This window comes from Chiloscyllium punctatum, chromosome 35 (genome assembly GCF_047496795.1).
Source record: "Chiloscyllium punctatum isolate Juve2018m chromosome 35, sChiPun1.3, whole genome shotgun sequence".
NCBI classification, from domain to species: Eukaryota; Metazoa; Chordata; class Chondrichthyes; order Orectolobiformes; family Hemiscylliidae; genus Chiloscyllium; species Chiloscyllium punctatum.
In genome coordinates, this window is record NC_092773.1 from 26,593,693 (window position 1) to 26,657,067 (window position 63,375).

The 63,375-nt window shown below is 48.3% G+C and overlaps 1 protein-coding gene across 1 annotated transcript; it reads left to right on the plus strand.

The window, feature by feature from the left end:
• Positions 1–48,940: 48,940 nt before the first annotated feature.
• LOC140459573 (protein unc-93 homolog B1-like) lies at positions 48,941–59,175 on the plus strand. Its single transcript, XM_072553819.1, has 6 exons — positions 48,941–49,107; positions 50,430–50,531; positions 52,136–52,277; positions 52,748–52,901; positions 53,140–53,301; positions 58,830–59,175. Exons 2-6 carry the CDS (start codon positions 50,448–50,450, stop codon positions 59,173–59,175), a joined length of 888 nt encoding a protein of 295 aa, XP_072409920.1. The 5' UTR covers positions 48,941–49,107; positions 50,430–50,447.
• Positions 59,176–63,375: the final 4,200 nt, after the last annotated feature.

Consider the following 63,375-nt stretch of genomic DNA (forward strand, 5'->3'; position numbering starts at 1 on the left):
AGATGTTGTTGTCTTGAAAGAAAGATTATGTTAGAGAGGAGGAAGCACTGGATGGATTGAAACGGATAAAAGTTAATAAATCCCCATGACATGATCAGATCACACCTCAGAGCTCAGTCGGAAGTGAGGCAAGTGATTTCTGGGTCACATGCTGAATATTGTGTCATCGATAATCAAAGGTGAGGGGCCACAACACTGTAGGCTGACTAACATGATACTACATTTAAGAAAGGTGGTAAGGAAAACCAGGCGACTATAGACCTGCGAGTCTGACGTCGGTGGTGGGAACGTTGTTGGATGGAATTCTGAGAGACAGGAATTAACGTATTTGGAAAGGCAAGACTGATTAGGAATAGTCAGCAATGGCGTTACGCGTGGGAAATGATGTCTTGTTAAATCGGAAGAGTTTTTTTAAAAAGAAATAACAAAGAGGGCAGAGCGGTGTGCGTGATCTGTGCGGACTTCAGTGGTCGACAATGTTCCCCATGGGAGTCTGGTTAGCAAGGTTAGGAGATCCAAACATTTGAATTCAGAACTGGCTCGAAGGTAGAAGACAGATGTTGGTGGTGGAGTGTTATCTTTCAGACTGGAGGTCTGTGACCACTGGAGTGCCACAAGAATCGATGCTGGGTTAGCTTTCGTCATTTCCATAAATGTTTTGGATGTGATCGTAGGAGGTAAAGCCAGTAAGTTTGAAGATGACACCAAAACTGGAGATGATCACCTCAGATTACAACGGGATGTTAATTGATGATCGAATGAGCCGAGGAGTGGCAGAAAGTGAAAATTGAGAAAGATGAGGTCTGCATTTCGGAAAGACAAATCAGAGCAGGACTTGTACATTTTGTAGTAAGCTCCTGTACAGTGTTTAAGAACAGAGAGACCGTGGACTGCACATTAATTGTCCCTTTAATGTGGAGTTGTAGGTACATAGATGGTGAAGAAGGCGATTGTTATGCTTGCCTGTTATTTTGCAGGACATTGGGCACATGAGTTAGGAGTCGAGAGTGCGCTGCTAGAAAAAGCACAGCAGGTCAGGCAGCATCCGAGGTGCAGGAGAAACGACCCTTCGGGCAAAAGCCCTTCACTCTGAATTCCGGACAATTAAACAAGACGGAATTCCAAAAACTGAAACCAGATGGGACCAACACCCCACAAAAATCCATAAACCAGGAGCCCCCCCTCAGACCCATAGTCTCACTACCCGGAACACCAACTTACAGACTGGCCAAAGAACTACACACAAGACTGAAATATCTAGTAGAAGAGTCACAGCACTCCATCCACTCTACCCAGGAATTCCTAAAAAAAACATCAAAAACACCAAAATAGAGGAAGACGAAGCAATGATCTCATTCGACATGACAGCCCTGTTCACCTCCATCAACATCGACCTGGCAAAGGAAACACTTTTACAAGAGACCATCACATACCCCCCAACCACCATCAACCACATTACCAACGAAAATATTATGAGGCTAGTTGACCTGTGCCTCACCAGCCAGTTCACCTTCAACAACATAATCTACAAACAAGCCAACCCCACACCCATGGGATCTCCGCGAACAGGATTCACAGCAGAAGCGGTAATGCAAAGACGAGAACAAACAGCCCTACCAACCATCAAACCAAAAATCTAGGTCCGCTACAGAGATTGCACCTTTGTCATCACAAAACTAAACAAGATAGAAGAGACATTTAACATCATCAACAACACTCTCACAGGCATAAAGTTCACCAAGGAGGAAGAAACCAACAACAAACTCGCATTCTTGAACATCACAGTCAAAAGAAAGGACAACGGACAACAAACCTGTGTATACAGAAAACCGACAAACACTTACCAAATACTTAACTACCCCAGCAACCATCCCAACACAAACAAACGAAGCTATATCAGAACACCATTCCAACGAACCACCACACACTGCAGCACAGACGAACTTCAGAAAACCGAGGAGAACCACCTATACAAAGTATTCAAGAAGAACGGATACTCAAAAAAATAGTCTGCAGATTCCTCAAGAACGAACCACGACAAGCAGACCAAACACAGCCAGAAACCCTAACCACCTTACCATACATCAAAGAAATTTCAGAAATGACAGCCAGACTACTAAGACCCCTCGGAATCCTCGTAGCACACAAACCCACCAACACTCTCAAACAAAAACTAACAAACTTAAAAGACCCAGTACAACCCATGGACAAGACCAGCGTCATCTACAAAATTCCATGCAAGGACTGCCACAAACACTACGTAGGACAAACAGGAAAAAAGTTAGCCACCAGGATACACGAACACCAGCTAGCCACAAAAAGACACGACACTCTCACCTCCTACACACGGAGGAAAAAAAAACATTTCGACTGGGACAACGCACCTATCCTGGGACAGGCTAAGCAAAGACATGCCAGAGAATTCCTAGAGGCCTAGCACTCCAACCACAACACCATAAACAATCACATAGATCTAGGTACCATCTATCATCCCCTCAGAAAACGAACAGGAAATGACATCACCATAAATCCCAGGAACCCCATCCTGGACAAACTTATAAATAGAAAGCAGGAGATAACAGCTTCGCTTCACTTGGAGGTCGCCACTGATGATGTTACCGAGGACATTGGTTTGGCTTCTTTTGGAATACTGCGTGCAGTTCTGGTCACCATGCAAGCAAAAGAGTATTGTGAATATTGAAATATCTCAGATAAGATTTGCCAGGTTATGATCTATAGGGAGTGGCTGGAATAGGTTCGGGCTATTTTCGCTAAACGTCATGCTGGGATATGACCCTTTAGAGGTTCATAAAATCATGAAGTGCATGGATAGGGTACATGGACAATGTCTTTTTTGTCAGCGAGGGCGAGTTATGACTTCAGTGCACAAGTGGACGTTGAGGGGGAAATATTTAAAAAGAACACGAGGAATAACGTTTCCACAAAGATGGAAGTGCTGCGTGGAATAAGCTCCCAAATAAAGTGGAGGAGTTTGGTTCAATCAAAACATTAAAAAGACATCTGGATGGGCATATAAAAGGAAAGGTTGAGAACGATATGAGTCAAAGGCTTGCAAACGGGACGAAATAAATTCAGGATGTCTGGTCGACATGGATTAGTTGGAATGAAACAATTGGTTCCATGCTGTACATCTGGATGACTCTATGACTGCATTCTGCCATAATATTCAGCTTACAGTCAGTTCCTTCCCTAACCCGTGCTCTGTAACATTTGGGATATCTCAGACCCAAGTTCCCATCTATTCCATCCGTTCACCTTCCTTACGTGTCATTCTTCTAAAATATACTCTGCAGTACCTGGGCGATTGTATTTTATCGTGATTCTTTCTATTCGTTTTCCAACCACTCTAAATCTCTGCCTGATCGATCTCATTACTTCCAAGTGTGTGAGTATTTTCTTCACCTTGCTACCATCTGTCCCGCCTCCATGCATTTAAAAACTTCTGTTACATATCCTTCGCGTTATAGTTTTCTCTTAGAAGCGTCCCAACCTTCCAATCTACCTCGTCACTGACATTCCTCATACACGTTACCTTCTACGTTAACTTGTTCAGCGCTGTTTCCAAATACTTCACTTCCCGTTTCCTGACATTTGTACTCAGAATTGAGCAATAATGCAGCTGGAGGATTCATTCAGAGTCTGACTGCACGGGTGCACATTCAGAAACACATACTTTCACTTTGAACAAGCGTTTCCCTTTGCTGTGGTCACTGCAATGGTAGCTCCGACCCATCCCTTCTTCAGATAGATTGATCTTGGTTAATGAAGCCGATTTTTGATAAAAATTAATCTGGCATTTTGGATAAAGTGATAACTGGAAACGAAGGCTTGAACGGGGAACTAAACCCGGGATCTCTCGCACGTTTCTATTGCAGGAGGCGCAAAGCGAGAATCGTTACACTTGACCAATGACCCACAGACTCACGGTGTCCCGACAGGAAACAGCCGAGGTTTTCACAGCATGAAATACATTGCTCTACGAATTTCACGCAGCAAAGAATTTCCAGGATATCTACTTCTCATTCTGTCTCCCTGCTCCCTGTCTCTGCTGTGTGCCCATTCCCCAGGGACCAGGGATTCTCCACTGGCGGTGAATTAATCCATGTTGTTTCTATTTACAAGCTGTGCTGTGGGACGGCTGACGCAATTCGTTCTTCTGCTATGTGGCGTTCATTTGATGTGGGAGGAGTCAGTTACTGCAATGAGCAGGATTTTCTCCAGACGTATGTTCGTAATGAGATGGAAAGATGCTCAGCTGACCGGAAAGAAGGAAATGGAAACGCTAGTATCTTCCCTCAGGTACATTATTATGATAGAGTTCTGTTTGTGCTACCTGTTTAGTGTCGAGAAGCCATCTTCTCATCGCAATCCTGCAGAAACTGCTTTTGCAATCTCTGAGTCGCTTTGTTTGCTGTGAGGGGGCAGCAGTTAACAGCAGAGTTCAGGTTGTTCCAGATGAAGAGAATCCGAGTCAACCCGTCACTCATTGAGGCTGCGGAAGTGTGGGTTAAAAATGAGCTATTGTTTCTCTGTAAGATGTTCTGTCCCAAAAGGCAGGGAGACGGACTGCATCAATGCCTGGAGTCACCCACGTGCAGACAGAAGCCCTTCAGCCCTTCGAGTTCACGCCGAGTCTCTTTCACTTGTTTCTCTCTGAGGTTATACCCAAGCCGTGGTCTCTGTTCTAACGTTGGGGAAATGTGTCTGTGTAGTGATACTGTCTCCCCACTTGTTGTTCCTCTCGTCACTAAAGTCGGCACTCGGGTGGGGGATTACTACAGGTAATGCACAAACCTGCAAGTATTGCATTTTAACTTCCCCAATTCATTTCCACCTCAGAGAAGACGATTTATGTTTCACTTCAAAGGAGACAGACAGAAAATAGGAGGCGACCACTGAGACCTCCACAAGCGTGTCACCTCACATGCGTACCTTTGGCTAGTGCATAAACATGAGATATTTATTTCAGATGCAGGAAGTTGCGTGAAACAGTACATTGACCCAAGGCAGTGTTCAGAACTGAGCCCTTCCACAGGAGACATGCGCATGGAGCGGCGAGCAGAGGACAGCTTCGATTTCTTGACCTGATAATTATGGGCCTGGCAGACTACGCCTGCATCACTCTTCTACTTGGGAACATTGTGTTTCAGAGTAAGTCTAGGAATATCACCGTAATCACGGACCATAATGTGAAAGGACATAAATTGAGTCATAGTAAGGTATCTTGCCCAGGCCGTGCACGTAGCTGGATTATTGGAACTTCGAGAGTTCATTCATTACGTGAGATTCCCAACCGTGTGGAACAGGCCCTTTCGGGCCAACAAGTCCACACCGACACTAGGAAGAGTAAGCCACCCCGACCCGTTTCTCTCTAGCTCACGCACCCAACATTATGGAACTTGAACATAGCCAAACCACCTTCCCTGCACATTTTTGGACTGTGGAAGGAAAAATCCATAGCTGGACTCGAACCGGGATTACATGAGGCTGTAAGGCAGCAGTGCTGACGAGAGTGCCACCATGCTGCTAGCTCAATAACTCCATCAACGAAACAGTTCTGGCAACTGATTCTGCATGTTTTCAGCTTTTGTGTCTTGATCACAATTGAAATCACGCTTCCTTCATGAATAACTGAACCAAATGGAATTTGAACCCAGCCCTGTCCACATTTGCGTTCTCTCCCCGAGGCGCAAACTCTTCCCTTAAACCAATGAACCAGCTTCATGCCAGTTGTGTTAACAATAAACTAGTTATGTGTTTTATTTTAATAAAGGACTTTTTGTTGCTTTGGGGAGGGAAAACAGTACTGAGGTTTATTAACAACTTATTCCCATTCTGACTCCATGCTCCCAGAAGGCAGCGATATTCCACCCCCCATCCCCCCCCCCCCCCCCCCCCCCCCCCATCCCCCCCATGCTGGGTTATGTCGATTGGCGCCTCGACTCACGCATCTTCAACTGACAAACAGTGCTGGGGGAGGGCAGCACAAATATGCTCTTCGGTTCCTTGTCAAACACGGCATTGCGGGGCAGGGGATTAGGGATGTCGTACTTTGTAATTATAGAAGGTGTGGTAGGGTGTGAAAAAGTGAAATCACGCATACAGAGGAACTAACGTTCTGTTGGTAACCTTGATCAAATTATTTCATCTGAGACAGAGTGAAAGTTGCAAAGGTGCTGGGAAAGAGAGAATCTTGCCCAATAATAGGGAACTTTGCCTCTGTCCTTTTCGATGATACACTGCAGTCTGAATCAGAATGGGTGTAAATGCAGGTATTCAAGTCGCTCAAGCACAATTAAATTGATGTATATGAACTTCAACACATTGTACCTAGCTCAGAGAATAGATATTACTGCTCAATCGATTCCACAGTGGCAGAGAACAGCAGAGAGGAATTCAGACCAAATTCTTGACATCACTCGGTGAAACAAACGGATGTATCAGAGCGAATAGTGTCGACTAGCGCTTGTTTCCGCATTTACAACTTTGGTTCAATTTGAGAGATTAATTCTATTAATTGAGAGATAGAGAGAAAGTAGAAAGTGAGACACAACGAGAGAGAGAGTTTGAATATGAGAATTTGTCACTTCGTCAGCAAAGTCACTTTAACAGGGAGGAGGCTAAAACAGAACGTAGTGATGTTATACAAGGATGTCGAATCGCTGCCACATTTTTAATGAGAAAGATGTTGAATTCCTTATTTATTTCATTGCACAAATGGCGAGGGAGATTGAGTGACTTGAGGATATGTGTGTAATGCTGGTACAGACTACACTGGTAGGCAGAGCTTGTGAGACACATGCGAGCTATCAGATGAGAGGTCAAACGATTATAAAGAGGTGAAACAAGCTACTTGAAATGCTTCTGAATTGGTACCAGAAGTGCACAGACAATGGTTCAGAAACATAAAGAAGGAACCAAGTTAGACTTATGTTGAGTTCGAAACAATTAAACATCCGCATTTTGATGCATCAATGCGTGCCTTAAAAATAGATTGGACATATTAGGCTGCAGGAAATACTATTCTGATGGTGGAGTTTAATAACTCACTTCCAGAGATGGTAAGAATTCACAGGGTGGAACAGAAATTGCAGGAAGTGATGAATACATGTTGGTGCATAAGACGAGATTTCAGGCAGAATCTTGCCGTGTGAGAGATAGAAGGTGGGGAAGGAGGAGATCCTCCACTACAAAACCAGGAGTAGAGAACACTGGTAAGAGTTTACCACAGGGTTAAAAAAGTCCGCTATGGGGCGAAAGTCGTGAAAGGCCTTACATTTGGACAAATAAAGTCACAGACCAGGTCGTTACACAGAGGCAACGTGGGAAAAGATGCAGCAAAAGAAGATAAGCCGGTGGCATTAATGAAGATAGTAAAGCCCAATAAAAGCCGAGGGGCTGAAGGATAATGCACAGCCCAGGCAGGGACTGGGAATTGAGTTAGTACTTGACCTCTATAAAGAATTCGCCTGTGTGTGTAAAGTTTATGCTGAACGAAAGGGGGGAGAAGGAAGGGAAGTTATAATTTTGAGAGATACAGGATCTAAACAGTCACTGATCGTAAGGCTGGATTAGTGGTGCTGGAAGAGCACAGAAGTTCAGGCAGCATCCAACGAGCAGCGAAATAGACGTTTCGGGCAAAAGCCCTTCATCAAGGGATGAGTGAACTTTCTGATTGTTCATTTCACTCATTTTGTAGAGGTACCTTGTTCATTTGTGTGGTAGCTTGAGAAAAGCTGATTTATCGTGGTTGTGCGTCTGTTTATACATACTTTGAGGAGTGTGTCAGCGTTGAGCGGCGTTCCTGGAATGGGGGGGTGTGTGAAACATATCATTCTTTCTGATGTGTTACCTGAGAGTGTGGTAAATTATGAGCTACATGGACAGAAATCTAGCGTTCCCTACTAGCGATAGGTTGGACTGGTAACCGAAGACTGAGGAATTTACGATGCGACTGATTGACAGAGACTCAATTCCAGGAATTCAGTTCTCTGTTGGTAATGAATTAGCAAACTTCAAGGTAGGAGTGATTTCCCTTTTTGTGGAGAAGCCCAAGGAATTCCAAGATTCTGACGAGTGAAAACAGAAATATGCTGGCATTTTCTCAGATTGTGTATGAACCAGATCTCACTATCAGAAGTCACAGCTCGAGCAAAAACTAAGGATAGAGATGAAAAACTTGAAGTTCAAATCGCGGTCACCCTGTCTGACGCAAAGGTGTTGGACACACCGGAACGGGTAGTTTGATCAGAAAGAGGTGTTCAGATTCTTAAAGAGTAAAAGATTTGCAACAGGAAGACAAAACGATAAAAGGTATATAGGAGGCATATTACGAAAAGGAGACCGAATATACTCCTGAGGGTAATTACCGAAAATATATATTTTTTACCCAGGAACAGAGACCACGACAGATTAATGCAGAGGAGAAATGGGCCGATATGCACCAGATTGTGTTGACAGTAACTTAGATAGTAGGTGTTACGTGTAGCACAAGACCGAACTGTAGGAGGTCGCCTTGGGGTATGAAAGACTTAGACTCAGGCACAAGAACGTTTTCATGGGGGTAGAATGCACAAGGATGTGGTTACCTTTTGCCTTATCTGCCATACATGACAACATATTTAGCAAGCCACAGGCGGTACTGAAACCAGCACCTTTGTTCAAATTCCCGCATTTGAAGCATGTTTCACTCGGGTTATATTGATTGTGTAGGTCCTCACCCGCGAACTAAATATGTGAATCAATACTTGCGAACCACAATGAATGTGTCTACCACACTTCCAGTTGCAACTCCATTACGGAGTTTCAATGCAAAAAGATTGGTCGAGAAGTTAGTAGCTTTCTTCATACCGTATGGGCTATGCAGATAGAGTCAGTCAGACGAAAGGACACATTTTACTGCTAGCCTGTTTAAGGAGGTATAGCTCAGATATGCAGAACTTTGAATCAAGCGCGTATCATCCTGAGTGATCTTTCTAAATGTGGTATCAGACATTGAAGACCGTGTTGAGAGCATACCGTCAGGATTACCTGAATAATTGGGATAATGATGTCTCAACAGTTTTGTTTGTGATTGGAGAGGCGCCAAAAGAATCGATTCACTTTGCAACCTTGGAGTTAACTTCAGACATGAAGTGAGCGGTCCTTTGAAATTATTGAAAGAGAAATTGGCAGCAGCGAATTCAGAGATCTCATAACTAGCTTATGTATCGGATGTGAGGGAATGATTAAATCGAATAGGTGAGTAGGCATCGAGGGAGGGCACAACCAACAATGAAACAGGTCGCAGATGAAAAATCCAAGTGTTACTGCTATAACCAATGTTAGGAGATGCCTTCAAAGACATTTTTTTTTTGGTCCCTATCAAACTGAGAAAAAAAGAATGTGTCAGGTGAACTATCTAGTTAAGATGCCAAATGGAACAAAATCACTGTGGTGTGTCACGAGAACGTGTTGAAACCGTATTATATGTGAGAGAAAGAACTGGAGGAACAGTGTATACTTACTGCGCTGCAGAGTGAGGAATCAAATTCAGAAAGTGTGGATTTTGATGTTCCTCAAAATACATATATATTTAAACTAGCCCTTGACGAGTGGAGTAGGTTAGTAAACTATCTGTCGCAGAAGTAAGGAATACACGAGAAAGTTTTGCCACTTCAGTGTGAGGGCAGATGTCGGAATCAAATTGGGAACACTTATGCTGTAGATGAAGGGTTTGCTGTTCAGGTAAAAGAACACACGAATTGGATTCCCCCTTCAAAGGCAGACACGTCCTAATTGAGGTGGAGACCATTCTCAACAGGGATTGCAACAAACCAGAGCAAATGCAGTACACCGATCGTCTTAGTTCCAAAACGAATCGGGACTCAACAATTATGCGTGGATTACTAGAAGGTCAACGCTGTAACCGAATTAGATATATATCCAAGACCAATATTGGAGAACTGCATGGAAAAAGCTGCACAAGCTATTAACATTACCAGGTTTTCTTCACCTGGTTATTGGCAGGCACCTTCATCAGAGATGGTGAAATAAATGTCTGCTTTTTTTTAATGCCAAGTGATGCATTTTGGAATGAAGAATGGACCCGCCAATTTCAAAAGCGGTGGCTGGGTTGAACGAAGTGCAATTTACCTGGATGATGTACGATCTTTGATGAGCCCTGGAAAAATTGCATGGTACAATAGCAGAGCTCGTTGAACGACTAAGAGTAGCAAAACCAGTAATAAACTTTCATAAAACTGAATTCGTGAAAGAAGTGTTGACATTCTTGAGACATAACATCGGTCATGGCAGTTTTGTCCCATGGAATGTAAAGACGTTGAGGAATTTTATCACTCAGTCTCAAATAAAGACATGCTTCGAGTTTAGAGACTAAGCACATTCTATCTGAGGATAGTCTAAAGATCAGCAATGGAGAGGTACCATTAACAGATTTGATGAAGAAGAACAGAACATTTCCTCGGACAGAATAATGCCAGGAGGCATTTGCTCATTTAAACGCCATATTAACCATCACACCAGTTTCAATGACACCAAACGTTTCGAACCCTTCAAAGCTGTTATTGACATAGGAGTTTTAGCTGTATTGCAGAGGAAGATGGTGATGGCATTGTACTGCTTGTTGGATTCTTCTCAAAGAAACTCAACATGCACCAGAAAAAAGTACTCCACGATCGAAAAAGAATCATTGAGTCTGTAAAGTCCTTAAAACATTTTAATGTGCATGTCACGAGCAATGCATCAGAGACATCTGTGTTCATGGTTTACAAGAGCCCTGACATACTTGGAATGCTTTCAAAACAAGATTATGGGCATATTTCATTGGAGTCTTACGTTACACATTTTTAATTTACAAACATAAATGTTGTGAGTTATAAGAACGTAATTGCCGATGAGCTTTCGCAGCTTTAACTGATAAAGTTTAGATGAGATGAGTTTCGCTCAAATGTTTGTGCACGTACACAAACTGACGCGCGCGCACACACACATGCGCACACAGACACAAGGTAAGATGAACTTAGATTAAAGTTCGATGTATGTCACGGCAATGTGTTTAAGGAATATATATAAAAAAGCCAACTTTTCTTCATGGTGACTTATATGAAATGAAAGAGGGAGTTGTTATAAAGTTGTAAAGATCTACTGTACCTTTAAGGGAGCTGAAACTTTTTGCTGGTACTGAGCGCACTGAAAGACTTAAAAATGTAAGATTTGATTGTAAACCAAATACCTGGAGCCACATTATTATGGTTAAAAAACAAATTACAATTCGGACAATCAGCTTAAATCATGCCAAATATACCAAAATCCAATGGTATTTGAATTTTACTCATTTCTATGACATCAAACCAATGAGCCGGTCCACTGTCTTCAGGGCTCATAGCCAGTTTTTGAGCAGTTTAGTCCTTGGATTCCCCATTTGGTTAGGTTTAGACAGATTTTGTGTGTAATTTGGACAGTATTGAGTCTATGTGCCGTGCGAGAAAACCCAGTAGATTTAAAATCTTGCAGGTTAGTGCCCGAGAACTGAAATGCAACTTCAGTGAGAAAATGTGTTTACTTTTGGTGACTTGTGGAAAAATAACAGTGAGAAAAATGGATCTTAATTTTGGAAAGAGGTTTTGGGATTTGAAGGTGATTCTCAACTTCGCCACGAAGGTTTAGAAGGAAAGAGAAAGGCCGTAATTGACAGCAAAAAATCTGCCAAGCACCAACAGACAACCAGCAGAATAGCTCTCTGGTATTTACCTGGCTACACGAACGTTGTGCAACAGAGGACCGAAGACGACCAACAGGAACTACCAAAGAACCCAAAGACGACAAATGGTTTTGAAAATAGATTTGCCATGAATTTAAGGGGGATTTTATCATACCAGTATTGCAGTATGTGAGGTAAAAACAGTGCTACGAGAAAGAACCTGTACCAAGTTGTTGTTTCATGTTCTCTTTTGGGCTTAAAGAATAAAATTGTCATCTTTATCTTTAAATAATGGTATTTGTGATAACTCTTCGGCACTCGAAACTGAAGAGATCACGGCACGAGGTGAGCTTTCCTGCATGTCGGTTTTTAAATTGGCAGAAGGGTTTACCCTGTGTCCTAACATGCTAAATGCGAAGTATTAGCTAAAACACAATACTGGAGAAACTTCACAGGTCTGGCAACAGCTACACAGAGAGAAACGAAGTAAATTGTAGAGACATACATGATTGGTCTTAATTACTCAAAGGAAATGAAACAGTACTTATAAAACAAAACACGCATATGGATGTGTATGTCTGGGGAAGAAGGTCTCGGGGGACAAATACAACAGGAGAGAATATCAGGGGTGTGGCCAAAACATAAGACAAAGGGAGTGAAAATAGTCAGAATGGACAAGTAGTAACCTTATAGAGATTTTCAAAGTTTGGGAGAAGATTTGTAGCTCGGGTGCTCGTTGTTGTGGTTCTGTTCGCCGAGCTGGGAATTTGTGCTGCAGACGTTTCGTCCCCTGTCTAAGTGACCATCCTCAGTGCTTGGGAACCTCCTGTGAAAGCGCTTCTGTGATCTTTCCTCCGGCATTTGTATCACTATAAATGCCGGAGGAAACATCACAGAAGCGCTTCACAGGAGGCACCCAAGCACTGAGGATGGCCACTTAGACAGGGGACGAAACGTCTGCAGCACAAATTCCCAGCTCGGCGAACAGAACCACAACTTTTAGAGGTTTATAAAATCATGAGGGGCATGGTTTGGATAAATAACCAAGGTCTTTTCCGAAGGGTGGAGAGATCCAAAACTAGATTAGATTCGATTCCCTACAATGTGGAAACAGGCCCTTCGGCCCAACAGGTCCACAGCGACCCTCCGAAGAGTAAGCCACCCAGACCCATTTCCCTCTGACTAGTGAGATTAGATTAGAACTAGAAGGTTTAAGGTGAAAGGGGAAAGATTTAAAAAAACGTCCTGAGAGGCAACCTTTTCACACAGAGGGTAGTGTGTATATGGAATGAGCTGCCAGAGAAAGTGGTGGAGGCTGGTACAATTACAATATTTAAAAAGGTATCTGGATGGGTATATGAAGATGAAGGTGTAGAGGACCATGGGCCAAATCAGACAAAGTCAGATTGGGATGTCAGGGCAGTCCAGACAGGTCGCACCAAAGGGTCTCTTCCCGTGCCATGTGACTCTGCTTAATTGTCCACCACCTAGATGCGACAGCAGTGCAGAGCTCTGATCCTGTGGCTTTAGGATCACGTAGCCATCTAGCAAGTGGTGTTTGCTGCTTGGCACACAAGTAAATGGCCCAGTGGTTAGCACTGCTGCCTCACAGCGCCAGAGACCCAGGTTCAATTCCTGCCTCGGGCAACTGTCTGTGTGGAGTTTGCACATTCTCCCCGTGTCTGCGTGGGTTTCCTCCGGGTGCTCCGGTTTTCTCCCACAGTCCAAAGATGTGCAGGTCAAGTGAATTGGCCATGTTAAATTGCCCGTAGTGTTAGGTAAGGGGTAGATGTAGGGGTATGGGTGGGTTGCGCTTCGGCGGGGCGATGTGGACTTGTTGGGCCGAAGGGCCTGTTTCCACACTGTAAGTAATCTAAAAATGAGGCTGGACAATTGAACCAGTGCTGGAGCTCTGATTTAGAGTCATAGAATCATAGAGATGTACAGCATGGAAACAGACCCTTCAGTCCAACCTGTCCATGCCGACCCAGATATCCCAACCCAATCTAGTCCCACCTGCCAGCACCCACCCTATATCCCTCCAAACCCTTCCTATTCATATACCAATCCAGACGCCTTTTAAATGTTGCAATTGTACAGCCTTGACCATTCCCTCTGGCAGCTCATTCCATACACATACCACTCTCTGTGTGAAAAAGTTGTCCCTTAGGTCTCTTTTATATCTTTCCCCTCTCATCCTAAACCTACGCTCTCTTGTTCTGGACTCCCGACCCCAGGGAAAGGACTTTGCCTATTTATTTAGATTAGATTAGATTACTTACAGTGTGGAAACAGGCCCTTCAGCCTAACAAGTCCACACCGACCCGTCTAAGCACACCCAGCCAGACCCATTCCCCTACACCTAACCTGCATATGTTTGGACTGTGGGAGGAAACTGGAGCACCCGGAGGAAACCCACACAGACACGGGGAGAATGTGCAAACCACACAGTCAGTCGCCGAGGTGGGAATTGAACTTGGGTCTCTGGCGCTGTGAGGCAGCAGTGCTAACTGCTGTGCCACTGTGCTGCCAATAATCCATGCCCCTCATAATCTTACAAACCTCTATAAGGTCACCTCTCAGCCTCCGACGTTCCAGGGAAAACAGCCCCAGCCTGTTCAGCCTCTCCCTGTAGCTCAAACCCTCCAACCCTGGCAACATCCTTGTAAATCTTTTCTGAACCCTTTCATGTTTCACAACATCTTTCCGATAGGAAGGAGACCAGAATTGCACGCAATATTCCAACAGTGGCCTAATCAATGTCCTGTACAGCTGCAAAATGACCTCCTAACTCCTGTACTCAATACTCTGACCAATAAAGGAAAGCATACCAAACGCCTTCTTCACTATCCTATCTACCTGCGACTCCACTTTCAAGGAGCTATGAACCTTCACTCCAAGGTCTCTTTGTTCAACAACACTCCCTAGGACCTTACCATTAAGTGTATAAGTCCTGCTAAGATTTACTTTCCCAAAATGCAGCACCTCACATTTATCTGAATTAAACTCCATCTGCCACTTCTCAGCCCATTGGCCCATCTGGTCCAGATCCTGTTGTAATCTGAGGTAACCCTCTTCGCTGCCCACTACACCTCCAGTTTTGGTGTCATCTGCAAACTTACTAACTGTACCTCATGGTTGCATCCAAATCATTTATGTAAATGACAAAAAGTAGAGGGCCCAGCACTGATCCTTGTGGCACTCCATTGGATTGATTTAACAACATGTATACACTCATTGGATAGGATATCAATTGTCTTCCAGAATCTTGGACACATTGGAACAGCTCTGGGCAGTTCAGAAGCCAGCAATTTTATATATTTTTATAGTTAAAATCTTCAGTAAAAGAGAATCACTCTTAGGAAAGAAAAACACAAGTAAATATTTGAGTTTCATATTCGAATGCTATCTGGACATCATTTGAACTGTTTTTGCTGAACTACAGGTTGTCATGCTTGATGTCCTGAATTGATCATCCGATCTTCCTTGTACTGGAATTCTGGGACATTCATCGAAATGGGACTCCAACTGACATAACAAAGGGAAGTGTTGTCCCATTAAGGGAGATTTTGCAAGGCCTTCAGAAACTTTGCATTTACCAAAAGCTGCAAAGAATGATTAAATTTGGGAAAATCAACAGTATAATTGCAAGTGTGATTCTTGTTTTTCTTGTTCCTCAGTTCACACCATCTATCCTTATTTGATGATCCTTTGATTTGCAACAGTGTGTTTACACTAGTAGAAGAGTGGTAAATATCCTCATAGGTATTCTGTTCAAGCCTGCTTCACTGTTTGATACAATCATTGCTGCTCATTGCCCTTACCCACACTATCCCCATAACCCTTTATGATTAGATTAGATTAGATTCCCTACAGTGTGGAAACACTCCCTTCAGCCTGACCAATTCACACCGACCCTCCGAAGAGTAACCCACCCAGACCCATTTCTCCTCTGACTAATGAACCTCTAACTACAGGCAATGTAACATGGCCAATTCACTGTAACCTGCACATTCTTTGGAGTGTGGGAGGAAACCGGAGCACCCGGAGTAAACCCACGCAGACACGGGAAGAATGTGCAAACTCCACACAATCACCCGAGGCTGGAATTGAACCTGGGACCCTGGTGCTGTGAGGCAGTAGTGCTAACCACTGAGCCGCCATGACACCCTAAAAGATAGTGCTTCAATTAAGCACAGTGCGCCTGATGTGCGCCTACCCTTTAAGTATTTTCCAAGTTTCAAAGAGATCATCATATTCTTAAAGCGTGTGGGGAATACAGGCCGGGTTTGTCCAATATCTCTTCCTCGGACAATCCCACCATCCAAGAACATGACTGGCAAACCTGCATTGTGTTCCCTTTATATCCTTCCTCAGATAAGGAGACAAAACTGCATTGATTTCTCCATGTGTGGTCAAGTCAAACTTCACGTCAATTAAAGCACAACTTTGTTATTCCTATACTTGTCATAAAAATTAGATCTCATTAGCCTTCCTAATAGCATGTTGTCCCTGCATGTTAGTCTTCAGTGACGCATTGCAAGAGCACCCACCTCCCTTTGTATAAAATCAGTTTTTCTCCATTTATGAAATATTATGCACATCCGTTTTGCCGACCAAAGAGAATAACCTCACATTTGATTTGACTCATTTATTGTCACATGTATTTTGGTACAAAATACAGTGAAAAGTTTGTATCGTGTCACCCCTATCGATCCCATCTTAAAACACAAAAACATTGAGTATAAAGGCAGAAGAAATTTTTTTAAAATTTGCAACTTTACAGTCGTTGTTAAGTGCGCCATCATGGGCCTGGTGCCCAAAACAAATTACAGAATCACAGAGTCGTACTGCACAGAAACAGGCCCTTTGACCCCAACTGGTCTATGCCAACCTCAATGTCCATCCACGCTCGCCCCATTTTCCAAATCTGTCTAATCATTGCCCATCTGAGCCATCCCCACTGTTCAGTGCCAACTCACCTCCACCGATGCCCCTGCCACTATTAAGTCCTTGCTGGACCTCACCAATGTTGCCGGAGACTGCACCGACCAACCACTCACCGTGAGTCTGCTTCAGGCCTACCTCAGTGTCAGAGAAATTAGCCCAATGAAGCAGAGATCACAAAACACCGATCGAAGGGAAATGAACAAACACAGCGATTTCGTGGAAGAGAAATTGACGAAGCTGAAACTTTTTTTATTTCTAAAACATACTTGATTCATAAAATAATTTGATGGTCTGTACAGTTGGTCACGCCATACAAATGTAAACATTTGCATACAGAGATCAGAATTCATCATTTGTATATACAGGTCTGTACATTTATCAATCGTATATCCGAATATTTAGCTGAGGCGTCAGCAGAGCCCAAATGACTGCGTGGGCCCCCCTGTTCTTCTTAGGCAGGCAGATGTTACACGGTGGTCTTTCCCCACCGCGCCTTGGCGACAGCTGCCCCAAGCTTCAGCGAGTTCCTCAACGCGTAGTCCTGGACCTTGGAATGTGCCAGTCCGCAACACTCAGTCGGTGTCAACTCCTTCAGCTGGAAGATCAACAGGTCTCGGACCGACCAGAGAGCACCCTTCAGCGAGTTGATGATCCTCCAGGCACAGTTGATGTTCGTCTCGGTGTGCGTCCCGGGGAACAGACCCGAGAGCACCGAGTCCAGCATCACGGCCCTGCTCGGGACGAACCTCGACAAACACCACTGCGTTCCTCTCCAGACTACTTCTGCATAGGTACATTCCAGAAGGAGGTGTGTGACAGTCTCGTCCCCCCCGCAGCCGCTTCAAGGGCAGTGTACTGTGCGGCAGAGAGTCCGGCGTGCATGAAGGATCTCACAGGCAGAGCCCTTCTCACCACCAGCCAAGCCATGTCTTGGTGCTTGTTGGAAAGTTCTGGCGATGAGGCATTCTGCCAAATGGCTTTGACAGTCTGCTCAGGGAACCACTCGACAGGATCCACCCTCTCCTTTTCCCGATGGACACTACGTGCTGACCACTTCCTGATGGACTTGTGATCAAAGGTGTTTTTCTTCATAAACTACTCCATGAAGGACAAGTGATACGGAACGGTCCAACTACTCGGAGCGTTCCGCGGCAGCGAGGCCAAGCCCATCCTTCGCAACACCGGGGACAGGTAGAACCTCAGTACGTAGTGACACTGGGTGTTTGCGTACCAGGGATCCACGCACAGCTTGATGCAGCCACACACAAAGGTGGCCATCAGGGTGACGGTGGCATTGGGTGTATTTTTTCCCCCATTGCCCAGATCGAGTCCCTTTGGACCTGGTCCATCTTTGACCTCCATATAAATTGGAAGATGGCCCAGGTGACTGCAGCGGCACAGGTTCTGGGAATAGGCCAGACCTGTGCCACGTATAATCGCAATGACAGTGCCTCACACCTGATGACCAGGTTTTTTCCTGCGATGGAGAGTGACCGTAGCTTCCATCTGCCCAGTTTCTGCCTCACTTTGCTGACATGCTCCTCCCAAGACGTGGCTCACGCCCCAGCTCCTGACGGTGAAGGGGATCGAGAATTCCCGAAGAGCATGGCCTCACTCTTGGCTCGGTTTACCTTGGCCCCCGAGGCCCGTTCGGGCACATAAGTCTGCGCACAGACAGCGGATCCGAGCAGAAAATGGTGATGTCATCCATGTACAGGGAGGCCCTAACCTGCAGGCCCCCACTGCCAGGAATAGTCACCCCTCTCAGGCTCGCATCTTTCCTGATGGACTTGGCAAATGGCTCTATGCAGCACACAAACAAGGCACGAGAGAGAGAGGGCAGCCCTGCCTGACTCCAGATCTGACTGGGAAGCGATCTGATTCCCACCCATTGACTGAGACTGCACTGACAATGTTGGTGTCGAACAGTCTGCTCCAATTGCAGATTCCCTCCCCAGAGCCCATTTTGGAGAGAACATCTCTCAGAAACGTGTGTGATATCCTGTCAAAGGATATCAGCCTAGTCCAGGCTGATCAGGCAGGTGTCCAACCCTCTGTCCTGCACGTTGGCGATCGTATCCCTGAGGAGTGCGAGACTCTCAGTGATCTTCCTGCCCGGTACAGCACAGGTTCGACTGAGCTGAAACAGCACAGACACTCTGTTCTGGTAGCTGAAACTCTCTTCCCTGAACAGAGAATCAAACCAGGTTTTATTGCACGATGGTGTTAATCGAAAATCGGGAAAATACAATAATCAAGTAATCCAGTTACCATGGTGATAATCACAAAGTAGTTATCAGAAGAATGTCCTGAATGTGAACACAATGTAGCGTCTGGCAGCATCAGTCAGTTTTTAATGGGATCAGGAGATTCCAGCTCTCTTCCCGGGCAGGTGAGAATGTCCCTTTCCTTGGCAGTAAGATGTTTCTATTGTTTCTCTCCTGTGAGCGAGGTACTCTGGTGGCTCTCCGTCTGACCTCTGTCCTTTGTACAGCGTTGGCATCACTGGGGTACGAGACTGCCCTTAGGGCTGTGTTTCTTGGATACAGGAAGTTTATCATGAGTTTGTCTTGGAAAGTGTATTCCCTGGTCTGTGAGTGCTATGGTCATGCCTGGTAGCCCTTGTCAGCCTGTTTGGTCAATGCTGAGGCATTCTGGGTGTTTCTTGTATGGTTTGGTCAGGCTTGATTTCCTGTGTTCTGTGTGGCCGTGTCAGGCATCGGACAGATAATCCTCCGTGTCGGAGTCAGACTGAGCAGAGGTTGCCCCAGTATTAAGATTAGATTACTTACAGTGTGGAAACAGGCCCTTTGGCCCAACAAGTCCACACCAACCCTCCGAAGAGCAACCCACTCAGACCCACTCCGCTACATGTACCTCTACACCTAGCACTACGGGCAAGTTAGCATGGCAAATACACCCTAACCTGCACATCTTTGGACTGTGGGAGGAAACCCGAGCACCCGGAGGAAACCCACGCAGACACAGGGAGAATGTGCCAACTCCATACAGACAGGCGGGAATCGAACCCAGGACCTTGGTGCTGTGAGGCAGCAGTGCTAACCACTGAGCCACTGTGCCGCCCACCTTAAAGATTAGATTCCCTACAGTGTGGAAACAGGCCCTTCGGCCCAATACGTCCACACCGACCCTCTGAAGGATCTGTACTAGCTGAGCGGTGAGGGGGTGCAGAGGGCAGTAGTATTTCTCACAGGCGTGAACAGCACATTCCGATGGCTGCAGCCAGCACCACAATCCCCGCAATGATAGCAATGAAGGCAATCAGTCCCTGTAACAGGGCCGTGCCCCATGACCCCAGCCGGGAGGCTGCCCAGTCCCATTGGTCCCAGTGGGAGTTCCCCTCATGCAGGACTGAAATGAGGCCACATGTGCCATCAGGTAGGGAGCTACATCTAGGACTGTGGGTCATTGGCTTTGGGGAAGGGGGAGGACTGGGTGTGAGAGATGAACGGTACCACCCAGGACAACAGCAGCCAGAGGTCAGGTTTGTGACCACAGATCAAATCGGTGCCATTGTAGGTCCGGAGATGGTGGGTCTGGGTCCCGATCCAGATGGCGAGGGAGGTGGTACTGGGGGGGGTTGAGGACCTGTAGGTTTAATATACTGCCTTCTCGAGCAGATCGGCGTGCTGTGGGAGTTAGGAACAGGGGGTCAGTGCGCCGGCTCCAACTAGCTTCCCACCAGGATGGCTGTGTGCTTTTTAAACAGACAGATCCTGCAGGTGACCTGTGTGTGCTGGTGTCAGCAAAATGGTCAGGGCTGGAGGCTCATGGGAAAGGTTGTAGGCCGTGTAAAACCACCCTTTAAATTTGTCCAGGTGGTACCCTGCAGATCTTCAGTGGGCAGGGCTATTGTCCCCGTAGTCGCTCATAGCTGGTAGTATGTTGGGAACCTAAGGGGAACTGTTTGGTTCCAGCCAACACTCTGTCACATCAGAGATGGGCGGCACCGTGGCATAGTGGTTAGCACTGCGGCCCCACAGCACCAGGGACCTGGGTTCAATTCCTGCCATGGGTAACTGTCTGTGTGGAGTTTGCACATTCTCCCCGTGTCTGCGTGGGTTTCCTACGGGTGCTCCGGTTTCATCCCACAGTCCAAAAGTTGCGCAGGTTAGGGGGAATTGGCCATGCTAACTTGCCCGTAGTGTTAAGGTGCAGGGAAATGGCTCTGGGTGGGTTGTTCTTCGGAGGGCCGGTGTGGACTTGTTGGGCCGAAGGGCCTGTTCGCACACTGTAGGGAATCTAATCTTAAAGGGGATTGGAGCTAAGGGAATGCCCCCGTGAGAGTGGACAGAGACCCTCGTGCAGACCCAGCAGCGGGTCTGATTAAATTGCGTGAGCATCCTCAGTAAAGTGTTGGCCTGCAAGTCATGGCGGATTATTAAATGTCTCGCCCCTTGTCCCTGTTTCCCAGCAAGCCACAGTGTGACAGGTCCAACAGGTCAGACTGAGGGTGATGATGGTGAAGGCTGTCTTCGGTTTCCTGAGCGGTGCCTTCCCCTCTCTGGTCCCTGTCCACTGGGAGTGGAGCTCTGTTGCAGAAGGTAGCATGCGTCCATTTGGGCTGTCCTTCCACGTTTACAGAAGGATCTCTCTGTCGGAGAGAGAGAGTCCTTTTTGAGTGATTTTTCGCATGGCATAGACCCCGGATTGGAACGGATGAATCGGCACTGGTTTGGGGTTTGGGCAGCACAGCTCTGACCTGGTCGTGCTTGACATTAATGTTTCTGCGGAGGGCGTGTACACAGTTCAGCAGAGCCTCTTGCATCAGGAGAAGGAATGTGTCCACGGAGAGCGTTGGGGGTCTGGTGGCGGTGGGCATAGCTTGCCCCATGAGCAAATCAAAAGGGGTGAGTCCAGTTGTGCCGTTTGCCTGACCACATATAGTGTAAGGAACTAGTGGCAAGGCATCTGGCCAGGTCAGTCCTGTGTCTTGGGTGATCTCGATCGGTGTGGCTTCAAGGGAAATCGTTGATGGACTGGGGTTGGTAGGGGATGTGGTGTTGTCATGGTATGGCCTCGTGCCTCGCTAATACCAGTCGTGAGCCTAGCAGTGATGTGAGTGGTTAGCACTGCTGCCTCACAGTTCGATCCCAGGCTCGGGCGACAGTCTGTGTGGAGTTTGCACATTCTCCCAGTCTCTGCGTGGGTTCCCTCTGGGTGCTCCGGTTTCCTCCCAGAGTCGAATGATGTGTAGGTTAGGCTGGATTGGCCGTGCTAAATTACCCATATTGCTCAGGGATGTGCAGGTTAGGGCGGATTGGCCGTGCTAAATTACCCATAGTGCTCAGGGATGTGCAGGTTAGGGCGGATTGGCCGTGCTAAATTACCCATAGTGCTCAGGGACGTGCAGGTTAGGGTGAATTGGCCATGCTAAATTACCCATAGTGCTCAGGGATGTGCAGGTTAGGGTGAATTGGCCATGCTAAATTACCCATAGTGCTCAGGATGTGCAGGTTAGGGTGAGTTGGCCGTGCTAAATTACGCATAGTGCTCAGGATGTGCAGGTTAGGGTGAATTGGCCGTGCTAAATTACCCATAGTGCTCGGGGATGTGCAGGTTAGGGTGAATTGGCCGTGCTAAATTACCCATAGTGCTCAGGGATGTGCAGGTTAGGGTGAATTGGCCATGCTAAAGTACCCATAGTGCTCAGGGATGTGCAGGTTAGGGTGAATTGGCCGTGCTAAATTGCCCATAATGCTCAGGGATGTGCAGGTTAGGGTGGATTGGCCATGCTAAATTACCCATAATGTTCAGGGATGTGCAGGTTAGGGTGAATTGGCCATGCTAAATTACCCATAGTGCTCAGGGATGTGCAGGTTAGGGTGAATTGGCCATGCTAAATTACCCATAGTGCTCAGGGATGTGCAGGTTAGGGTGAATTGGCCATGCTAAATTATCCATAGTGACAGGTGCATTAGTCAGAGAGTAGTGGGTCTGGGTGGGTTACTCCTCAGAGGGCTGGTGTGGACTGGTTGGGCTGAAGGGCCCATTTCCACACCTAGGGAATCTAATCTCATCTTATACCAGGGTTGCGTGACAGCGTGTAACATGCCCCTCTTGGCTGTGTGGCCCACGCCATGGACTGCCAGGGCCGATGTTTGTAGGTGGGCTCTCAGGCAAATGATGTGGCCAATGGGGTGGGCAACTGGGTGGCCCCAATGTGGGTCCAACGGTCCTTTTGTTGCGGTGGAGCAGCTTCCACAGGCTCAGTGACCTACTGCAGCCATTGCTATTCTGGGGGCCTGCCTGCAGGATGTCGGTGATGGGATGCAGTGTGGCTACCCAGGCTGCTGAAACATTCCCGAGGGTGGCAGAGGTATGGGCAGCGCATTTTATAACCGCTAGGGCAGAGGGTAACAGGACTGCTTCCAGGAGGTTGGAGATTAGCGCAGCGTATTGCAGTGACCTCCCCTGCTGAAGTGATGAACCCTCTCTGTTCCTCGAGTGGACCAAAGTTGTGAACCAGACTGAAGGCATACCTGGAGTCAGTGTAAATGTTGCCTGTGTGACCTTTTGCAATGAAACAAGCAGCGCGACCAGCTCCGCAGTCTGCGCGGATGGGCCAGCTGGTAGCCCAGCTGATTCTAGGGACGTGAGAGGGTTGCACACGGGCTTACCCCAGCAGGGTGCGGTGGTTCGAAGACCTGAAGGGGGACCCATCCGTAAAGAGTATGATGTCAGTGTTGCCTAAAGGGGTTTCGGAGATCAGAGCTGAAAACGTGTTGCTGGAAAAGCGCAGCAAATCAGGCAGCATCCAAGGAGCAGGAGAATCAACGTTTCGGGCATGAGCCTTCTTCAGGAATGGAGGAAGAGAGCTTCTTCAAGGAACGCTTCCTTGCAAGAGGAATCGCAGTAGATTAAAATCTTCAAGGAGGATTCCTGAAGAAGGGCTCATGCCCGAAACGTCGATTCTCCTGCTCCTTGGATGCTGCCTGACCTGCTGCGCTTTTCCAGCAACACATTCTCAGCTCTGATCTCCAGCATCTGCAGTCCTCACTTTCTCCTCAGAGGGGTCAGGGGTGACCACTTGCTGAACCAGGTTGAAACAATCATGGCCGTCCGCAATGGGAGCAGGGAGGCGGGGTTCAATGCAGGGGCACGTTTGTAGGGACAGGTTAGCTTTGGACAGTAAAGCGACCTCATTGCCAGGTCTCCAGGTGACAGTGAAATGTTGCTGCTGCTGAAGTTAGCAATAAGAAGACCGAATGGGAAATCAGTACAGTGCATGGGTCATGCAGCACGATGGGGATGGCATTTTCTACTGTTACCCCGGCTGCTGCCTCAGCTCTCAAACATGCCAGCATTCCCCTTACACAGGCACAGAGTAAAACAACAGGGCGCTGGAGATCCCCATGGAACTTTGCCAAGATGATTAGATTCCCTGCAGTGTGGAAACAGGCCCTTCGGCCCAACCCTCTGAAGAGTAACCCACCCAGACCTATTCCCCTACATTCGCCCCTGACTAATGCACCGAACACTGTGGGCAATTTAGCGTGGCCAATTTTCTCTAACCTTCACATCTTCGGATCGTGGGAAGAAACTGGAGCTAACCCACACAGACACAAGGGAGAATGTGCAAACTCCACACGGACAGTTGCCCGAGGCGGGAATTGAACCCGGGTCCCTGGCGCTGTGAGGCAGCAGTGCTGACCACTGAGCCCACCGTGCCACCCCCTCCTGCTGGATACAAACCTCTTGGATTCATTGACATCGAGGTAGAAGGGCTGGGGGTCGTCTGGGACCCCCCCCCCGCCCCCCGTCCCCCCAGGGCAGGAGCAGAGACTAGTCGCTGTTTTCAATCGATGAATGCCTGTTCCAACTTTGGTGCCCTTAGCTGTCTGCTCAGGTGATGATGCCTCCCATAGGGGCTCACCAGTGGCACGGTGGTCTGAGATCCAGTGCCTGCAATGATTCACCATTCCCTGGAAAGCCTGCAGCTGAGTGGCTGGTGGGGGAAGTGTGAGAGTTTGTATCCCAAGTCGTTTACTTTGACTTGGCAGAGTTGCAGTTTCTCCGTTGAAACCCTGCCTTCAGCGGGACAAATGAGACTTGCTCCGGGGCGGTCCTTCTCCCAAGGATTCGGGGTCCCATAACCTCATGGACCTCTGGTTCGAGCTGGGAATACAGAACAGACTGCAGCACTGACAAACGCAGGAACAGGCAGGACGGACAGATGAGACAAATACAGGACAAACACAAGGCAGACAAACAAAACAGCAGGGCCCCTGTCAATTTCCTTCAAGCTGAGGATCTCAGGATTAAAGTGAATATCTTCATCTGCGGTCTCTCATTATTCCTGATGAAGGGCTTTTGCCCGAAACGCCGATTTCGAAGCTCCTTGGATGCTGCCCGAACTGCTGTGCTCTTCCAGCACCACTCATCCCGAATCTCCGACTATCATGCCAGGCTTCCACTGCCCATCCAGCTTTCCCCTGGCTGGATCAGGTTCATTCCCCAGTCCTGGTTCAAGTTGGATCACGCATCTTCCAAATTAGTTAAAATTTAGGTGACCAATTTAGGAGCTCACCCGACTACCTCCTCACGCGAAGCCCGTGGTTGCTCAATGCCGAATCGCCGCATTAGTTGGATTAGAATTGGGCCTACCCTCCTCAATTGTCCAGCCTTTCTCTAGGTCTGACTCGCCAGGTCCAAATTGGGCTAAATTTAAAATGTCAGGTTCGCTTACCCTGTTGAGAGAAAAGGGGCTGCTGACTAAATCCAAACTGTAGGAGAAATGAGTCCAATAAACACCGAGAGCGTGGAATGTCCTGCCTGCCAATGTAGTCAACATTAGGGAGATTTAAACAATCCTTGGATAGGCATGTGGATGATGACGGGATAGTGTAGGGGGACGAGCTGAGAATAGTTCACAGGTTGGCGCAACATGTGCGGTGGCACAGTGGCACTGCTGCCTCAGAACACCAGGGACCTGGGTTCAATTCCCGCTTGGGCAACTGTCTGTGTGGAGTTTGCACATTCTCCCCCGTGTCTGCGTGGGTTTCCTCCAGGTGCTCCAGTTTCCTCCCACAGTCCAAAGATGTGCAGGTTAGGGTGAATTGACCATGCTAAAATGCCCGTAGTGTTCGGTGAAGGGGTAAATGTAGGGGAATGGGTCTGGGTCGGTTGCTCCTAGGAGGGTCTGTGTGAACCTGTTGGGCTGAAGGGCCTGTTTCCACACTGTAAGTAATGTAATCTAATCAAACAAGCAGCGATCACAAATCACAGACTGAAGTGAAATGAACAAATAGTTTATTAGCACAGCGACATCGCGAAAGAGAAATTGACTAAGCTGAAACAGCTGTTCTGGTAGCCGAAACTCTCTTCCCTGAGCAGAGAATCAAGCCAGGTTTTATACAGATATTGTGCAATGGTGCTAATCGCAAATCGGGAAAATACAATAATCAAGTCATCCAGTTACCATGGTGATAATCACATAGCAATTATCAGAAGAATGTCCTGAATGTGGATACAATAAAGCATCCTGGCAGCATCAGTTAGTTTTTAATGGGATCAGGAGATTCCAGCTCTCTTCCCGGGTAGGTGAGAATGTCCCTTTCCTTGGCAGTAAGATGTTTCTATTGTTTCTCTCCTGTGAGCGAGGTACTCTGGTGCCTCTCCGTCTAACCTCTGTCCTTTCTTTGTTATCGCTGGGGTACGAGACTGCCCTTCGGGCTTTGGGACAGCTGTGTTTATCGGATCCAGGAAGCTTCCTGTCACTTTGTCTGGGGAAGTGTACTCCCCGGTCTGCGAGTCATGCCTGGTAGCCCTTGTCAGCCTGTTTGGTCATTGCTGAGGCATTCTGGGTGTTTCTTGCATGGTTTGGACAGGCTTGATTTCCTGTGTTCTGTGTGGCCATGCTATGGGTAGGGGCAGGGCGGCAGATCTCTACCCAAACTCACTTCTGCCTCTACGATTATACGCCATCAGGAGCTGAAAGTCACTCCCACTGCTGCGGCCAAGAGTCAGTGTGAGGGCCGTCCCATCGATGCATCACTGTGCCCCCCCCCCATTCCCCTCAAATCCGCACTGGGCTCTGCCGCTACGACTGAGCTGTTCCCCAAGAGGTTAGTAAAATCCAAGAGATCAATAAAACACAAAGGAAGAAAGAGAAAAGAAAAATGGACAAGCCCCAGGCTCAAAAGCCCTACTCCACCGCCATCTTGCTGAAAGAATTTTTGTTTTGTCTCCGTGATTTATGTTCATGCACAACCACAATCATGCACTTGTTTCCAGCCACTTCCTCACTATCTATTGTGTTGAAGTTGTGGAAAGAAACTTTATACAGAGAGTGGGAAGGGTGTGGAATGGCCTACCAGCGAATGCAGTCAACATGAGGGAGATTTCAACAATCCTTGGAGAAGCACATGGATGATTTTGGGATAGTGGAGGGGGAACGAGCTGAGAATAGTTCACAGGTTGGAGCAACATTGAGGGCCGAAGGGCCTGTTCTGCGCTGTATTGTTCTCTGTTCTATCGGAGGCAGAGCAGAGATTTTGAACCAAAGGGCACCAATTTGGAGTGGGAGCAAAACTTGGAATTGGACTGGAAGTGCAAATCAATATCCAATTAGAACTGTCAATGGAACTGGAGGCTTGAACGAGATTCGAAAAGAGCAGGAGTTGACAGTTTCTTTTAAGAACAAACAGGCTGAGAGCCACAGAGGAGATTGAAGAAGAAGAGAGGCTACAATTGAATGTGGAGGTGAAGAGCACAGACTGAGGGCTAGAGCTGAGCTTGCAACAGAGTGTGAGTAGAGTCTGAGGAGGGCAGAGGGCAGGAGCAGAGAGATGAATCAAAGAGCAGGTGCACCAAGACAAGAGTTCACAGGAGTTGACATTCAAAAGAGCGGGGGAGCTGAAAGCAAGAGCAGGAACAAAAAGGATCAGTGATTGAAAAAGAGTGTTACAGGGTTGAGGAGCTATTTAGCATTCTACAATTCCTGTGTTCACAAGATCAAAGGTGAAATGGTCACCCATTTTTGTTACAATGTCAAGGGAATTAAACGTTTCTCCATGTCTCAAGAGAGTTCATCTTTTTTTTAGATTAGATTAGATTAGATTCCTTGCAGTGTGGGAACAGGCCCTTCGACTCAACCAGTCCACACCGACCCTGCGAAGAGTAACCCACCCAGACCCATTTCCCTCTGACTAATGCACCTATCTCTACGGATAATTTAGCACGGCCAATTCACCCTAACATGCACATCTCTGAGCACTATGGGTAATTTAGCATGGCCAATTCACCCAAACCTGCACACTTTTGGACTGTGGGAGGACACCGGAGCACCCAGACACGGGGAGAATGTGCAAACTCCGCACAGACAGTCCCCCGAGGCTGGGATTGAACCTGGGACCCTGGTGCTATGAGGCAGCAGTGAGCCACCATGCCACCCCCATCTTGTACCTGTTTATAAAGATTGAGGGGTTTTGATCTCCTGTGCAATTACAACAGACCAGAATAAAACAATGCTTGGGAACATGTTCCCAAATTGCTGTTTCGAAGGGAATTCCAGGATTTGGTCAAACGATAAGAAGAAAAATTGACAAGGTAGCTCCAAGTTGAAATGGTATGCACTTGCAGAGAAATTTGCAGATGGTATTTTCTCATGTATCAATTGCCAGTATTCTCGCTGGTAGAGATCATGAGTTTTGAAATGTGCTGCCTAAGAAGTTGATGAGTTGCAACCTTCCATTGGAATTGGAGGGAGTGATTACTGAAGCTGAAGGATAGTGTGCTGAGTAAGTGGGTTGCTGTCCCCTGAATGGGTGGCATAGTGGCTTAGTGGTTAGCACTGTTACCTCATAGCACCAGAGTCCCAGGTTCGATACTGCACAGTCTCCTCCTGAGCAGGAGAGTCAACGTTTCGGGTAAAAGCCCTTCATTCCTGATTGGAAGATTTTGGGCGGCACGGTGGGCTCAGTGATTAGCACTGCTGTCTCACAGCACCAGGGTCCCAGCTTTGATTCCATCCTCAGGCGACTGACTTGTGTGGAGTATGCACATTCTACCCCTGTCTGTGTGAGTTTCCTCTGGGTGCTCCAGTTTCCTCCTACCGTTCAAAGATGTGCAGGTTAGGGTGAATTGGCCACGCTAAATTACCCATAGTGCTCAGGGATGTGCCGGTTAGGGTGAATTGGCTATGCTAAATTACCCATAGTGCTCAGGGATGTGCAGGTTAGGGTGAATTGGCCATGGGAAATTACCCATAGTGCTCAGGGATGTGCAGGTTAGGGTGAATTGGCCACGCTAAATTACCCATAGTGCTCAGGGATGTGCCGGTTAGGGTGAATTGGCCGTGCTAATAGTGTTAGATGCATTAGTCAGAGGGAAATGGGACTGGGTGGGTTACTCTTCGGAGGGTCGGTGTGGACTGGTTGGGCCGAAGGGCCTGTTTCCACACTGTATAGAATCTAATCTTTAGAAGGGGCGCAAAGGAGATTGACCAGGCTGCTGCCTGGACTGGAGGGCATGTCTTCTGAAGACAGACTGGAGGAGGTTGGGCTTTTCTCATTGCAGCAAAGAAGGATGAGAGGGGACTTGTTGAGGAGTGGGTAGATAGAGTGGATAATAGAGACTTTTCCCGGGGTGGAAATGTCTATTACAAGGGGGCATAACCTTAAGGTGATTGGAGGAAGGTTTAGGGGAGATGTCAGAGGTAGGTTCTTTACACAGAAAGTGGTAGGTGCATGGAATGCACTGCCAGCAGTGGGAGTGGAGTCAGAGACATTCGGGACATTGAAGTGACTCTTGGATAGGCACATGGATGACAGGAAAATGAAGGACATGTTGGTTAGTTTGATCCTAGAGTTGGCACAACATCGAAGGCCAAATAACTGCGCTGTTCTATGTTCTCGGTAAACTGGGTTAAAGGTAAAAAGTGGGACACAGAAGAGGAGACTTTTCTGATGTGCTCATTCTCCCAAACACTCAAAAGGTTGCTTGCTGACAAGATGAGTCCAGAAGCTTCACCAGAGGTCAGGCTGACTGATGAGGAGAAAGGCCAAGTCAAATTATCTCAAGTTGCCCACCTTCGTCACTGCACGCTTCACTGAGGAGTTTCTGGGGATCCAGAGTGAGGAGTCAATAGATTTACAAACCAGAAAAGCATAGCAGGGTCAGAGAAGCAGGGAAGTCAGTCAAACCCTTCATCAGGACTGGAGTGAGGAACTGTGTAGTCTCGGATTCTTGGCTGGTGAGGTGTGGGAGTGTGTAAACTACATGGTGAACCGAATCTGCTCTCACCAAAGGTTCCAAGAGGAATCCAGACCGGAAACCTTCACTTCAAAATAAAACCTTCTTCTCTGAGAACCTAGTGAAGGCTTCATCACAGAGGTTTTTAATCTCTCAGCCATAGTTTTCAAGAACATTGTAAATATAGTAGGAATTTACGACACCAAAGTCGGTGGATTAGTGGACAGTTTGGAAGAATGTTGCAGGTTGCAGGGGGACTTGGATAAACTGCAGAATTGGGCTGAGAGGTGGCAAATGGAGTTCAATGTGAGGTGATGCACTTTGGGAAGAATAACAGGAAGGCAGAGTACTGGGTTAATGAAAAGATTCTTGGTAATGTGGATGTGCAGAGGGATCTTGGAGTCCATGTACATCGATCCCTGAGAGTTGCCACCCACATTGATAGTGCTGTTAAGAAGGCACATGGTGTGTTAGGTTTCATTGGTAGAGAGATTGAGTTCTGGAGCCGCTATATCGTGAGGCAACTATACAAAACGCTAGTGCGGCTGCACTTGGAATGTTGTGTACAGTTCTGGTCCCCATATTTCGGGAAGGATGTGGAAGCATTGGAAAAAGTGCAGAGGTGATTTCCCAGGATGTTGCCTGGTCTAGAGGGAAGGTCTAATGAGGAAAGGCTGAGAGACTTGTGTCTGTTCTCATTGGAAAGAAGAAGGCTAAGAGGGGATTTGATTGAGACATACAAGATGATCAGAGGATTAGATAGGGTAGACAGTGGAAGTCTTTTACCTAGGATGATGACGTCAGCTTGTACGAGAGGGCATAACTACAAATTGAGGGGTGATAGACTCAAGACAGATGTCAGAGGCAGGTTCTTTACGCAGAGAGAGGTAAGGGTGTGGAATGCCCTACCTGCTAATGTAGTCAACTCAGCCACATTAGGGAGATTTAAACAATCCTTGGAGAAGCACATGGATGATGATGGGATAGTGTAGGGGGACGAGCTGAGAATAGTTCACAGGTCGGTGCAACATCGAGGGCCGAAGGGCCTGTTCTGCACTGTACTGTTCTGTGTTCTATGTTCTATAATTGGATGTTGGTCTTGAAAAAGGTGCCCAGTGGCAGTCCACAGATCCCGCAGGACGAAGGGTTGTATCACATGATGTACAGGATCTCGTTCCTCTCCATGTGTTTGAAAACTGCTGGTGCCACTTCCTGATCTTCAGATAAAAAAAACGTTCCTTCTGCTTATCACCAACAAATCCCAGGATTTCAGCTCAGATGCTGATCTCAAGCCCTTTTCCAACACATGCAATACAGTGGGATAGCTGGTCACTAACACTGAACATCCTGGGAGCAACTTGTGCTGGATTAAGCTGTACACTTCACACCAGCATTCGGGATCTGCACACAGGATCTGACATTTTACATTTCTCCACTTGTCAGCAATGTCAATCCTGTCCTCGAGTTCATCCAAGCCATTGAATATAAAGAGCAAACCCTTTGGGTTCTTCCAGAGTGCTGCCAGAACATTGTCAAAGGAAGGATATTGATCCAGTATCAGATTTCTCAGGTTAATCCTGCAGTTAATAGCGTTGAATTGAAGCTGGAAACAAATTGAAAGTGTGGGTATATTTTCCCAATGGCCCAAGCAGAAACAATCTTCCACCCCATTGTTATTTTCCCAAACACCACTCACTACATTGCAGAACCCCCTGACTGGATTGCCAAAAGGAACAATTTACTTTCTGGAGCAAAAGTCCTACCGAGGAACGACTGGTCTGGAACAATTGATCAATTCGAATTTTTCCAACATCTCTCCGCAGATGTTTCTCTCGCCCATGCCTCGTGGTGTTTGGCCTCTTGCCAGCAGTTTGTGCTCTCCAAGGGTCCACTGTCAAAAAGCAGAGATGACCATGTGCCTCCTTGTGCTTCTGCTGACCAGCTTCAATTAGATCGGACCGAAGGTGGTTCTCAATCTTAGTCATTCAAGAATCAATACAATTCTCTATTCGTCTTTGCAAAATAGTGAAATATTGTTACATTTAATTCACAGCTTCAGTGGAGGTTCATATTTTACTCAAATCTCAATTACTGGGGACCTTATTTGAAAGCTAAAAAAAAGTCAAATGAGGCTGGAAAAACACAGCAAGCCAGGCAGCATCAGAAAGGGAAGTTGAGGTTTCAGGTCGAGATCTTTCATCAGAATTGGGGAGGGGGAAGGGAGCTCAGAATTAAATGATGGGTCGGGGGGGCTTGGGGCTGGGGGGGACTATAGTTGAGATAGTGATAGTTGGATGCAGGTAGGGCTAATTGTGGTAGGTCAGTGGAAAGAGTGGAGCGGATAGGTGCGAAGGAAGATGGAAAGCTAAGGTCAGGTCAAGGCGGTGAGGAGAAGGCCAAACGTGGGTACCGCAGATGCAGGAAACCAGAGTAGAGATCAGAGTGGTGCTGGAAAAGCACAGCAGGTCAGGCAGCATCCGAGGAGCAGGAACATCGATGTTTTGGGCAAAAGCCCTTCATCAGGACTACAGTCAGGAAGCCTCCAAGGTGGACAGTGCTGGACATGGGATGAGGAGATTTCATAGAATTCCTAAAGCGTGGAAACAGGCCCTTCACCCCAACAATTCCACACCAATCCACCAAAGAGTAACCCACCAGGACCCATGCCCCTATTACTCGACATTTACCTCAGGCTAATGCACTTAACCTCCACATCACTGAACGGTACGGGCAATTTCCCATGGCCAATTCACCTAACCTGCACATCCCTGAGCACTATGGGTAATTTAGCATGGCCAATCCACCCTAACCTGCACATCCCTGGGCACTATGGGTAATTTAGCATGGCCAATTCACCCTAACTTACACATTCCTGAGCACTACGGGCAATTTCCCATGGCCAATTCACCCTAACCTGCACATCCCTGAGCACTATGGGTAATTTAGCATGGCCAATTCACCCTAACTTACACATTCCTGAGCACTATGGGTAATTTGACATGGCCAATTCACCCTAACCTGCACATCCCTGAGCACTATGGGTAATTTAGCATGGTCAATCCACCCTAACCTGCACATCCCTGAGCACTATGGGTAATTTAGCATGGCCAATTCACCCTAACCTGCACATCCCTGAGCACTATGGGTAATTTAGCATGGCCAATTCACCCTGACCTGCAAAGCTTTGGACTGTGGGAGGAATCCGGAGCACCCGGAAGAAAACCCATGCAGACATGGGGAGAATGTGGAAACCCCACACAAACCCCGAGGCTGGAATTGAACCCGGGTCCCCAGCATTGTGAGATTAGGTTAGATTACTTACAGTGTGGAAACAGGCCCTTTGGCCCAACAAGTCCACACCGACCCTCCAAAGAGCAACCCACCCCTACACCTAACACTACGGGCAATTTAACATGGCCAATTCACCTAACTTGCACATCTTTGTGACTGTGGGAGGAAGTCGGAGCACCAGGAGGAAACCCACACAGACACGGGGAGAATGTGCAAACTCCACACAGACAGTCGCCCGAGGCTGGAATTGAACCTGGGTCCATGGCGCTGTAAGGCAGCAGTGAGCCACTGTGTCCCCCCATTAATAGTGATGTGAGTTATGGAAAGGGACCTGGGGGGAGGGGGGGGGGAATGGGTGGGAAAGTTATTTGACATTAGAGAGCTCAACGTTGAGTTCTCTGTAGGCTGTCCAGGTGGAAGATGAGGTATTGTCCCTCCAACTTGTGGTCTGATGCACAATGGCAAAGGAAAAAGCCGAGGATAGACATGTTGGAGGGGAAGCGGGAGGGGGAATTGAGATGGGTCGTGACCGGAAGGCCAGGCTGGCCATTTAGGGTCCGGCGAAGCTGGCTGGCAAAACGGTCACCGAGTCAACGTTTGGTTGCACCGATGTAGGCAAGACTACATCAGGAGCACTGGACGCAGGAGGTGAGGTTGGAGGGGATGCAGGTGAACCTCTGCCTCACCTGGAAGGACTGTTTGGGGCCCTGGATGGAGGTGAGGGAGGGGGTGTACACCAGGCATTGCATCTTTTTGGGTTGCTGGGGAAGATACGGGAGGGTTGTGGGGGTGGGGAGCATGGAGGGGGTTTGAGAGGTTGGTGAGGAGTGTGGCGCAAACCAAGGAATAGTGAAGGAAATGGTCCTTGAGGAAGGCAGAATGGGATAGAGAGGGAAAGATGTTCTGAGTGGAGTGGTGGAATTGGAGTTGGCGGAAGAGTTTAAGGATGATATATTGGATGCGGAGGTGGGGCGGGGGTGGGGAAAATGAGGACAATGAGATCCTATGTTTGGAGGGAGCGTTTAGAGCAATGAAGCATGGATTGAAGGAGGTGCAGAGGAGGGCTCTTCGGATGACGCCTGGGAAGGATCATTGTCGGAAATATGATATTTGCGATGCTCAGGAGTGGAATGTCTCCTTGTCAGAGCCGATGAGATGGAGGAATTGAGAAAATGGGATGGAGTTTTTGCAGGATAGAGGGTGGGAGGAGGTGTTGTCCAGGTAGCTATGGGAATATAGTATATGTCAGTCCGTAAACTGTCAGCAGAGATGGAAATGGAGAGCTCAAGAAAGGGAGGGTGGTGGCTGAGATGGACCAAGTGAATTTGAGGGCAGAAAGGATCTAAGTTGATAAGTTAGCTAAGTTAGCTAAGTTGATAAACTGTTCCAGTTCAGCCTGGGTGCAGGATGCAGCACAGACACAGTCATCTATATAACAGCAGAAGAACTGGGGCACAGCACCAGAGTATGTACCGAAGAGAGACTGTCTGACATGACCGACAAAGAAGCAGATGTAGCTCGGGCCCATGCGAGTGCCCATGACCATCCCCTGGATATGGGGAAAGTGGGAAGAATTGAAGGAGAATTTATTGAGAGTGTTGACTCATTCACCGAGGTGGTGGAGGCTATTGGTGGGAGGGACTGGGTGGGAAAAGACTGATGGCCTGCAGGTCATCATTGTGCAGTATGAGTGTGCATAGTGACTGCACGTCCATCGTAAAGAGGAAGGGAACTGGAAGTTTCCAAGAAGGTGGAGGGCATGGTTTGTGTGGTTTGACACAATCCCTCAATTCTTGATGAAGGGCTTTTGCCCGAAACGTCGAGGTTCCTATTCCTCGGATGCTGCCTGACCTGCTTGCTTTTCCAGCACCAGTCTCATCTGGACTCTGGTTTTCCAGCATCCGCAGTCCTTGTTTTTAACCACAATCTCCACCTTGCCCTGTAACCAAAAAAAAATGCAATACCTGCCAGCACACCATCACCTTCACCTCCAGCCAGGGCCCCCAAACAGTCCTTCCACGTGAGACAGAAATTCACCTGCATCTCCTCCGACCTCATCTACTGCATTCGGTGCTCCCAATGTGGACTTCTGTACATCAGTGCGACCAGACGCAGACGATGTGACCATTTTGCCCGAAATGGCCAGCCTGCCCTCCCAGTCACCATCCATTTCAGTTTCCCCTCCTGTGACACGTCCATCCTTGCCCACCTCCAATGCCGCAGTGAATCAGACTGTGAATTGGAGGAACCACAACTTGTCTTTCACCTTGGTAGCCTACTGCCTGGAGGACACCACGGTGAGTTTTCTCATTTCAAATAACCTTCCCACCCATCCCCTGGCACCCTTTCCAGCAGTAGCCACTTGGATAGCAACTTGCGGAACCTTCCAGGGAACATCTCTGGGACACACACATTAAACAACCCCACCGCCCTGTGGCTGAACACTTCAACTCCCCCTCCCACTTCGCCAAAGACATGTGCATCCTGGGCCGCCTCCACCACCAGATTCTAGCCACCCTGGAGGGAAAACATCTTCTACCTTGGGAGCCTCCAACCACATGGGATCAGTACTGATTTCACCAGTTTCCTCATCTCCCCTCCCTCCACCTTATCTCAGATCCAGCCCTCCAGCTCAGTATCAGCCCCTTGAACTGTCCTACCTGTCTATCTTCTTTCCCACATATCCACTCCAACCTGTCACCATCAACCCCCCACCATCATCTACCTATCACATTCCTCGCTACCTTCCCCCCAGCTCCACACCAGTGCCATTTCTCTCTTAGCTCCCTTGGGCACTCCCACGTTCCTGATGAAGGGCTTATGCCCGAAACGTCGATTCTCCTGCTCCCCGGATGCTGCCTGACCAGCTGTGCTTTTCCAGCACCACACTTTTTGACATCTTCCTTAACACCTGTCCGGTCTACCCATCCCACTGACCTATCACCATAACCACCCACCCATTTGGGCGGCATGGTGGCACACTGGTTAGCACTGCTGCCTCACAGCGCCAGAGACCCGGGTTCAATTCCCGCCTCAGGCAACTGACTGTGTGGAGTTTGCACGTTCTCCCTGTGTCTGCGTGGGTTTCCTCCGGATGCTCCGGTTTCCTCCCACAGTCCAAAGATGTGTGGATTGGAAAAGTAGATTCCAAGGCAAGAGCGTAATTGATATGTGGAACTTGTTCAAGGAGCAACTATTGAGTGTCCTTGATAAGTACGTACCTATCAGGCAGGGAGGAAAGGGTCGTGTGAGGGAGCCGTGGTTTAATAAGGAGTTGGAATCCCTTGTTAAATGGAAGAGGGCGGCCTTTGTAAAGATGAGGCGTGAAGGTTCAATAGGGGCGATTGAGAGTTATAAGGTAGCCCGGAAGGACCTGAAGAGAGAGCTAAGAGCAGCAAGGAGGGGACATGAAAGGTCCTTAGTTGGTAGGATTAGGGAAAACCCTAAGGCTTTCTATAGGTATGTTAGGAATAAAAGAATGACTAGGGAAGGAATAGGTCCAATCAATGATAGTAATGGGAAGTTGCGTGTGGAGGCTGAAGAGATTGGGGAGGCGCTGAATGAATACTTTTCGTCAGTATTCACTCAGGAACAGGACATTGTTGTCGATATGAATACTGAGGCACGAATAAGTAGAATGGATGGCTTTGAGATATGTAGAGAAGAGGTGTTGGAAATTCTGGCAAGGGTGAAAATAGATAAGTCCCCTGGGCCTGATTGCATTTATCCTAGGATTTTCTGGGAAGCTAGGGAGGAGATTGCAGAGCCATTGGCCTTGATTTTTGTGTCCTCTTTGTCTACAGGAGTAGTGCCAGAGGACTGGAGGCTAGCAAACGTGGTTCCCTTGTTCAAGAAGGGGAGTAGGGATAATCCTCGTAACTATAGGCCAGTGAGTCTCACTTCTGTTGTGGGCAAAGTCTTAGAGAGAATTGTAAGGGATAGGATTTATGCACATCTGGATAAGAATGATGTGATCAAGGATAGTCAGCATGGTTTTGTGAAGGGCAGGTCGTGCCTCACAAACCTTATTGAATTCTTTGAGAAGGTGACGAAGGAGGTAGATGAGGGGAAAGCGGTAGATGTGGTATATATGGATTTTAGTAAGGCGTTTGATAAGGTCCCCCGTGGTAGGCTACTGCAGAAAATACAGAGATATGGCATTGAGGGTGAGTTGGAGGTTTGGATTAGGAATTGGCTCTCTGGAAGAAGACAGAGGGTAGTAGTTGATGGCAAAGGTTCATCTTGGAGTGCCGTCACTAGTGGTGTTCCGCAAGGATCTGTTTTGGGACCATTGCTGTTTGTCATTTTTATAAATGACCTGGAGGAAGGGTTAGAAGGTTGGGTGAGCAAGTTTGCGGATGATACGAAAGTCGGAGGAGTTGTAGACAGTGAGGAAGGATATGGCAGGTTACAGCGGGATATAGAGAAGCTGCAGAGCTGGGCAGAAAGGTGGCAAATGGAGTTCAATGTAGCTAAGTGTGAAGTGATTCACTTTGGTAAGAGTAATAAAAAGATGGATTACTGGGCTAATGGTAGACTACTTGGTAGTGTGGAAGAGCAGAGGGATCTTGGTGTCCATGTACACAGATCTCTGAAAGTTGCCACCCAGGTAAATAGTGCAGTGAAGAAGGCATATGGCGTACTGGCTTTTATTGGTAGAGGAATTGAGTTCCGGAGTCCTGAGGTCATGCTGCAGTTGTATAAGACTCTGGTGCGGCCGCATCTGGAATATTGTGTGCAGTTTTGGTCGCCATACTATAGGAAGGATGTGGAGGCACTGGAACGGGTGCAGAGGAAGTTTACCAGGATGTTGCCTGGTATGGTAGGAAGATCCTATGAGGAAAGGCTGAGGCACTTGGGGTTGTTTTCTTTGGAGAAAAGAAGGTTTAGGGGTGATTTGATAGAGGTGTACAAGATGATTAGGGGGTTAGATAGGGTTGACAGTGAGAACCTTTTTCCACGTATGGAGTCAGCTATTACAAGGGGGCATAGCTTTAAATTAAGGGGGGGTAGATATAGGACTGATGTTAGGGGTAGGTTCTTCACTCAGCGAGTCGTAAGATCATGGAATGCCCTGCCAGTAGCAGTAGTGGACTCTCCCTCTTTATGGGTATTTAAGCGGGCATTGGATAGGTATATGGAGGATAGTGGGTTAGTGTAGGTTAGGTGGGCTTTGATCGGCGCAACATCGAGGGCCGAAGGGCCTGTACTGCGCTGTATTGTTCTATGTTCTATGTTCTATGTACAGGTCAGGTGAATTGGCCATGCTAAATTGCCCGTGGTGTTAGGTGAAGGGTTAAATGTAGGGGAATGGGTCTGGGTGGGTTGCGCTTCGGCAGGTTGGTGTGGACTTGTTGGGCCGAAGGGCCTGTTTTCACACTGTAAGTAATCTAATTACTATCCCACCTACCTTACCCCCAGCTCCAACCCCCTCCCTCTATTTATTTCTGAGCTCCCAACCCCCACCTAGTCCCGATGAAGGGTCTCGACCTGAAATATTGACTGCTCCACCCCTCGATGCTGCCTAATTTGCTGTGTTCCTCCAGCCTCTTATCCGGTTTGAAGGAGTTGTTGAGGTCTGTGTCAGATCAGCTAGAATCTTACGGAATCTCAGGCCCTGGCTGAAAGGCTTATTGCTGGACCAATTTCTTATCTTCTTCATCGAGCTGTTCCAGACGTATCTGAGTCGGTAAGAGTAACCAAGGCACAATCCTTGTGAAGGTAAGGTCCTGCCTCCATTGTGTTGTGTGGCACTGTCACCATGTTAAATGGGACAAACTTCGGATGATCTAGCAACTCAAGACTGGGCACTGTAGGCCATGAGCAGCAGGAGAATGGTACACCAGCATAACCTGCCTTGGCCTATGGCCCAGCCTTGTTTTGGGTGAGACCAGACCCCCCTCAAAATCTCTCAAGAAAGAGGCTTCGACCCTAACATTTTCTCATTTTAACGGCTGATGGGAAACCTCTGTTCCGAACGCAATGCGACTGGTCAAACTGCTTGATGTTAAGCAAAACACAATTTATTTGAACAATATAGTTAAAATACAACCAAAGAAAGAAGTAATTAAAACACTCCTGGAAAAATCAACAGAATAATAGAAACAGTAATTATTACTGATTAACTTTTTCAATACAGGAACATCCCATAAACAGACCCGTCGGCAAAAGGGTGAATTCAGACACAGATTCTCACACGCTGTTATAGAGGCATACAGCACAGAGAGAGGCCCTTTGGCGCAAATTTGTCCAAGCCAAACAAAGACACGCACAAGAATTCCTAGAAGCGTGGCATTCCACCCAGAACTCTATCAACAAACACATCGAGTTAGACCCCATCTCCCAACCCCTGAAAAAAGGAACAGGAAGTGACTTCACCACAGGAAAATAACATCACCACAGGAAGTGACATCACCAACGCAAACATATAAATAGAAAGCAGGAAGTTTCAGCATTGTTTAGCATGAGGTCCACTGAAGATGTTAAGCTAATGAAATGTCTGGAAATGAACCTTTCATCTCAGCGAGCAAACCTACATCCAAAACTGAAATGTCCGTCCACGCTAACCCTATTTCCCTGCACTTGGCCCATATCCTTCTAATCCTTTCCTATCCACCTATTTGTCCAAATGCCTTTTAAATGTTGATAATGTACCTCCCTTAACCACTCCTGCTGGCAGCTCATTCCATATGCATTCCACCCTGTGTGTAAAATAAAGTTGCCCATCAGCTTCCCTTTTATTCTTTCTCCTCTAACCTGAAACTGGTGCCCTCTCGTCCTCGATTCCCTAACTCTGGGGGGAAAAAAAACATGCATTCATTGTATCCATGCATCTCATGATCTTATACACCTTAATAAGTCCCCTACACCCTAAACAAAAACATCCTTGCTTGTCTAATGTCTCCCGATAAGTCAGACCATTGAGTCCTGGCAATATCCTTGTTCTCTAATCCAGGAGGAAAAAACATCAAGAGAAATTTCAGAGAGAGTAGCACGTAGGAGATCGAAGCTCCTAATTCTTTTGAGACCCCAATAACTTCTGCTTAAAGTCAAGCTTACCAACTAAACAAACCCAGGGAAATAGTGAGGAAGGAGATCAATCTGAGACTGGTACAGCTGGGATAAGAAGCAAGTCAAACAGTCAGGAACAAAGCAGAGATCAAGGTGGAACTGGTAAATTAAACTGCATTTATTTCAATGCAAGAGGCCTAACAGGGAAGGCAGGTGAATTCAGGGCATGGTTACAAACATGGGACTGGGATATCATTGTAATTATAGAGGCATGGCTCAGAGATGGACAGGACTGGCAGCTTAATGTTCCAGGATGCAAATGCTATAGGTCGGAATGAAAGGGGGGCAAGAAAGGAGGGAGAGTAGTGTTTTTGATAAGCGCTGTACTTAGGGAGGATATTCCTGGGAATTCACCCAGGGAAGTTATTTGGGTGGAACTGAGAAATAAGACAGGGACGATCACCTTATTGGGATTGTATTATAGCCTCCCCAGTGGGAAATTGAGAAACAGATTTGTAAGGAGACCTCAGCTATCTGTAAGAATAATTGGGTGGTTATGGTAGGCAATTTTAACTTTCCAAACATAGACTGGGACTGCCATAGTGTTAAGGGTTTTGATGGAGATGAATTTGTTCAGAATGTACAAGACAATTTTCTGATTCAGTATGTAAAGGTACTTCCTAGAGAAGGTGCAAAACTTGACCTACTCTTGGGAAACAAGGCAAGGCAGGTGACTGAGGTGTCAGTGGGAGAGCTCTTTTGGGCCAGTGACCATAATTCTATTAGTTTTAAAATAGTGATAGAAAAGGATAGGCCGGATTTAAAAGTTGAAGTCTTAAATTGGAGGAAGGCTAATTTTGACAGTATTAGGCAAGAACATTCAAAACTTGATTGGGGGCAGATGTTCGCAGTTAAAGAGATGGCTGGAAAATAGGAAGCCTTCAGAAATGAGATAACGAGAGTCTCAAGACAGTATATTCGTGTTCGGGTGAAAGGTAAGGCTTGTATGTGTAGGGAACGCTGGATGACAAGAGAAGTTGAAGTTTTGGTTAAGAAAATGAAGGAAGCATAGGTCAGGTATAGATATCAGAGATTGAGTGAATCCTTCGAAGAGTGTAAATGCAGTAGGAGCATACTTAAGAGGGAAATCGGGTGGGCTAAAAGGGGCCATGAGATAGAGTTAAGGTAAATCCAAAGGGATTTTATAAATATATTAAGGAGAAAAGGGGATAGAATAGGGCCCCTCAAAGATCAGACTAGGTGTGGAGCCACAGGAGATGGGGGACATACTAAACGAGTATTTTGAATCAATGTTTACTGTGGAGAAGGACATGGGAAAACAAATGGTGACATCTTGAAAAATGTCCGTATTACAGAGGGGGAGGTATTGAATGTCTTAAAGTACATAAGACTGGATAAGTCCCCAGGACCTGATTAGATGTACCCTCGAACTCTGTGGGAACTAGGGAAAGTGTTTGTTGGGCCCCTTGCTGAGATATTTGTATCATCGATAACCACAGATGAGGTGCCGGATGACTGGAAGTTCGCTAATGTTGTGCCACTATTTAAGGAAGATAGTAAGGAAAAGCCATAGTCAAGGGAACTATAAACCAGTGAGCCTGACATTTGTGATGGCCAAGTTGTTGGAGTGAATCCAGAGGGACAGGATTTATTTGCATTTGCAAAGGCAAGGACAAGTTAGGGATAGTCAGCATGGCTTTGTGCATGGGAAATCATGTCTCACGAATTTAATTAAGTTTTTTGAAGAAGTAACAAAGGGGATTGATAAGGGCAGAGTGGTGGATGTGATCTATAGAGATTTCAGTAAGGCATTCAGCAAGGTTCCTCATGGTAGAATGGTTAGCAAAGTTATCTCATGGAATACAGGGAGAACTAGCCATTTGGATACAGAACTGCTTGAAGGTAGAAGACAGAGGGTGGTGGTGGAGGGTTGCTTTTCAGACTGGAGGCCTGTGACCAGTGGAGTGCCATAAGGATCGGTGCTGGGTCCACTACTTTTCCTCATTCATACCAATGATTTGGATGTGAACATAGGAGGTATAGTTAGTAAGTTTGCAGATGACACCAAAATTGGAAGTACAGTGAACAGTGAAGAAGGTTACCTGGTACAACGGGATGGGCCAATGGGCTGAGGAGTGGCAGATGGAGTTTAATTTACATCAATGCGAGGTGCTGCATTTTGAAAAGGCAGATCAGAGTAGGACTTATACACTTAATGGTCAGGTCCTGGGGATGGGGAGTGTAGCTGAAGAAAGAGACCTTGGAGTGCAGGTTCATAGCTCCTTGAAAGTGAAGTCACAGGTAAATAGGTTAATGAAGAAAGCGTTTGGTATGCTTTCCTTTATTGGTCAGAGTATTGAGTCCCGGAGTTGGGAGGTCATGTTGCTGCTGTCCAGGACATTGGTTAGGACACTTTTGGAATATTGTGTGCAACTCTGGTCTCCTTCCTATTGGAAAGACGTTGTGTAACTTGAAAGTGTTTGGAAAGGATTTACAAGGATTTTGCAAAGTTTGGAGGATTTAAGCTACAGGGAGAGGCTGAACAGGCTGGGTTGCTTTTCCTGGAACGTCGGAGATTGAGTTATGAAATCATGAGGGGCGTGGATAGCGTCAATAGACAAGGTCCTTTCCCTTGGGTTGGGGAGTTCAGAACTAGACGGCACAGGTTTAGGCTGAGAGGGGAAAATTTGATAAGTGACCTAACTTTTTCACGCAGAGGATGATGTGTGTGTGTGTGTGTGGAATGAGCTGCCAGTGGTGGAGGCTGGTACAATTGCAACATTTAAAAGGCCTCTGGATGGGTATATGAATAGGAAGGGTTTGGAGGGATGTGGGCTACATGCTGGCAAATGGGACGAGATTGGGTTGGCATATCTGGTTGGCATGGACGGGTTGAATCGAAGAGTCTGTTTCTGTACTGTACATCTCTATGAATCTATGACTCTGTGACCCCCATAACTAGAACGCCTGGTCTCTGACAGCTGACACACCCAGGCTTCTTCAATTGTTCCAACATTTAAAAAAAACCCAAGGTCTCACAAGCTCTTTGCTGGATTCAGTAGCTCCAAACCTCTGCCTTGCAACCTCTCTTCCAAAAAAAAAGACGACATAACCTCTTGAAAGCCACAACGTCATCACAGGCACTACCATCAAGCCAGGCGATGGTTCAGTTGCGAGTACAGAAGCAGCACCAGGTTTACCTGAAAATGATGTGTCAACCGAGTGAAGCTGCCCAAGAAGCCAACTTGCATATCAAACTGCAACAGCAGCAAGTAATAGACAGAGCGGAGTGATCCCACAGCCAAAGGATCTCATTGAAGCTCTGCAGTCTTGCCACACTGAGTGGTGGATAATGGAGGAGGTTTCAGGAATATCCCTATCCTCAATTATAGGAGAGGCCAACACATCAGTGGAAAACCCTTTCAAGTTACACAGCAATCCTTCCGATTGGAGGGAGACCAGAGTTGCACACAATAGTCCAAAAGTGCCCTATGACCATAGAACATAGAAAAGTACAGCCCAGAACAGGCCCTTTGGCCCACGATGTTGTGCTGAGATTTAATCCAAATGTCAAATATAGTAACTTAACCTACGCACCCCTCAACTCCCTGCTATCCACGTGCATGTCCAGCAGTTGCTTAAATGTCCCCAGTGACTCTGCTTCCACCACCACACATTCCATGCATTCACAACTCTCTGTGTAAAGACCCGACCTCTGACATCTCCTTTATACCTTCCTCCTAATATCTTCAAACTATGACTCCTCGTACCAGTCAGTCCTGCCCCTGGGGAAAGGTCTCAAGCATTCGCAGCAAACTTCCGTCAGGTCACCCCTCAGCCTCCGACGCTCCAGGGAAAACAGCCCCAGCCTGTTCAGCCTCTCTCTGTAGCTCAGATCATCCAACCCTGGCAACATTCTTCTAAATCTTTTTTGATTAGATTACTTACAGTGTGAAAACAGGCCCTTCGGCCCAACAAGTCCACACCAACCCGCCGAAGCGCAACCCACCCAGACCCACTCCCCTACACCTAACACTACAAGGAATTTAGCATGGCCAATTTACCCTAACCTGCACATTTTTGGACTGTGGGAGGAAACCAGAGCACCCGGAGGAAACCCACGCAGACACGGGGAGAATGTGTACACTCCACACAGACAGTCGCCTGAGGCAGGAATTGAACCCGTGTCTCTGGCGCTGTGAGGCAGCAGTGCTAACCAGTGTGCCACCGTGCCACCCACAGTTTTCTGAACCCTTTCAAGTTTCACCACGTCTTTCTAATAGAAAGGAGACCAGAATTGCACGCAATATTCCAACAGTGGCCTAATCAATGTCCTGTACAGCCGCAACATGACCTCCCAACTCCTGTACTCAATACTCTGACCAATAAAGGAAAGCATATCAAACGCCTTCTTCACTATCCTATCTACCTGCGACTCCACTTTTAAGGAGCTATGAACCTGCACTCCAAGGTCTCTTTGTTCAGCAACACTCCCTAGGACCTTACCATTAAGTGTATAAGTCCTGCTAAGATTTGCTTTCCCAAAATGCAGCACCTCGCATTTATCTGAATTAAACTCCATCTGCCACTTCTCAGCCCATTGGCCCATCTGGTCCAGATCCTGTTGTAATCTGAGGTAACCCTCTCCGCTGTCCACTACACCTCCAATTTTGGCGTCATCTGCAAACTTACTAACTGTACCTCTTATGCTCGCATCCAAATCGTTTATGTAAATGACAAAAAGTAGTGGGCCCAGCACCGATCCTTGTGGCACTCCACTGGTCACAGGCCTCCAGTCTGAAAAACAACCCTCCACCACCACCCTCTATCTTCTACCTTTGAGCCAGTTCTGTTTCCAAATAAACAGTTCACCCTGTATTCCATGAGATCTAACCTTGCTAATCAGTCTCCCATGGGGAACCTTGTCGAACGCCTTACAGAAGTCCATATAGCATGGATAGGATAAATAGACAAAGTCTTTTCCCTGGGGTCAGGGAGTCCAGAACGAGAGGGGCAACTTTTTCACGCAGAGGGTGGTACGTGTGTGGAATGAGCTGCCAGAGGATGTGGTGGAGGCTGGTACAATTGCAACATTTAAGAGGAATTTGGATGGATATATGAATAGGAAGGGTTTGGAGGGATATGGACCGGGTGCTGGCAGGTGGGACTAGATTGGGTTAGGATATCTGGTTGGCATGGACGGGTTGGACCGAAGGGTCTGTTTCCGTGCTGTACATCTCTATGAATCTATGACTCTAAGTGAAAACAACAAATGTGAGGATCTCAGAGGGTCAGACAGCATCCATGAAGAGAAAGCAAGCTGACGGTTCAAGTCGAGACGACGCTTCATCAGAAGTGTTGAATAAGCGATCTATCACAGCCTCCTTCTGTGGTTCCCAGCCTTACAGATGACAGTCTTCAGCAAAATGGCATTGAGGCTCTGCAAGTGGGCTATGGGTCCCTGACAATATCCTACAAGACCACGCAAGATATGTGCTCCAGGTCGTGCGGTGCCTGGGTCTGAAAGAAAAGAGATACAGACAGACAGGAGAGCAAGAGACAGGGGAGAGAGAGAACGCCAGAGGACAAAGAATGCGAGATAAAATAAAAGACAGAGAAGAACACTGAGAGAGACAAAAGAGAGACGGGTGGAAGAGAAGGACAGAGTAACACAGGTGACAGAGACAGATATAGAAAGGGACAGAAAGAGAGAGAGAGAGACTTGCAGAGTAAAAATTGAGAAAAGACAAGTGAGAGCAAGACTCAACAGGATAGACAGACACAGTGATGAAGAAAGAGACAGGCAGAGACAGAGAGAGTCAAAAAGAGGGATGAGAGAGAATCAGAGAAAGAAACACAGGAGCGAGACAGAGGAAGTGAAGGGAGAGTGAGAACAAAGAGGAGAGAAAGGCAGACAGTGTGAGACAGAGACAGAGAGACACACAGAGAGAGAAACTGGTAGTCAGAGATGGACAGAGAACATACAGCAGCACAGTATAGGCCCTTCGGCCCTTGATGTTGTACCGGCCTTTTATCCTCCTCTAAGATCAGACAAACCTACATTGTGAAAGGGAGAGAGGGAGCGAGAGGAGAGAGAGAGAGACAGATGAAGAAAGAGGGGCAGAAAAGGCAAACAGAGACTATGAGGGACAGAGGGAAACCAAGGATGTGGACTAGACCAGCAGCTGCCAGAAAAGAGAACCAAAAGTCAAAGATACATTGGTGTAATGAGGCTGAGAGCAGATCGGGGCAACACAATCCAATCCCTCTTGGAGGATGAGGGTTTGGCTGAGCTACTGAATGAATTGGAAAAGTCATGGTGTCCAGAATCCAGTAACCTGCTCCCATCAAGACCTAAGCAGTGACTTAATGGTTTAGTATCACTTCCTTGTTTTAAACTGCATTATTCTATTTATACATGAAAAAAAAATTTGGTACGTTATTTTTATCAGCCTTCTCAGCAGCTCAAATGTTTCTTTTGAAATGTCGCTGTGAATTGTGGCTTTGAGATTTTCTGTCCCTTTCGAATGAAAATTGTTCTTCCAAACGAGAACCTCAAAAATTACAGCAGGAGGACGGCACGGTGGGCTCAGTAGTTAGCACTGCTCCCTTGCAGCACCAGGGCCCCAGGATCGATTCCAGCCTTGGGCGACTGTCCGTGTGGAGTTTGCACATTCTTCCCGTATTTGCGTGGGTTTCCTCCGGGTGCTCCGGTTTCCTCCCACAGTCCAAAGATGTGCAGGTTAGGGTGGATTGGTCATGCTAAAATGCCTGTAGTGTTAGGTGCATTAGTCAGGGATGAATGTAGGAAAATGGGTTACTCTTCGCAGGGTCGGTATGGGATTGTTGGCCCAAAGGGCCCGTAGGGAATCTAATCTAAAAAAATAAAACCAGGCCCTTTCACTGCCATGGTAGGGCTCCCATAGTTGCGATTGGAGGAAGAAGGGAACAAGATCTTGCTGTGTAGAAAACGAATGTTCGCTCTCTTTACCTGACAATCTGTTCAAATTAATTGCCAGCCTTACAAAAGGAACAGGTAAAAACAAGGACAGCAGATGCTAGAAACCAGAGTCTGGATCAGAATGGTGCTCTGCAGGTCAGGCAGCATCCGAGGAGCAGGAAAAATCAATGTTTCGGGAAAAGCCCTTCATCAGGAACAGCCTTACAAAAGGAACAGCCATGCTTTGAGAAGGACCTGTGACTTTAGATTAGATTAGATTACTTACAGTGTGGAAACAGGCCCTTCGGCCCAACAAGTCCACACCGACCGTCCGAAGGGCGACCCATTCCCTTACATTTACCCTTTCACCTAACATTACGGGACAATTTAGCATGGCCAATTCACCCTAACCTGCACATCCCTGAGCACTATGGGTAATTTAGCATGTCCAATCCACCCTAGCCTGCACATCCCTGAGCACTATGGGTAATTTAGCACGTCCAATCCACCCTAACCTGCACATCCCTGAGCACTATGGGTAACTTAGCATGGCCAATCCACCCTAACCTGCACATCCCTGGGCACTATGGGTAATTTAGCACTGCCAATCCACCCTAACCTGCACATCCCTCAGCACTATGGGTAATTTAGCACGGCCAATTCACCCTAACCTGCACATCCCTGAACACTATGGGTAATTTAGCACGTCCAATGCACCCTAACCTGCACATCCCTGGGCACTATGGGTAATTTAGCACTGCCAATCCACCCTAACCTGCACATCCCTGGGCACTATGGGTAATTTAGCACGGCCAATCCACCCTAACCTGCACATCCCTGGGCACTATGGGTAATTTAGCATGGCCAATCCACCCTAACCTGCACATCCCTGGGCACTATGGGTAATTTAGCACTGCCAATCCACCCTAACCTGCACATCCCTGGGCACTATGGGTAATTTAGCACGTCCAATGCACCCTAACCTGCACATCCCTGGGCACTATGGGTAATTTAGCACTGCCAATCCACCCTAACCTGCACATCCCTGGGCACTATGGGTAATTTAGCACGGCCAATCCACCCTAACCTGCACATCCCTGAGCACTATGGGTAATTTAGCATGGCCAATCCACCGTAACCTGCACATCCCTGAGCACTAAGGGTAATTTAGCACTGCCAATTCACCCTAACCTGCACATCCCTGAGCACTATGGGTAATTTAGCACGGCCAATTCACCCTAACCTGCACATCCCTGGGCACTATGGGTAATTTAGCACGGCCAATCCACCCTAACCTGCACATCTCTGAGCACTATGGGTAATTTAGCACGGCCAATCCACCCTAACCTGCACATCTCTGAGCACTATGGGTAATTTAGCACGGCCAATCCACCCTAACCTGCACATCTCTGAGCACTATGGGTAATTTAGCATGGCCAATCCACCCTAACCTGCACATCCCTGAGCACTATGGGTAATTTAGCATGGCCAATCCACCGTAACCTGCACATCCCTGAGCACTATGGGTAATTTAGCACGGCCAATCCACCCTAACCTGCACATCATTTGGACGAAACCGGAGACATTAGACATTGTCACTTTTTAAATAACTGTACCCTGTAACTATATATTACTGTTTTTGTTGGGGGGGGGGGGGGGGGGTTGGTGGGAGGAGGAAGAGACATTGCCGTTTGAAGAAGGTCAGACACTCTTGACTTTCACCACAACAGGCACCAGACATTGCCCTTTTAAGTGGGACGGACCTGGCAGCATTAGCGGGCGTGGTTACTCTAAGAGGAAGTGAGCCCGCCTCAGCGCTTCAGTTGCACACACAAACAGAAATGTTGTAACTTTCAGGGTGAGACAGAAACTGAAAGAGGGGGAGGGAAGAGAATGAAATGAGGAAGTGGGGAGCGAAATTGCTCCTGAAATCTTGGAGCAGGAGGACCTTTTGGAGGTAACAACCAAGCGGGTTTGAAATGTTTATCCAGGCTGTGGGGTGAACCACTCTTGGGTCTGCCCTCACGCTGAACTGAGGCTGGGCTGCTCCTTCAAAAACACTGCAGCCAGATTTTTTGGCTCAACTGCAACTCGAAAGCTGTCTCCGGCTTCACTGAGAGACCAGGGGGCAAGGCATTGGAGCACAAGCTCTCAACTCTTCCTAGAGACAGAGTCCATGCAGTGAGTTGCTGCTGAACCCTTCCTGACCGCTACCAATGGCCTCCTGGATCACGGTTGCCCTCCGGAGCAAGATTTCCGTCCTCTTCTACTCACCACTGCCTTCCCCGAGCAGCCCCAGGCACTAACAGTACTCTCTGCTGGCTTTCTGCTTGCAGCAGTGGGTTACCTGCAGGGGAGGAGCAGACAACACCTTGGTGTAGCACTCTCCTGCAAAACTGTGCCTCCCAACAGTGGGCCGCCCTCTCGGACAGGGGGTGCCCACCCCGCCAGCGATGCCTGTTGAATAGTGGTGCCCCCTCGGCAATGTCGGTTGGATGATGGGGTAGTGCCTGTTGGACAGTGGGTTGCCCCTTGGGCGGTGCCTGTTGGACGGTGGGCTGCCCCTTTGGGCGGTGCCTATTGGACGGTGGGCTGCCCTTTGGGCGGTGCCTGTTGGACGGTGGGCTGCCCCTTTGGGCGGTGCCTGTTGGACGGTGGGCTGCCCCTTTGGGCGGTGCCTGTTGGACGGTGGGCTGCCTCTTGGCCGATGCCTGTTGGACGGTGGGCTGCCTCTTGGCCGATGCCTGTTGGACGGTGGGCTGCCCCTTTGGGTGGTGCCTGTTGGACGGTGGGCTGCCCCTTTGGGCGGTGCCTGTTGGACGGTGGGCTGCCCCTTTGGGCGGTGCCTGTTGGACGGTGGGCTGCCCCTTTGGGCGGTGCCTGTTGGACGGTGGGCTGCCCCTTTGGGCGGTGCCTGTTGGACGGTGGGCTGCCCCTTTGGGCGGTGCCTGTTGGACGGTGGGCTGCCCCTTTGGGCGGTGCCTGTTGGACGGTGGGCTGCCCCTTTGGGTAGTGCCTGTTGGACGGTGGGCTGCCCCTTTGGGCGGTGCCTGTTGGACGGTGGGCTGCCCCTTGGGCGGTGCCTGTTGGACGGTGGGCTGCCTCCTCAGTGATTATCTCTGGACGGTGGGCTGATGCCCCTCAGATAGGATGGTGCCCCCCTTGGCGATGCCTTTCGAAGAGTGGGCCGATGCTCCTCGGAAAGTGTGGTGTCCCACTGTTGCTGACCTAATTTTTCTCTCTCTCTCACTCTCTCTCTTTGCCCCCAATCCCCAACAGCCGTGTGTCGCCCGAGTAATGGAGCCAGATACGATCGATCACCTTGACGCCCAGCAGAATGGGATGGCGGCGGGCGAGCAGGACGACCACTTTGATGCTCAGGTAGCCTTGGGGACCTCGTCTCATGGCGTGATGACCCTGTGCCATGTTTGTGCCACCTCTCCCAGTTTGCTGGGTTAAGGGGCAGGCAGGATCTATTCACCCCCTGAAACGTTGCCTTCCAGCTGAGTGGGCTGGGATGGTTTAGATTTGGGGGACAGGGTTCAGTCACTGCCTTTACCTGTCTCCTATGAGAGGTCAGAGGAGCGGGAGTAGGCCATTCGGCCCATCAGGACAGCTCTGGTGTGTCCATCCGATAATCCCACAACTGAGTTTCCTGCCCTCTTTTGTTTTTCCCTTCTGACCCTCGATTCCCACACTGGTTCGAAATCAGTATTTTCTTTTTCTTAACCTTGCCAAAATCCCGTGCGACCCAGCCTCAACAGCCCCCCACAGACTCACTCCCCACTGAAAGAGGAGGAGGTGAATTACTTTGGAGACCCAGCTTCGAATGTCACCCTGGCAGATGGCAGCATTTGGAGTAAATAAGTATCTGCAGTTCAGAGTCTATTCACGTTGTTGAGTGTCACGAAAAGCCCACTGGCTCACAAATCCCCTTTCGGGAGGTAAACTGCCAATCTTAACTGGTCTGGCCTCCATGTGACTCCAGACCCCAGGCAATGTGATTGACTCTTAACTGCTATCTGGACAATTGGAGATAGGTAATAAACACTGGCCTAGCCAGAGAGGCCCTCATCGAATGAATAAAGAAAAAAGAAATTCCTCCACATCTTTAGTCTGAAATGTGCCACCCCTTCTTCTGACATTATACCCTCTGATCTGAGACACTCCCACAAGGAGGAGCAAGCTGCCTTGTTATGTCCCCTAAGAATCTTGAATTTACCACCCCTCCATACCTAGTATTTAACCCAGTGATCACTCTACCTGACTCTCTCTCCCAATATGCCTGTTTGTTAGATTAGATTCCCTACAGTGTGGAAACAGGCCCTTCGGCCTAACCAGTCCACACCGACCCTCCGAAGAGTAACCCACCCAGACCAATTTCCCTCTGACTAATGCACCTAACACTAAGGTTAATGTAGCATGGCCAATCCACCCTAACCTGCACACCCCTGAGCACTATGGGTAATTTAGCACAGCCAATCCACCCTAACCTGCACACCCCTGAGCACTATGGGTAATTTAGCATGGCCAATCCACCCTAACCTGCACACCCCTGAGCACTATGGGTAATTTAGCATGGCCAATCCACCCTAACCTGCACATCCCTGAGCACTATAGGTAATTTATCATGGCCAATTCACCCTATCCTGAAAATCTTTGGACTGTGGGAGGAAACCAGAGCAGCCAATGGAATCCCATGCAGACACTGGGAGAATGTGCAAACTCCACACAGACTGTCGTCCGAGACTGGGATCAAATCTGGGACCCTGGTGCTGCAAGGCAGCAGTGTTAACCACTGATCCCAGAATGACGCCCATTACGGTCTGTCTTGCTTGTTATTTCTTGTTCTTTCTGCTCCCTTCCCTCTCTCTGCCTCATCCCCCTTTCCTGGTTTCAAAATTTTAACCCAAATCTCTGCCTGTTTTCCCATCGCTCTTCTCCCCCCGACACTGCTGATTTTGTTTTGTTTGCACTGGGGACAGATTGACGACTTCATGGCCCCCAACCAGGATTACAATGAGGAGGAGGAGGAGCGGAAATATTTCCGCCGAAAACGTCTGGCTGTGGTGAAGAACGTGGTCTCTGCCAGTCTTGGCAGTTCTCTCACCTACGGAGTCTATTTGGGTGAGTTGCGGTCCTTGGGGAGAGCCAGGGGCAGCATGGTGGCTCAGTGGTTAGCTGGGTTCGATCCCCGCACGGGGAGAATGTGCAAACTTCTGAGACCCTGGTGCTGTGAGGCAGCAGTGCTAACCACTGTGCCACCATGCTGCCTACGCACGGAATGTGCACGTGCCATTTCAAAGGGCATGTTCAAGCTACCTACAGTTAACGCCCAATTGTTGGGCCAGTCTCTGGTCGGCTCATTGAGGTCTCGAGAGAGAGAAATGCGAGAGGAGCAGGGTGGGGTCGTGGGGGATGCAAATTCTTGTGAGGAACTGAGGCTGTGACCTCTTCCTTCAGAGGGGCAGTGCTCTCCCCTCAGATCCCCATCCTCCCCTTGTACTTGCATTCACACATGCTTGCTTGCTTTTTTTTTTCCCCCTTCTTTCTCTCTCTTTCTTTGTCCATCCATCACCTGGACACCCCACTCTCAGGCCTGCTGCAGATGCAGCTTATCCTTCATTACGATGAGACCTACCGGGAGGTCAAGTATGGAAACCTGGGGCTTGAGGACATCGACAAGAAGATGCTGATGGGAATAAATGTCACTCCCATTGTTGCCCTCCTCTACACGCCTGTCTTGATCAGGTGAGCTTTGAAGTTTGGAGAGGGGAGAAAAGGTTGCACCCTGACCTTGGAGCGTGGGATCTTTAACGTGCGGCGCGTGATTTTGCGAGGGAGAGGGGTGCATTCCTGCTCTGTCGTGAAGGCAATTCGGTCGTTGTGGGTTGGGGGAGGGGTGATTTGTTGTCAGCGGGAGGGGACGCAAATGGAAGTGTCTCAGGGAAGAGGGAGATCCGACTAACCTCACGTCGCACCTTCCCAGGTTCCTCGGGACCAAGTGGATGATGTTCCTTGCCATCGGGATTTACGCCCTCTTTGTGTCGACCAACTACTGGGAGCGGTATTACACCCTGGTCCCATCAGCCGTCGCCATTGGAGCAGCCATCGTCCCTCTGTGGGCAGCGGTGGGGAACTACATCACAAGGTCTGTCTCCATGGTGACTCATTCTTGATCCCCCGACGCAACTTTAAGGCTGTGGGGGTCCGTGATACAAGGCAATAACCGAGGGAGCCCCGCTGTTTCTGAACTCTTCCTGTGTAGGCCCTGGGACTCTCTAATTTGTACAGTAAAGACAGATAAAGCAAGTGGTCACAGACTTGGCAGATGAAATGTAATGCAGGGAAATGTAGGAGGCAGAGAGTAATAGTGGAAAGACACTTGTTAGACTGGAGACCTGTGACTAGTGGAGTACCTGGGGACTCTGCGTTGGGCTTATTTATGTTTGTTTCCTGATGAAGGGCTTTTGCCCGAAACATCGATTCTCCTGCTCCTCGGATGCTGCCTGACCTGCTGTGCTTTTCCAGCACCACTCTGATCTCTACTCTGGTTTCCAGCATCTGCAGTCCATTTTTACCCTCGTGGGCGGCACGGTGGCACAGTGGTTAGCACTGCTGCCTCACAGCGCCAGGGACCCGGGTTCAATTCCTGCCTCAGGCGACTGACTGTGTGGAGTTTGCACATTCTCCCCGTGTCTGCGTGGGTTTCCTCCGGGTGCTCCGGTTTCCTCCCACAGTCCAAAGATGTGCAGGTCAGGTGAATTGGCCATGCTAAATTGCCCGTAGTGTTAGGTAAGGGGTAAATGTAGGGGTATGGGTGGGTTGCGCTTCGGCAGGCCGGTGTGGACTTGTTGGGCCGAAGGGCCTGTTTCCACACTCCAATGTAATCTGAAAAAAAAAATTATGTTTGTTATCTATATCAATGATTTGGATGAGAACGTATAAGGCACAAATTGGTAAGTTTGCTGATGACCTGAGAATGGCCAGTATCATGGTCAGAAAGGAGGGTTGTCAGAAATTGTAGGGGGGCAGAGAAATGGCAAATATGGTTTAATATAAGCAAGTGTGAGGTCTTGCGTTTTGGAAAGGCAAATCAAAGTAGGAGTTTCATGGTGAATGGTAGGAACTTCAGGAGTGTGGTGGAACAGAGTCCTCTTGAATGTCACGGTTCCCTGTAAGCGGAGTCACAGGTAGACTGGGCAGTGAAGAAGGCTTTTGGCACACTGCCCTTTATCAGTCAGTGCTTTGAATACTGAAGTTGGGAAGATATGTTGCAGTTATACACGACAGTGGTGAGGCTGCACTTGGAGTATTGCATTCAGTTTTGGTTACCTTATTATGGGGAAGTGAGGTGCTAGAAAAAGCACTGCAGGTCAGGCAGCGTTTGAGGAGCAGGAGAGTTGACGGTTCGGGTGAATGATGAAGGGCTTATGCCCGAAATGTCAACACTCCTGCTTCTCAGATGCTGCAGTGCTTTTCCAGCACCACACAATTTTGACTCTGATCTCCAGTATCTGCAGTGGTCAGCTTCTCCTTTTGGTTGCAGGAAGGATGTTATTAAACTGGAAAGAGTGCAGAAGAAATTTGCAAGGATGTTGCCTGGACTCAATAGTCTGAGTTAGAGTCATAGAGATGTACAGCATGGAAACAGACCCTTCGGTCCAACCCGTCCATGCTGACCCAGATATCCCAACCCAATCTAGTCCCACCTGCCAGCACCCGGCCCATATCCCTCCAAACCCTTCCTATTCATATACCCATCCAAATGCCTCTTAAATGTTGCAATTGTACCAGCCTCCACCACTTCCTCTGGCAGTTCATTCCACACATGTACCACCCTCTGCGTGAAAAGGTTGCCCCTTAGGTCTCTTTTATATCTTTCCCCTCTCACCCTAAACATATGCCCTCTAGTTCTGGACTCCCCGACCCCAGGGAAAAGACTTTGTCTATTTATCCTATCCATGCCCCTCATAATTTTGTAAACCTCTAGAAGGTCACCCCTCAGTCTCTGACACTCCAGGGAAAACAGCCCCAGCCTGTTCAGCCTCTCCCTGAAGGTCAAATCCTCCAACCCTGGCAACATCCTTGTAAATCTTTTCTGAACCCTTTTCAAGTTTCACAACATCTTTCCGATAGGAAGGAGACCAGAATTGCACTTAATATTCCAACAGTGGCATAACCAATGTCCTGTACAGCCGCAACATGACCTCCCAACTCCTGTACTCAATACTCTGACCAATAAAGGAAAGCATACCAAATGCCTTCTTCACTATCCTATCTACCTGCAACTCCACTTTCAAGGAGCTATGAACCTGCTCTCCAAGGTCTCTTTGTTCAGCAACACTCCCTCGGACCTTACCATTAAGTGTATAAGTCCTGCTAAGATTTGCTTTCCCAAAATGCAGCACCTTGCTGAATTAAACTCCATCTGCTACTTCTCAGCCCATTGGCCCATCTGGTCCAGATCCTGTTGTAATCGCTGTCCACTACACCTCCAATTTTGGTGTCATCTGCAAACTTACTAACTACACCTCTTATGCTCGCATCCAAATTGTTTATATAAATGACAAAAGGCGGTGGACCCAGCACCGATCCTTGTGGCACTCCACTGGTCACAGGCCTCCAGTCTGAAAAACAACCCTCCACTACCACCCTCTATCTTCTACCTTTGAGCCAGTTCTGTATCCAAATGGCTAGTTCTCCCTGTATTCCATGAGATCTAACCTTGCTAATCAGTCTCCCATTAGATTAGATTCCCTACAGTGGGGAAACTGGCCCTTCGGCCCAACCAGTTCACACCAACCCTCCGAAGAATAACCCATTTCGCTCTGATTAATGCACCTATCCCTACGGGTAATTCAGCATGGCCAATCCACCCGAACCTGTAAATCTTTGGATTGTGGGAGGAAACCGGAGGAAACCCACCCAGACCCGGGGAGAATGTGCAAACTCCACACAGACAGTCGCCCGAGGCTGGAATCGAACCTGGGGAGAGACTGGGCAAGCTAGGCCTTTTGTTTTCAAAAAGACTGAGGAGGACCCAACAGAGTTGTATAAGATCATGAGAGGCACGGATAGGGTGAACGCAAGTCTGTCTTTGTAGAGTTGAACTGCCCATGAGCAGGATTAAATGGTAGAGTGCACTCGATAGGCCTTACTTCCACTCCCAAGTCTTCTGGTCTTTTTTTACCCAGGGTTGGGGAATCGAGGCCTCGAGGGCATCAGTTTAACGTTGGAGGGGAAAGAATAAAAGGGAATTTATGGACAAGTTTTTTTTTTTACACAGAGGAAGGTAGGCAGATGGAATGAGCTGCTAGCACAAGTGGTTGAGGCAGGTACATTTCCAACATTTAAAATTTGGACAAACACATGGATAGGAAAGGAATAGAAACGATTATGAGTCAAGTGCAGCGAAATGGGGTTAGCGCAGATGGACATTTTGTTGGGAATGGGCCAAAGGGGCCTGTTTCCACGCTGTAGGAATCTATGACTCTCTGTGTGAGGTCATGCATTTCAGCAAAAAGGATTCAGGAGCCGAATATGGTTTTGATGGAAAAGGACGACAGAAAGGCATTGGATTAGATTCCCTATAGTGTGGAAACAGGCCCTTTGGCCCAACCAGACCACACCGACCCTCCAGCACGGTGGCACAGTGGTTAGCACTGCTGCCTCACAGCGCCAGAGACCCGGGTTCAATTCCCGCCTCAGGCAAGTGTCTGTGTGGAGTTTGCACATTCTCCCCGTGTCTGCCTGGGTTTCCTCCGGGTGCTCCGGTTTCCTCCCACAGTCCAAAAATGTGCAGGTTAGGGTGAATTGGCCATGCTAAATTGTCCGTACTGATAGCTGAATTGGCCATGCTAAATTGCCCATAGTGTTGGGTGAATTGGCTGTGCTAAATTGCCCGTAGTGTTAGGCGAAGAGTTAGTCTGGGTGGGTTGCTCTTCGAAGGGTTAGCGTGGACTTGTTGGGCCGAAGGGCCTGTTTCCACACTTTAAGTAATCTAATCAGAAAGCTGCAGAAAAGCGGGATTTGGGAGTCCTTGTCTACAAATCTCAAAAAAACAGTCACAACATCCAAGTTCAACCCATAATGGGGAAGGCAAATGGAGTGTTGGATTTTATTTCAAAGGGAATGGAATATAAAAGGAAGACGCTTTTGCTGAAACTGTACGAGACACGAGTCGGACCAGGGCTGGAAGACTAAGATCTGGGTGCCTGATCTTAGGAAAGATAGACCAGCATTGGAGGCAGCCCAGAGGAGGTTCATTCGGCTGGTCCCAGGTATAAGCAGACCCTCTCGTGAGAAGAGGTTGAGTAAGTTGGGCTTGTAGTCACCAGGGTTCAGAAAAATGAGGCAAACATATTGAAACACAAGGCTCTGAGGGACCTGACAGAGTTGATGCTGTAAGATTTGATTCCCCGAAAGAGGGAGGCTAGGACGCAGGGCATGACCTCAGAATAACAAAATACATGTTTTGGGGGCGGCACGGTGGCACTGCTGCCTCACGGCGCCAGAGACCTGGGTCCGGATTCCTCCCTCGGGCAAGTGTCTGTGTGGAGTTTGTACATTCTCCCCGTGTCTGCGTGGGTTTCCTCCGGGTGCTCCGGTTTCCTCCCACAATCCAAAGATGTGCAGGTCAGGTGAATTGGCCATGATAAATTGCCCGTAGTGTTAGGTAATGGGTAAATGTAGGGGTATGGGTAGGTTGCGCTTCGGCGGGGCGGTGTGGACTTGTTGGGCCGAAGGGCCTGTTTCCACACTGTAAGTAATCGAATCGAATCGAATCGAATCGAATCGAATCGAATCGAATCGAATCGAATCGAATCTCATCTCATCTCATCTCATCTTAAATCAAAGATACGGAGGAATTTCTTCCAAGGGGAGAGAGTCAGTGCAGCTCTGGATCTCTGTCGAGCATGGGTCGTTTAACTAGGTCGTTTCAAGGCTGAGAGGGGTGGATTTTTAATCAGGAAGGGGAGAAGGTTGTGGTGGGGGGTGGGGGCCGGGGGGGCGGGGTGGGGGGCGGGGGGGCGGGGGGGGCGGGGTGGGGGGGTGGGGGAGAGGTAAAAGGGCAGGGCAGGTCAAGTCTAACCCCCATGCCGTTCCCATGCTGGCAATGGTTGAGGGTGTCAAAGTCAAGGAAACATTACTTTCAGTCAATAAGAGAAGAGGGGTCCTTGCTCTGCTGTCCCTGTCCCTACAATATCTTCCCAATTTCTACACTCAATGCCCTGAAGGAAGGCTATGTGACAAAATCTGCCTTAATGGCACCCCCTGCCAGGCAAAAGTGAACTGCAAACGCTTGAGATCAGAGCCTAGATTAGTGTGGTGCTGGAAAAGCACAGCAGGTCAGGCAGCATCTGAGGAGCAGGAAAATCGACGTTTCGGTCAAAAACCCCTTCACCAGCCTTCCTGTTCAGGAGTGTGTCCCTGAACCCCAAGGTCCCTCTGTTCCACCTTAAGGCCCTGCTATTCACCGTGAAAATCCGACCTTGATCTGTCCTCGGCATGTTTGATGGGAACAATTTAGTGGGAGCGTTATTCAGTATCAAAACCCTTACTGTCCCGTGGCCTGGCAGTATTTGCCAGAATGAGTCTAATGTGCAGAAGCTTCTGAAAACTGGTGTCAAACATTTTCTCGCTGTTCAGTAATTACTCCATTTATTTCCCTGATAGAATGGCGCAGAAATATTATGAATATGCTAATTACAAAGAGGACCATGTTCTGGAGCAGAAGAAACTGCCAAAAGGAGCATCTTACCAATACGTCATCATCTTCCAGTCTATCTTCTACTTCCTGTTTAACGTAAGTCTTTTTTTCTTTCTTATCCAAAGGGGAAAGTCAGCCAAGATACCTGCTCCTCATCACCGGATCAGGATATCAATCCAGATACAAAAACAGAAATTGTTGGAAAAGCTCTGGCAGCATCCGAGAGGAGAACTCCGAGTTAATGTTTTGCATTTGGTGACCTTTCCTCACCAGACTCGAAACGATAGGGTGGCACGGTGGCACAGTGGTTAGCACTGCTGCCTCACAGCGCCAGAGATCCGGGATCAATTCCCACCTCAGGCGATTGTGTGGAGTTTGCACATTCTCCCCGTGTCTGCGTGGGTTTCCTCCGGGTGCTCCGGTTTCCTCCCACTGTCCAAAGATGTGCAGGTTAGGGGGAATTGGCCAGGCTAAATTGCCCGTAGTGTTAGGTGCATTAGTCAGGGGTAAATGTAGGGGAATGGGTCTTGGGTGGGTTCCTCTTTGGAGGGTCGGTATGGACATGTTGGGCTGAAGGGCCTGTTTCCACACTGTAGGGAATCTAATCTAATCATAACTCTGATTTCTCTTCAGAGAGTCAGAGGGAAATTGAGAAACAAATTTGGAAGGAGATCTCCACTATCTGTAAGAATAATGGGGTAGTTATGGTAGGGGATTTTAACTTTCCAAACATCGACTTGGACTGCCATCGTTTTAAGGGTTTAAATGGAGAGGAATTTGTTAAATGCGTGCAAGAAAATTTTCTGATTCAGTATGTGGATGTACCTATTGGAGAAGGTGCAAAACCCTGACCTACTCTTGGGAAATAAGGCAGGGCAGGTGACTGAGGTCAGTAGGGGAGCACTTTGGGACCAGTGACCATAATTCTATTAGATTTAAAATAGTGATGTAAAAGGATAGACCAGATCTAAAAATTGAAGTTCTAAATTGGAAAATAGCTGGGATTGCTACTTCTCATCACTGTTCTGGTGCCTGCACAGAAAGAGAGAGGAAATCAACCCGGGCTCCTGATCACTATCCTGGTGATCCCTGGAGTGAGGTGAAGTCAGCTCGGGCTCACGCTGCCAAACCTGTGATATTCATTTTGAGAGAGGGGGGAAATCAGCCCGAGATCCTGCTCCTGATCACTGTGTTGTGATCACCGGGCAAGAGAGGGAAGAGGAAACAAAATCCGTATTACTCCTAATCACTGTCCTGGAAACAGACCCTTCGGTCCAACCCGTCCATGCTGACCCAGATATCCCAACCCAATCTAGTCCCACCTGCCAACATCCGGCCCATATCCCTCCAAACCCTTCCTATTCATATACCCATCCAGATGCCTCTTAAATGTTGCAATTGTACCAGCCTCCACCACATCCTCTGGCAGCTCATTCCATACACGTACCACCCTCTGGGTGAAAAAGTTGCCCCTTAAGTCTCTCTTATATCTTTCCACTCTCACCCTAACCCTATGCCCCTCTAGTTCTGGACTCCCCCACCCCAAGGAAAAGACTTTGTCTATTTACCCTATCCATGCCCCTCATAATTTTATAAACCTCTATAAGGTCACCCCTCAGCCTCCGATGCTCCAGGGAAAACAGCCCAGCAGGTTCAGCGTCTCCCTATAGCTCGAATCCTCCAACCCTGGCAACATCCTTGTAAATCTTTTCTGAGCCCTTTCAAGTTTCACAACATCGAGAGAGAAGGAGACAAAATCAGACAAAATTACTCTTCCTCCCAGTCTGAGGGGTGACCTTATAGAGGTTTACGAAATTGAGGAGCATGGATAGGATAAATAGACGAAGTCTTTTCCCTGGGGTCAGAGAGTCCAGAACTAGAGGGCATAAGTTTAGGGTGAGAGGGGAAAGATATAAAAGAGACCTAAGGGGCAACTGTTTGACACAGAGGGTGGTATGGGTATGGAATGAGCTGCCAGAGGAAGTGGTGGAGGCTTTTGGATGGGTATATGAATAGGAAGGGTTTGGAGGGATATGGACTGGCAGGTGGGACGAGATTGGGTTGGGATATCTGGTCGGCATGGACGGGTTGGACCGAAGGGTCTGTTCCTGTGCTGTACATCTCTATGACTCTGTGACTCCTTGGGGAGAGAGGGAGAGGATCAGCCAGAGTTCCTTCTCGTGATCAATGTCCGGTGATCACTGGGTTTGGGGGAGAGGAAGAGAGAGATATCAGAGGGAAATGAGCAAAGGATCGCGGTGCAGTGATCCGGGATGAGCAAGAGAAGGGGGAGCTCAGTTTTTGTTCATGCTTGTGGTTACTGTCCAGTCATCTCTGGGTTCTGGGGGTGGGGGTGAGAAGTCAGTCCTCGTCATGTGCCAGTGATTCAACAGTTCGAGAAAATGTCAGCCAGGATGCCTGCTTTTGATGCATCAACCGTGATCCTTAGACTAGAGAGGGAGGCTGAGAGGAAATCAATTTATGGTCACAGACCAGTGATCCTTGAGTTAGAGAGAGAAATGGGAAATCCAGCAGTGCTACTACTCCCGATCATCTTCCTGTTATCCCTCAGTGAGAGAGGGAGAATGTTAATGTGAACCTGGGTGACTGCTCTTGGTCACGAGGCAGGGGGGAGGCAGAGAGAGGGGAGGCCAGCCAGGGTTCCTGCTCATCATCACTGTATTGTGATGCTGAGGCAAGAAAATGAAAGACAGAGAGCGAGAGAGTTGGGGGGGGGGGGGGGGGGTGGACGCTGAGCCGGGACTCATCAATGTTATCAAGTGGGCCCGAGATTAGAGGGAGAGGAAATCGGGGTGGGGGGGGGGGAACGTATGTGTGTGTGAGAGAGACAGGGAAAGGGTGTGTGTGTGAGGGAGAGAGGGAAAGGGTGTGTGTGTGAGGGAGAGGGGGAGAGGGTGTGTGTGTGAAGGAGAGGGGCAAAGGGTGTGTGTGAGAGGGAGAGGGTGTGTGTGTGAGGGAGAGGGGGAGAGGGTGTGTGTGTGAGGGAGAGGGGGAAAAGGGGGTGTGTGTGTGAGGGAGAGGGGGAAACGGGTGTGTGTGTGTGAGGGAGAGAGGGAACGGGTGTGTGTGTGTGAGGGAGAGAGGGAACGGGTGTGTGTGTGTGAGGGAGAGAGGGAACGGGTGTGTGTGTGTGAGGGAGAGAGGGAACGGGTGTGTGTGTGTGAGGGAGAGAGGGAACGGGTGTGTGTGTGTGAGGGAGAGAGGGAACGGGTGTGTGTGTGTGAGGGAGAGAGGGAACGGGTGTGTGTGTGTGTGAGGGAGAGAGGGAACGGGTGTGTGTGTGTGAGGGAGAGAGGGAACGGGTGTGTGTGTGTGAGGGAGAGAGGGAACGGGTGTGTGTGTGTGAGGGAGAGAGGGAACGGGTGTGTGTGTGTGAGGGAGAGGGGGAAAGGGTGTGTGTGTGAGGGAGAGGGGGAGAGGGTGTGTGTGTGAGGGAGAGGGGGAGAGGGTGTGTGTGTGTGAGGGAGAGAGGGAGAGGGTGTGTGTGTGTGAGGGAGAGGGGGAAAGGGTGTGTGTGTGAGGGAGAGGGGGAAAGGGTGGGTGTGTGAGTGAGGGGGAGAGGGTGTGTGTGAGGGAGAGGGGGAAAGGGTGTGTGTGTGAGGGAGAGGGGGAAAGGGTGGGTGTGTGAGTGAGGGAGAGAGGGAAAGTGTGTGTGTGTGTGAGGGAGAGGGGGAGAGGGTGTGTGTGTGAGGGAGAGGGGGAGAGGGTGTGTGTGTGAGGGAGAGGGGGAGAGGGTGTGTGTGTGTGAGGGAGAGGGGGAGAGGGTGTGTGTGTGTGAGGGAGAGGGGGAGAGGGTGTGTGTGTGAGGGAGAGGGGGAGAGGGTGTGTGTGTGAGGGAGAGGGGGAGAGGGTGTGTGTGAGGGAGAGGGGGAGAGGGTGTGTGTGAGGGAGAGGGGGAAAGGGTGTGTGTGTGAGGGAGAGGGGGAAAGGGTGGGTGTGTGAGTGAGGGAGAGAGGGAAAGTGTGTGTGTGTGTGAGGGAGAGGGGGAAAGGGTGTGTGTGAGGGAGAGGGGGAAAGGGTGTGTGTGAGGGAGAGGGGGAGAGGGTGTGTGTGTGCGGGAGAGAGGGAGAGGGTGTGTGTGTGAGGGTGTGAGGGAGAGAGGGAGAGGGTGTGTGTGTGAGGGTGTCTGTGTGTGTGTGTGTGTATGTGGGAGAGAGGGAAAGTGTGTGTGTGTGTGAGGGAGAGGGGGAAAGGGTGTGTGTGTGAGGGAGAGGGGGAAAGGGTGTCTGTGTGAGGGAGAGGGGGAGAGGGTGTGTGTGTGTGAGGGAGAGAGGGAGAGGGTGTGTGTGTGAGGGAGAGGGGGAGTGGGTGTGAGGGAGAGGGGGAAAGTGGGTGTGTGCGTGAGGGGGAAGTGGAAAGTGGGTGTGTGCGTGAGGGGGAAAGTGGGTGTGCGTGAGGGGGAAAGTGGGTGTGTGCGTGAGGGGGAAAGTGGGTGTGTGCGTGAGGGGGAAAGTGGGTGTGTGCGTGAGGGGGAAAGTGGGTGTGTGCGTG

What these genes read in the sequence shown, in the direction of transcription:
- LOC140459573 (XM_072553819.1), top strand. Translation starts at nt 50,448, where the DNA reads ATGGAGCCAGATACGATCGATCACCTTGACGCCCAGCAGAATGGGATG. An exon ending in ACGACCACTTTGATGCTCAG is followed by an intron (nt 50,532 to 52,135) that starts GTAGCCTTGGGG and finishes CACTGGGGACAG; the next exon opens with ATTGACGACTTCATGGCCCC. An exon ending in CACCTACGGAGTCTATTTGG is followed by an intron (nt 52,278 to 52,747) that starts GTGAGTTGCGGT and finishes CCCCACTCTCAG; the next exon opens with GCCTGCTGCAGATGCAGCTT.